The sequence below is a fragment of the Zootoca vivipara genome, chromosome 15, assembly GCF_963506605.1.
Source record: "Zootoca vivipara chromosome 15, rZooViv1.1, whole genome shotgun sequence".
In the NCBI taxonomy this organism is placed as follows: domain Eukaryota; kingdom Metazoa; phylum Chordata; class Lepidosauria; order Squamata; family Lacertidae; genus Zootoca; species Zootoca vivipara.
Window position 1 is genome coordinate 18,907,757 of NC_083290.1, and position 71,426 is coordinate 18,979,182.

Consider the following 71,426-nt stretch of genomic DNA (forward strand, 5'->3'; position numbering starts at 1 on the left):
TTTGTATTTCGGCAGTAGCTGAACTAGCTATTGGATTGAAACATCTTCCATGGCTCTTACAAATGCAAACTCTCATCAAATCTGGATCCTAGAATTTTGGGATTCAGACCCTAGGCACTAATGGTAGGATTTAACCTATTTCTCTCTCCCCCCCCGCTTTGTCTTGTTCATTTTCACCGGGTCCTGCTTGTGGGTTTCCGACAGGTATCTGGTTGGCCATTGGCCAGATTCCATGGGCTCTTCTTATGTTCTTAAGATTCTTCCCATGGGTGATCCTACACAGGAGCGGATCTACTATGAAACTAATGAAACTTTAGTCCACATTGCTTTAAAATGTTGGGTTTGGTACACCCAATTTGAGTCACATGTCTTAAATTGATTAATTTCTTGTTGTATTTCAACAATTCCCTAGTTTTAGTAGCACAGGTGCTATAAAGGTGTGGTGATCTGTCATGGAACAACCCCAGTGAAGAAGGTAACAGTGGTTACTCAGACCTCGGTTGCTGGTTGCTAAGTGCCACCCGTGACAGTACAAGCTTCATGCCCCCCCCCCAATGTAGGTCCACCACTGATTCTACATGGTCAAGTTCCACACCCACCCACCCTTGAATTTAGCATTCAGCAAATAAAAGCAGGAACAGAGACCTTGGAAACTACTTGAAAGTTTCTGGCTGTGAACTTCCCTTTAGAAAATGTCCGTTTTGGGGTGGAGGGTAGCTATAGTAGACAGTCTGCAATACAAGGGGATTAAAACAACTTTCTCACAGGTGCACATAATAATAATTATTATTATTATTAGGAGAAGGGGGCATGTGTGTAATCTAGAGGTGGAAAGAATAGGGACTGTGTGTGGGTGTGGAAAGTTAAAAGCCCCCAAATAGAGTGCTGAGGTTTTGAGAGCTGCAGCCTGCCTTGTATGAAATCTGAAGTGCTTTGCATTGAAAAGTAGCCTTGGAGAGCAAACAGCTTTGACTTTTATCCTTTCTGCTAAACACCCATCCACTTCCTTCTGCCATCTTTGGTCAAGGTAGTCTCCTTTGCTAAGTTCTGTTGATTTTGAAAGCTGAAGGACGGCCAAGGAGGTTCTATAAGAGCCACGGCACTTGAGAGAAAATATGCACGCTTTGCTAAGCCGGTTTCTTAAAAGGGGGTTTTAAATAAAGAAGTTTATGGTCTTTGATCCTCACCACTTTCGCCCTCTTCAAGAACAGGTGTTCTTTCGCCCTCTTCAAGAACAGGCCCCTCTTTTCCGTTCGACCCAAGAGAACCTTGGGAACAGGAAGGAAGATGGATTTAGCCAAGTGATACTTGACGGCTCTAGAAGTTTATAAAATGATATTGGGCATGAAGAAAGTGGAGAAAGCTTTTTCTGCGTCTTCTCATAACACTAAAATTCGTGGACACCCAATGAAGCGGAATGTTGGAAGATCCAGGACAGATAAAAGGAATTAGTCCTACCTACTCCCACAGGGACCCAGGTGGCGCTGTGGTTAAACCACTGAGCCTAGGGCTTGCTGATCAGTAGGTCGGCGGTTCGAATCCCTGTGACGGGGTGAGCTCCCGTTGCTCGGTCCCAGCTCCTGCCAACCTAGCAGTTCGAAAGCACGTCAAAATGCAAGTAGGTAAATAGGAACCGCTATAGCGGGAAGGTAAACGGCGTTTCCATGTGCTGCTCTGCCACATGACCTGGAAGCTATACGCCGGCTCCCTTGGCCAATAATGCGAGATGAGCGCGCAACCCCAGAGTCGGTCACGACTGGACCTAATGGTCAGGGGTCCCTTTACCTTTACCTGTACTCCCACAGGAGGCAGTGATGGGCACAACCTTGCATGACTTTAAGAGAGGATTGGGCAATTTCATGGCTACTAGCCATGATGGCTATATTCTGCCTCCATGGTTGGGGGCAGGGATACTTCTGAATACCAGCTGCTGAAAACCACAGGAGACCTTCTCCAGGCCTACCCAAAGGCCACGTGATAGACACGATTTTTGCTTAAGTCTTGCACATGGAAAATGCATCTGATGTGGGACTGCACTCTCATCAAAAAGAATGGTGCACTTGGAGCCAATACCATCATTGTGCGCTGTGATGTAACTGGGCTTGGAGTGGGATCTCTGCTTAGCCCCCAAACTCACTGGGTGTCCTTGCATGTTGGCCATGGAAAGCGTAATGCTGGTGGTCAACAAAAGAGGTTTAAAGACTGTCTCAAGGCAAATCTAAAAAAAATGTAGTATAAACACTGACAACTGGGAAACACTGGCCTGCGAGCACTCCAGTTGGAGAACAGCCTTTACCAAAGGTGTCATGGGCTTTGAAAACACTCGATCTCAGGACGCAAGGGAGAAACATGCTAAGAGGAAGGCACGCTTGGCAAATCCACACCGTGATCAACTCCCGTCTGGAAACCAATGTCCCTACTGTGGAAGGACGTGTGGATCCAGAATTGGCCTCCACAGTCACGGACTCATTGTTAAAACCGTGTGTATGGAAGACAATCTTACCCAGCTACGAGTGATCGCCAAAGAAGAAGCACGCTCTCCCTAACCCATCTCAGAGATTGTTTTGGGATGTGCAGGGGCAGAGGTTCTGTACCATGGGTAGGCAAACTAAGGCCCGGGGGGTGGATCTGACCCAATCGCCTTCTAAATCTGGCCTGCAGATGGTCCGGGAATCAGTGGGTTTTTACATGAGTAGAATGTGTGCTTTTATTTAAAATGCATCTCTGGGTTATTTGTGGGGCATAGGAATTCATTCATCCCCCCCCCCAAAAAAATAGTCAGCCCCCCACAAGGTCTGAGCGATAGTGGACCGGCCTCCTGCTGAAAAAGTTTGCTGGCCCCTGTTCTGTAGACTCACATATACCCTTCAACATTTCTCCGATGAAAATAAGGATGTTCTATTCAATAACATTTATACCCCGCCCATCTGACTGGGTTGCCTCAGCCACTCTGGGCAGCTTCCAACATACTGTATATAAAAACATTAAACATATAAAAACTTCCCTATACAAAGCTGCCTTCAGATGTCTTTTAAAGGTTGTGTCTCCTTGGCTCAGGGGTCGCATAACTCCATTCTCTCCAGCATTTGTCCCATGGAAATAGGGACATCCTATGGAAATGCAGGACATTTCATGATCCAATCAGAAACCTGGACAGCTTCTATAAAACCAGGACTGTCCCTGGAAAATAGTGACACTTGGAGGGTAAGATAAAAATACAGTAAAATATAGACTTCCCATGTATAGGCCGTAGGTAACTATTACTGCATGATGGTCATGTAGGTCTGGTTGCTGTCATTCCCAGTGGACAGGAGAATGCATTCTTGCTCATCTGTTGCATGCAAGCTGTACACTGTGAACCAAGCCACAGTCTTTGGACTGCAAACTAGCAACCTCAAGAACAAGATGGGCAGCACAGAGGTACAATTAAAATGTAGGGGCTCTTTTACTGTATCATTGATTGCAGTGTTCATTTATCTTAGCAAAGCTAAGCCTCCCAGTATGGAGATGTTGGGAAATCTTATTAGGCCTACACAAGATCTATTATCTATATATATATTTGTTTGTGTGTGTTTGTGTGTGTATGGTACAGTATATCTCAGAGACACAGCAGTGGTGCCAATTCCCCTCTTTGGTGCAAAATTCCCAGTTTGCTCTGGTACTAATTACACAGCATTCTGTGCATGGATAAGTGCTTAATCTTAGAGCTGTTGACACTGGAAACGGCCCAGTCTAGCCTGGGGTGGATATTAGTGAAGGGAACTTGGCCTTCACAGCTAATACCACATCATGTGTTGCGCAAATGTTCACTTTAGTTGCAGGTAATGGATTTCCGACGGCATCTGGGATCTTTCTGTGGCATGTCTAATCTGGAAAAATATATGACCCAAGCACTTTGCCGTATCGGGTTCCCCCTCAATTTAAAATAAAATTAATATTGTTTTAATTCTTGGCTCAAACTTTTTGAAATAAAATGCAGCCCCTCTTGCCTTGTGCTACCTAGCTAGCCCGTCCTCCCCCAGTGATCAAACCCTGGCCACAGGCTGGGTTATTGCAATGTGCTTTATGTGGTTCTGCCTTGAAGATTAGTCAGAAGCTCTAGCTGGCCTAGATCACAAGCCTGGACTCCTGTCAATCACTAGGCAACATATTAGTCATCACCTACGTGGTTTTAAAAATGTAAATTGCAGGTGCAGGAGCCATGGCCCCATCAGGGGTCGGGAGCTTTAACTGCTTGGCCTGGTCCTGATCGGCTCCCTGCAGCTGCAATTTGCACCTAAAACAGCACCTTCCCCAGTATCAAACATCTTGAGCTCTACGATTGGCAGGTGGCTCTGTTGGTGGTGCTGCCAGTGGGGGGGGGGTGTCCAGTAGGTGGTGACTTGTGACAGGGCCTCCTTGGTGTTGACCAGCTGTTTAACAATCCAGCTACTGTATTGTCCTTTAATGATCCTTTCGCACAATCCTTCGGTATACACCAGCTCTCATTTCCTCCAGGATACTGCTTACATTCAGTTCATACTGTCATTCCATCACAAGTGTGCTTGAATTTACTTGATCAGTACAGGCAGGAACGAGATGGCCAGCATCACGCTTAAGAATCTATGTATAGGGAGGTATTGGGACTCAATCCCAGGCTCGCTTGGGTACACCTGTGTATGTTGGATCCAGACCCACTAGCACCCAAGAGTGGCTGGGGAAACCCAGACAGATGGGCGGAGTATAAATAAAACAACAACAGCTTTGATCCCAGGCTTGCAGCAGACCTTCATAGAAAAGTAGGAAGAACCATCCCAATTAGCTACAAAATTAATGGCATCATCTTCTTTCAAGCAAGCCAGTGACTGAGTCAAGGATTTAGCCAAGGTTCTAGCTCAGGGGTCAGCAAACTTTTTCAGCAGGAGGCCAGTCCACTGTCCCTCAGACCTTGGGGTGTGGGGGTGTGGGGCTGGGCTATATTTTGGGAGAAAATGAACGAATTCCTATGCCCCACAAATAACCCAGAGATACATTTTAAATTAAAGCACACATTCTACTCATGTAAAAACACCAGGCAGGCCCCACAAATAACCCAGAGATGCATTTTAAATAAAAGGACACATTCTACTCATGTAAAAACACGCTGATTCCCGGACTGTCCACGGGCCGGATTTAGAAGGCGATTGGGCTGGATCCAGCCCCCAGGCCTTAGTTTGCCTACCCACGTTCCAGCTTCTCCCTGAGTTTTGCAAACCACCCGGCAGAAACCATTGATTCAAGTTGATTCCAACCATTCCGGACAGAAAAAAACAACTTTTCCTTGGGTAGTTCTGTGCTTTAAGAGACAACATGAATTTCAAGGACAACAGACACCAAATAAAGGAAGGATAGTTTTATTTTAATTACTAAACATTTGATTTCCAACTCTTGAGGATAATGTTGTGTAAGGGAAAATGGGGAGAGATCATGAAATGGAATGCCCATATATCTGCATGTAGTCTTGGGAGTGTCCAAGCTTACTAGCTTGAATGTAGCTTAAAAAACAACAACATGCAATAAGTGAAATCACATCTATCCAGGAATGCCAGTGAGGTCTTGTCCTATTCTCAAGCTTATTCACCTCTATAAGAAGAGGATACCTTCTAATCAAGAGCTGCTCCTGAGCTCAGGGATGGACACTATTTTTACAGTACAAGTAAACACCTTTGGACCATTCATCTCAGTTTCAGCAGCCAGTCTTGTGCACCTTCATCAGCAGAGGCCCATGGCTCAGTCCAACAGAAATGAAATGCCAAGAATTGATGCCTAGGGATTCACCTTTACACACACACACACACACACACTTCTCCTCTACTGCTAGCAAAGCCATTCCGAGTTAGTGTGTTGAAGGACCCGCTCTCTCACTCACTCCACAGGCAGGCGTGCCTACGGATGTTGCTTTGGATTCATCCACTTGGGAATCGGGGATCAAAAATTCCAGGAGGATGTCTGCGAGGCAGTAAACCATGTGCCTGAAAGAAAGAACACAGGACTTTCAGGGGGCTTGGAAAGCCTAAGGGATATTCCACGCATTAAGGCCCTCTGCTGGGGAAAAGGCGACAGCCTGAGCTCAATATGGACTACAATGAAGAGGGGGAAATACTGGATGACTTGTGCCTTAGTGATGGATACTGCTGAATCGGCTCGCTTGGGGGATGGCCACCACTGAGCACGAGAGCACATGTGTCGCCTGCAAAATGCCCTCGGTGGCATCTCCAGGTAGGCCTGCTAAGAAAAGCACCTGCTTGGAACCCCAGAGGGCTGGTGTCAATCAGTGCAGACCGTACTGAGCTAGGTGGGCCAATGGCCAAGTCCTTCTTTGCCCTAAAGTAAGACGTAGGAGGGCTATTTCCTCCTCCTTCCTATCTGTACGTCCCATCAACGAGCTGCCAAGCACAGCAGTGCATACAGAGGAGTCATGGAGAAGTGCTGCCCATAAGGTGAGGTCTTGTGGAGAAAGGAACCCCCCCTCCCCATCTCCCCCAGGGTTTGTAAAGAAGAAACCAGTTCCCACCTCAAACAGCACTAGCTCCTTCCTAGGAGAGAGATGATATCCCAGCTCCCTTGGTCTGATCTACAAATCAACTTGGCAGAACCCTGTAAATTGCAGCTTTTGTTTTCATTTTGGGGGAAAAAATATCAGCTATTACAACAATACAGAAAAGTTTGCCTATGGCAGCTACGGACGATCCAGAGCGTGGAGGATAGCTAAGTTTAGTGCCCACAATACATAGCAAAAAGGCACTCACTCTCTCAAATATTCTGTTACACTTATGTCCTGTTTGAGGGTTTCCCACAGAGGTTGGCCCCTGTGATAAGAGGATGCTGGATTAGATGGGCCACAGGCTTGATCCTGCAGGCTCTTCCTCTGTTCTTTTGTTAGATTAATCTGATTGTCCCCCCACCAGCACCTAAGATGCACCAGAGATTAGCTTGGTGCACCTCAGAGTATTGCTAAAGCAAAGTATTCCATATGATCCCTGGGCAATTTGATCCAATTGTTTTGGGTTTTTCTTAAGCTATGCACTGTACACACGTCTTTCTTCGTCTGTAACGATGCCATGTTGCCAAGGTTACCTGTTTATGATAGGATGTTGCATGGACTCCAGGACTAGGCTCCAACTCTGTCGACATTTACTGGTCCCAAGGATTTCCAGGATTAATTCTGTTGACATCAGAGGTTGGCATGAATTCCCAAGTACAATGTGGATCTTGCAGTACAATACAAGGTGCTATACGCGGAGGAGTATGCAGCAAGATTTAATTCTTTGGGCACCAAAAATATGTTTAGAACTGAATAAATATCACCAGGAGACATATGCCTCTTGAATGACTATACCAGCTTTCTCCAACCAGATACCTTCCAGATGTTCTACTGTTGAGTTATTTATTGCATTTATATCCCACCTTTTCCTCCAAGGAGCCCAAGGTGGCATACATGGTTCTCTTCCTCCTCATTTAATCCCCACATCAACAACCCTGTGATGTTAGGCTGGGAGGCAGGGACGGGTGGAAGGTCACCCACTGAGCTTCATGGTTGAGTAGAGAGATTTGAACCCTGGTCTTTTCCAGGTCCTACACTGACCTCCAGGTCCTAACTGTCACACCACCATTGGCTTTCTGCTTTGAACTACATTACCCACCAGCCCCAGACAATATGGGCCAATGGTCAGGGATGATGCAAGTTTAATTCAAAATACCTATAGGGACCCAGTTGGGGATGGATGAAGCACTGCCTAATGTCCCTAGATCAAAGGTCAGATCAGGGTTTTAGAGGTCATGGTTGCACTAAAGGTGACTTGCCATCAAAAATATATGATATTGAGGTGGAAGAAAAGAACAGGGTTGGGGGAAAGCAAATTCAGATAAATCCAACTCTTTCACACTGTTGCATAGTGAAGTTAAGTGATGACCATGTGAAATGGCCATTGAAAGAGGAAGTTCTGAGAAGTCAGAAGCCAAATGGCAATTGGTCTCGCCTGACATGAAGGGCTTTGTTGTCTTGCACTAGGGAGCGGGTGGCGCTGTGGTCTAAACCACTGAGCCCCTTGGGCTTGCCGATCGGAAGGTTGGCAGTTTGAATCCGCGTGATGGGGTGAGCTCCCGTTGTTCGGTCCCAGCTCCTGCCAACCTAGAAGTTCGAAAGCACACCAGTGTGAGTAGATAAATAGGTACCGCTGTGGCGGGAAGGTAAACGGCGTTTCCATGAACTCTGGCACTCGTTACAGTCCTCTGTGCACCAGTAGCGGTTTAGTCATGCAGGTCATAGGACCCGGAAACTGTCTGTGGACAAACGCCGGCTCCCTCGGCCTGAAAAGCGAGATGAGCGCTGCACCCCATAGCACCTTTGACTGAACCGTCCAGGGGTCCTTTACTTTTTTTACCTTTTCGTTGTCTTGCCCTTCCCTTAGATGCAGCCAGATGGAATGGCTGCTGAAAGGGGAAATTCTGACAAAGAAGAAACCACTAGGCCATGAGACGTAGCCAGGTTGGTGAAGAGAGCCTTGCTGTGACAACTCTCCCTGTGATGCAGCCAGATGAAAACTGGACCCACCCATTATGGCCAGGTGAAAACTGGTATCCACCCAGTACCTCTGATCTATAAGACCTATTCCATCATGCTCAATACATAAAGCAAAGGAAAACCTAGCCTAAGATGGACTTGGGAGTTCTACACCAAAATGCTTGCAACACCAGTTCATTATAGAATCACAGAACTGGAAGAGACTCCAAAGTTCATTTGGTTCCACCCCCTGCAAGGCAGGAATCACAGCTTAAGAATCCCCAACAGGTGGCCAGGAAAGGTCTGTTGAAAATCCTCCAATGAAGGAGAGTCCAGCACCATCTGAAGGAGTCTGTCCATTATCGAACGGCTCTTATCATCTCCTTTCTTGTAACTCGAATCCATTGGCTCATAGGAGCAGCAGGAAACAAGCTTGCTCCACTTCAATGTGGAAGCCCTTCAGATATCTGAAGATGGCTATCACATCTCCTTTTCTCCAGACCAAACATACCCAGCTCCCTCAACCGTTCCTATAAGGCTTGGTTTCCAGACCCTTGATCATCCTGACCCAGACTCTTAAGAGTCGACTCTTGTTTCACTCGCAAGGCGGGGGGGGGGGAGGGAAATCGGTTCACTCACCAGGCAGAATCCCCATGAGAATCTGTAAGGCCTGCCTTTCTGCTGCAGCCTTCTGTTCCTCTGTTCTGAGTGGTTTGGGGGCTGCAGGCAAGACTCCACCAGGCCATATTGATTCCTGGAGCAACCTAAGGTACTGCACCCAGCGCTGAGTGCAGGTCAGATTGTCCACCTGAACTTCCAACCACCTGTAATCAGGAAAAAAAGGAAGGAAAGAAGAGATTGGGGACTAAGTTTACTATGCTGGCGCTTTTGATGCTATTTTAAAAAACCTGATGCTTCACAATAGGAACACCACACAGACAGCAAACGGGCTAAAAATAAAGACGCCGACCGACCCAAACACCAGAGTTTGTTCATCCGGGGTGCTCGAGAAAGGATTTCTGTGCCGGGATTTTGTGCAAAGGTATCTCGATTGTGAATATAAAAAGATAGCCAACCCATGACTGAGGCATGACCTTGCTTCAAAAGAAAAACGGACCGTGCCGGACCAGAGCAGCTTTGAGCCAGACGGTATAAAAAAAGAGATGGAGATTGCAAAGGCAAGGGGTGTCGGCTTCCCATTTGGAGACACATAACTTGTGCATGCCGTCATGGGTTCTGCATTTGAAACAGACACGAACAGAGGATGAGCCCGTTGCTAAAGGGAGAGCTGCTTTAAGACCAGAGCTCACAGTGGTGGGAGACAGGGCCAGGGCCAGGGCCAATGCCAGTGATTTGGTGTTGTTAGGCAACTGCTGAGGGCCACGCCGTGGCAAGGTGCCAACCACAAACCCCTTGCGTCTGTGGCCCCTATTTGCTGTTGCTGCCTTCATGGCTACTAGCTATGTTGGCTATCCTCTGCTTCCACAGCTGGAGATAGCAGTGCTTCTGAATCAGCAGCTGCCAGAAGCTACAGGAGGGGAGAGGGCTCTTGCGCTTGGGTCCTGCTTGCGGGTCTCCCACAGGCAATCTGGTTGGCCACTGTGAGAACAGGATGCTGGACAAGATGGGCCGGTGGCCTGACCCAACAGAACTCTGATGATGATGATGATGATGATGATGATGATGATAATAATAATAACAATAATAATAATAATAATAATAATTTATTATTTATACCCCGCCCATCTGGCTGGGTTTCCCCAGCCACTCTGGGAGGCTTCCAACAGAAAAATAAAACACAGCAATCTATTAAACATTAAAAGCCTCCCTGAATGTCTTCTAAAAGTCTGGTAGTTGTTTTCCTCTTTGACATCTTTTGGGAGGGCGTTCCACAGGGCAGGCACCACCACCGAGAAGGCCCTCTGCCTAGTTCCCTGCAACTTGGCTTCTTGCAGCGAGGGAACCGCCAGAAGGCCCTCGGTGCTGGACCTCAGTGTCCGGGCAGAATGATGGAGGTGGAGACGCTCCTTCAGGTATACTGGACCGAGGCCATTTAGGGCTTTAAAGGTCAGCACCAACACTTTGAATTGTGCTCGGAAATGTACTGGGAGCTAATGTAGATCTTTCAAGACCGGTGTTATGTGGTCTTGGCGGCCGCTCCCAGTCACCAGTCTAGGTGCCGCATTCTGGATTAGTTGTAGTTTCCGAGTCACCTTCAAAGGCAGCCCCACGTAGAGCGCATTGCAGTAGTCCAAGCGGGAGATAACTAGAGCATGCACCACTCTTGGTAGACAGTCTGCAGGCAGGTAGGGTCTCAGCCTGCGTACCAGATGGAGCTGATAGACAGCTGCCCTGGACACAGAATTGACCTGCACCTCCATGGACAGCTGTAAGTCCAAAATGACTCCCAGGCTGCGCACCTGGTCCTTCAGGGGCACAGTTACCCCATTCAGAACCAGGGAATCCTCCACACCTGCCCGCCTCCTGTCCCCCACAAACAGTACTTCTGTCTTGTCAGGATTCAACCTCAATCTGTTAGCCACCATCGATCCTCCAACCGCCTCCAGGCACTCACAAAAGGACCTTCACTGCCTTCACTGATTCTGATTTGAAAGAGAGGTAGAGCTGGGTATCATCCACATACTGATGAACACCCAGCCCAAACCCCCTGATGATCTCTCCCAGCGGCTGCATGTAGATGTTAAAAAGCATGGGGGAGAGGACAGAACCCTGAGGCACCCCACAAGTGAGAGCCCAGGGGTCTGAACACTCATCCCCCACCACCACTTTCTGGACACGGCCCAGGAGGAAGGAGCGGAACCACTGTATAACAGTGCCCCCAGCTTCCAACCCCTCTAGACGGTCCAGAAGGATGTTATGGTCGATGGTGTCAAAAGCCGCTGAGAGATCCAGCAAGACTAGGAAACAGCTCTCACCTTTGTCCCTAGCCTGCTGGAGAATATCAACCAGTGCGACCAGGGCAGTTTCAGTCCCATGATGAGGCCTGAACCCCGACTGGAAGGGATCCAAATGGTCCGCTTCTTCCAGGCATGCCTGGAGTTGTTCAGCAACCACTTGCTCAATCACCTTGCCCAATAATGGAAGATTATGATGACATGTCCAAGAGCTGAGCATGGAGATGCAGAAGCTTCCACCTGCTTCCACCTCTTCTTTTGGACAGTGGTGTGGACTGGGCGTACAGCAAAAGTCCACAAGGCAAGGAGGTAGTCCCTATTGGAGCCGACACCGAGAGGACAGCAACAGGAAACACAAGACTAATAGGAAAAGGAGGCTCCTAGATCTCCCCACCTTCCACCTCCCATTATCATCACCAGCAGATGGACTGACAAAACTTTTGGCCAAACGGGGATGTACATGGCTTCCCTCCCACCCTCATTTAATCGCTGCAACGAATGAATGAATGGATTTATTACAGTCACAGAACAGAAATTAATCCCCACAACCACCCCGTTGAGATAGGAGAGGCTGAGAAGCAGTGTGACCAGCGCCCAACATCACACCCAGTGAGTTTCATGGCCCAAGTGGGGATTTGAACCCTGGTCTCTCCCAGGTCCTAGTCCAACACTCTAACCACTACACCACACTGAGGGTTCTGGAAAAGGAAGTTTATTAAGCATCACCAGCGCTCGGCAGCCATTCTCAAGGAATCCACAAAAAGAGAGAGAAATAAATGAAGCTCAGAAGGGCCACCCTAATCCTTTATGGAAATTATCCCGGTTTCTGCAAAGATGTTTCACCTCTGCAACATCTCCTCTCAGTCATCTGCCAGTGCTGCAATAGTCCCTGCTTGCTACAATTCCTGCCTTTCCTCTTATGCTGGAAAACGTGGGGTCCAGTCACCGCCGTGGACCAGACTGATCTACGTCGAGCAAGTTGCTAAATAGTGTGCGAGGAAGAGAACAAAAAAACGAAATCGCCAGTAAATCAGCGGCTACAAAGCACTCAAGAGCCCTTCTTAAGGGCCGGCCAAGAATAGAAGAGAGTGGCTCGGAATTTTACTGGAAATGTTCTCCGCGCCTACCCTGTAAAAGTTTACAACGGTATAAACCGTGAACAATGTGTTCTGTACCCCTGGCCGGAGGACAGTTTGATGAAGTGTTTGTTTAGCAGAGCTGCGATCCTTCCTGACCCCGGAGGGATGGGAGAGGAGTGCAGCAGGCTCCCAGATGTGTCTGGTAGAAAGAGCAAACGTCTGAAGCCCAGGCCCAGCTGTCCCCTTAAGGCGGTGAACATCTGGAGACAGAGGGAGCCTCAGTGGTCCAAGGCAGTATATCTCAGAATGTGGGAGGAACAGCCCTAGTTCAGCGGCGGAGCATCTGCTTTGAACGCAGAAGGTCTCAGCTTCAATCCACAGCAGCATCTCCAGGTGGGGGAGGCTCCCTGCCTGAAACCCTGGAGAGAGCTGCTGCCAGTCAGTGTAGGCAACACTGAGCTAGACTGGCTCAGTGTATGTTCCTAATTCAAAACAGTAGAAAACAGACAAACGAATAAGGAACATGCTCTGCTTAACATTCCTTCTCTCCACATTGAGCAAACAAGCTAAGGACACGTGTAGTGCGAAGATATCAAAGGTTTCTGGGATATGATTTATAAAGAATTAAAGAAGATTCTAAAATATTCCTTTTAAAAAAAATCCGGAAATATTCCTATTAGGAATGATGGAAAGCGACATCCAAGCCAAAGATAGATGTATAGTAAGCTACGCAACAGTAGTAGCCAGACTCCTCATAGCAAAAAATTGGAAAACCCAAAAAATACCTAATAAAGAAGATTGGCAGCTAAAAATGGTTACATATTATAATTTGGCGATTAAGCATGATGAAATTAAAGGAATAGGGGAGGAAGGGGAGGATAAAAAATTGGAAATTATTTGTGGATTACATTAAACAACATGTAGAAAAAGCCGATCTTCTGGCAGATATTTAAAGGCTCAAATAATTAAACAAATGAGAAAAAAGAGAAACAAACCTTGAAAGGAGGTATGCAGTTAAATATGGTAACCCACAATTGTTACATAGTAGTGGCTGAGAAGTAGAAGGGGAGGGGAGGGGAAGGGATAAGTGGGAGGGATAAGGGGAAAAGTATACAGTATACAGTCATACCTCGGTTTAAGTACGCTTCGGTTTGAGTATTTTCAGTTTAAGTACTCCGCGGACCTGTCTGGAACGGATTAATCCACTTTCAATGGACTTTCAATGGGAAAGTTCGCTTCAGGTTAAGTACGCTTCAGGTTAAGTACGGACTTCCGGAACCAATTACACTCATACTTCGGGTTAAGTACGCTTCAGGTTGTGTACTCCACAGACCCATCTGGAACGGATTAATCCACTTTCCATTACTTTCAATGGGAAAGTTCGCTTCAGGGTAAGTAGCCTACGCTTCAGGTTAAGTACAGACTTCCGGAACCAATTGTGTTTGTAAACCGAGGTGCCACTGTATGGAGATTTAAGTGTATTGGAACAATCACAAATGCCGTTTTATTTACTTCTGTGTTTTATTTCTGTAATCTGTAAAAAAAACAATGAAAAAAAGAAGAAGATAAGGACGCGCGTGAGGCCTGGGGAATGCAGCAAAGCCTTCTTGTTTGTGACACACACACCCCGCCTAACCAAAAATGCTGCCAGAAGAGGCCTGCCAAAAGTGCTTGAAAACCACTAAAATGGCTTTGAGTGACTTCCTGATAAGAAACATGTATTTTTAGCAGGGCCTCTCCTTATCCTCTTATTTCAGCCAAAGTTGAAACAAGATGTTGCATTTTAATTGAGGGGCTGGTTTTTTGTTTTTGTTTTGCTGCTTTATGGTTACTGAGGCTCCTTCAAATAGATAAACAATTACAAACTCATTGCTGCTGCCCCCCACCCCACCCCCTGCTGGAAAAGATTCTCAGGATGAGCTTTGAACAAACCAAAGGCCAATGCACTGAATTCGGTTCAAACGTCTTGCAGAACACTTTGTGCAACTAAGGACTTATTGGGCCTGCCTGGGAAGGCCGTTGTTCAAAACCTAGCCCGCCACTGAGTTGCTGGTAGGCTCTGGTGTTTCATTTGTAGAAGGCAAGGTGGAATAAAGGCCAACCACAGAGGGTTGTTGTGATATCGCTGCTGCAGGGCACCCTGCACACTATGAATGCAAATACTCAAATCACTTTATATTGGGGAAGGTGGCGGCACTGTGATCCTCCAGATGTTGTCAGACTCCAGCTCCCATCAGTCCTAGCAAAGATGGCCTATAATTGGAAGTGATGGGAGCTGTATTCCAGCAGCATCTACATCTGCTTTATTCCAAGGTCACCTTGAAAAGGCAATGGAGGGTGGTGGTCCAGGGCAGGCATCCCCAAACTGCAGCCCTCCAGATGTTTTGGCCTACAACTCCCATGATCCCTAGCTAACAGGACCAATGGTCGGGGAAGATGGGAATTGTAGTCGAAAACATCTGGAGGGCCGAAGTTTGGGGGTGCCTGCTCCAGGGCTTCCTTTTCTGCTTGCATTTTTTTATAATAAAATCCCCTTTCCTGTATATTAGCCATGCATTAGTTTAATCGCACTTTCTTTAAACTTAACTGCCTGTTTTATCTGTGGTGAAAGGGCACAATGAAAAATGTGCTCATCCTGGATTTTTAATCCAGTGGGCTCTTTTTTTTTGTCCTGCATCCACGGACTAATTAACCCCCACCCTCCCCATTTATTATCTCTCTTTTTTCTCTTGCTTCTGAGCTGGCCCATGGAAGCGGGTCAATTGATGCTCCCTCAAGGAAAGGGGAGGACCTGGCTTTGGGGTCATGAGCTGTAAATCAGCTGTAGAAATTACTTACAGCACATGCTTAAACCCAAGGAGCCAATCCGCACCAGGGCTGTTCATGTGTCCTGCTACTAGTCTGTCTTAAGTAAAGCTCTCCCTCGTGTTTCATAAATGGGCACCATGCTCCCCACTCCCTGGCAAGCAGACACACCTCTGGCCACCGCAGGCCACCAAGCAGCCAATGTGAATAACCCAGCATGACTGGAACAGCACTGAATTGGAAGGAGGGCAGCCAGGCAGCTGCTCTCATACTTAGTGGCGAGAAGCCCTCCTTGCCCAGAACATTATAGCTTCTGTAATAAAAAAGAACCTGGCCGTGATAGCTGATGGGTTACATCTGCCATTGCACAGGAGCCAGGCTCGTTTAAAGGAGCACTGACGTCCTTGGCTTGTGGCTGCTGGAAGATCCTGCCAGGCATTTCGGAGGCACCATAGCAACCGAAACGTGGGGTGTCCGAAAGTCAGATTTCAATATTCTTCACCTCCTTCTGCCTTCCCCTGATCCCGAGGAGAGTTGATGTCTGGAGGTGGAAAGTAAGTCCCCTGCATGTTTCACAGAATCTCAGAATCAAAGACTTGGAGGATAGGAAGTGACCCCAAGCTGCTTGGAAGTGTGCCCTATTCTATTCAAGAGCAGGTTTGAGGAATCCATCCAAACAAGGATTGGAAACCAGGACCAAACTGCTTTTTAAAGGATTGCTCAAACCATGGTTTGCCAGTTTGGACTAAACAGGAAACTGTGGTTTGGTCACAAAATGTAAAAAAGATGAGCACATCGTGTGTGTGTGTGTGTGTGTGTGTGTGTGTGTGTGTGTGTGTGTGTGTGTGTGAAGGGTGCATTGGGGGGAGGGGCTAATGAAATCCTTAAGCCCCACCCTTACCCCCTCCCAATTTTTGTCAAACTGTGTGTTTTTCTCAACAGTAGTTGGGTAGGCATCACAAAAGCTTAGGCCAGCCCCTCCTCCCAGAGCTCAAGCATTGAAAGAGGGAATAGGGCAGGGGAGGGCAGAACCATACAGATTGTTTCTTGATCCGCCAAACCGTAGTTTGGTGGGTTGGAAACATGACCTTAGACTGCATTACCAGGGGTTGGACTAGATGCTATATGCTTGTGAAACATGGACCACTTATAAACGCCATCTCCAACTCCTCGAAAGATTCCATCAATGGTGTCTCTGAAAATTTTTACACATTACTTGGGAAGACAGGCGAACTAATATCAGTGTACTGGAAGAACCAAAGATCACCAGTGTTGAAGCAATGATTCTTCAACATCAACTTCATTGGACTGGTCATGTTGTGCGGATGCCTGATGATCATCTTCCAAAGCAAATGCTCTATTCCAAACTTAAAAATGGAAAGCGTAATGCTGGTGGCCAACAAAAGAAGTTTAAAGACTGTCTCAAGGCAAATCTAAAAAAAATGTAGTATAAACACCGACAACTGGGGAACACTGGCCTGTGAGCGCTCCAGTTGGAGAACAGCCTTTACCAAAGGTGTCATGGGCTTTGAACTCAGGACGCAAGGGAGAAACGTGCTAAGAGGAAGGCACACTTGGCAAATCCACACCGTGATCAACTCCCGCCCGGAAACCAATGTCCCCACTGTGGAAGGACGTGTGGATCCAGAATTGGCCTCTACAGTCACTTATGGGCTCATTGTTAAATCCGTGTTTATGGAAGACAATCTTACTCAGCTACGAGTGATCGCCAAAGCAGAAGAAGACATGGGGTTGGACTACATGGTCCTTTGGGTCCCTTCTTTCTACAGTTCTATGATTCTGTGACTGCAGCTAATGACCGGAAGGAGTTACCTGAAAAGAGGATGGGCAGACAGGTAAGTGGAGCCCAAGTCCAATCTCCCCAGCAGGATGCTGAGCTCTCCAGATGGCCCTGGCAGAAGGCTGGCTGACTCACCTGCCCCAGGCATCTGTTCTCGGCAGTCACAGGGGTGGTGGGAGCAGGTGCCTTGGGGAAGAGCCCAGCTCCGGCCCAGCTGCATGGACAGGCTCCCAGGCGGGTGGCTCAGAGGCACCCCAGGCAGCGTTTCAGACTTGTGGCACTTTGTAATAATAATTAAAAAAAGCATGCGAGGAACTCGGGCCTTGCCAAAGCCTTTTATTTTCGCCAGCTTCTCTGGCGCGCAAACTCTGCTAGCGGTGCTTGGAATTGCAGAGGGGCCTAGTGGCTTGGCTGTGTCCATGGCAGCCTTTTCAATTTGTGCTTTCCTCCACCCCACCCAAGGAAAGAGAGGGAAAGAGAGACAATCCAGCCACAGGGCTAGGGCTGCTTTCCAAGGCACAGCCGCTCCTTCAGGAGGGATATAAATGAAGTAAATAACACAAGCCCCTATCAGATCCTCTCTCCTGAAGGACAGGTTGAATTCACTGACTTTACTGACTCATTATGACTTTTAAAACACTCCTGTTTACACATTTGATAGCTGAGTCTTCCAAGCAACCCCAAGATCACTGATTAAGAATGTTTTGACTATATTTTAAACTATTTTTAGTTGCTGTTGATTTTTTTAATGCTTTTTTAAATTTCTATGTCTATTACTTTGGGCTTCTAAGAACGTAAGAAAAACTGCACTGGACCAGGAGAATGGCCCACCTGGTCCAGCATCCTGTCCTCAGTAGTAAACCAGATGCCTCGAAGGGAAGCCTGCAAGCAGGATCCGAGCACAAAAACACTTCCCTCTCCTGCGGCTTCTACCACAACTGTGGAGGGCAGAGCATAGCCATTGCGGTTAGTAGCCACCCTCTTCCCTTCCAAGTACTTAATCCTCTTTTAAAGCCATCGAAGTTGGTGGCCATCGCTGCCTTCCTGTGGGAGGGAGTTCTGTAGAAGTCCTCATGAAGATAGGGGGGGGGCAGGAATCTCCCTTACTCATTACACTAATATATCCAGTGAAGCTGAATGTTGGAAGATGAATGACAGATAGAATAACATCCATCTGTCATTCATCTTCCAACATTCAGCTTCACTGGATATATTAGTGTAATGAGTAAGGGAGATTCCTGCCCCCCCCCTCTATCTACTTTCTGCATATAATAATAATTATAATTATAATAATAATAATAATAATAATAATAATAATAATAATTTATTTATACCCCGTCCATCTGCCCGGGTCTCCCCAGCCACTCTGGGCGGCTTCCAACAGAAGAATAAAACACAATAATCTACTAAACATTAAAAGCCTCCCTGAACAGGGCTGCATGACATTCATAGTTCTATAAACTTCTTCCATGCTGCCTTTTATTTGCCTTTTCTCTAAACCAAAAAAGCCCCAAATGCGGCATCCTTTCTTCGTAGGGAGTTGCTCCATCCCACTGAGCGTTTTGGCTTTTTCTGAACCTTTTCCAACTCTACAATATCCTTTTTGAGGCAAGGTGGCCAGAGCTGTACACACAGTATTCCAAATACATCCACAGCATGGATAGGGGAGGAGGAGTATCTCTGGTGGGGGACAGGCCATGCTCCTTCTGGGGCAGTTCGTCCAACTTTGGATCCCATCCCGCATTCAGCTCTCACCTGTGGCTCCTAGAAGCTGTCAGCCAGCATGCTACAATGGCCACACCCTTGGAACGGCTTTGACCGGCCAGCTAAACCAGTTCAGGGTAACCGATGGGTCTCAAACCCTCGGTAGTTAGGGACTTTCCCTGCATGCGAAGACAGGGAGCGGATGAGATCACTAGTGGGCCCAGTGGTCAAGAAGGCGGTTCCTGCGTGTGCTGTAGAAGGAAGTGAGGGGCAGATGCTCCACCTGGAAAGGTAGCCTATCTAGGAGAAGGAAAACTCCGGTCCTAAGCCTCCGCTGCCTTGCAGGATATCTTCAGGAGAAGAAAAGGCTAAAGAGCAAACCCTACGCAAATCTGGAGTGGAGTCGGTAAGACGGCACACCTCCTCCCGGCAACTCCTGCAGCCAAGCTGGTGCCAAATGCATTGCTCTGCTTTCCTTTGGACCACATCAGTGAGGTCGAGGAGAGGGGTGGCCTTGTCATCTGGGCAGCCCAGGACCCCCGTACACATTGCCCTGGCTTGCACCCCAGGGAGGTCTCTTGGGTGCTGCTCATGCAGCGGTTTGGCTTCACCCCCAGAGGCGCACTCCATTGAGACGACGTCACCATTGCGCTATCTACTATGACTCCAAGATCTCGTCCAACACCTCCAGCTCCGATCTTATGAGCTTGGGTGGAAAATGAATATTCTTTTGCTCCCCCCCCCTAATAAGCACCACTCTCTTATACTTGGGGAGGCAGGGGGGCTATAAACCAAATCAATGATAAGAATATGTGATAATAATGATATGGCTGAAGGCGGTGATGTCATTGCACTAGTTAGTGTGGAGGAACTGCCCCCCCCTTCTCTCCCCAATGTCTCATTCTGGTGCGAATAGCTTCCTGCTCCCGTTCTCATCCGACATCTACCAGCGGGTCAGCAAAACAGTCTGCCCCACTGCAGAGTCCCTGTGTTGGGAGCTAATTAAACCGGCCACACAGGGTGGCTTAAAAAAAGAATAGTGACTCCCCCTCACACCTGTCCCCTCCCCCTGGAGCAATCGGCCGCACGGCAAGGAGCGCTGGGTGTGAAATCCGACGGAGTGAAGAAGCAGCTTCGGCAATTTGATGGTTGTCGTGGCGACTGAGAGCCTCATTGTCTGCCGTGACTTCACCTCCGTGGGGAGCGACCTCCATCGCGGCCTGGCCAAAGGGCGGATTACAGAGGGGCTGGGAATGAACGGAGGCAGCTGCGGAAAGGCCTTGAATAGGCTTGGTTGAGGGGGAGAAATTGGGGTGGAGGAGTGCAGCAGGGCAACTTACTCCCCTCTCCCACTGAGAACCCAGAAGCCTTTGACTGCAGAATGATACGTGTCAATCCTAGCTCTAGAAAGGCACCTCGGCTGGAGAAACGAGCGGGCTGGAATCACCAGAAGGCCACATTCACAAGTGTCTTCTGTTTGAAGTCAGGGCTTTCCCAAAAGAATCCCAGGAGAATGAGTTTGTTAAGGGTGCTGGGAGTTGTTAGGAAGCTCCTGTTCCCCTCTCAAGAGTTACCGTTCTCAGAGTTCCCTGGGAGGAAGGATTGATGGTTAAACCACAGTGGGAATTGTAGCTCTGGGGTGAGAAGAAAGAGTTCTCCTAACAACTCTGAGCACCCTTAAACTAAGGTTCCCGGAATTCTCTGGGGAAAGACATGACTGTTTAAAGTGTTATCACAAGGGTTTAAATATAAGGCAAAATCCTTGTAGGAACATAGTAAATGGATCAATCCATTGGTCCATTTAGCTCAGTATTGTCCACACTGACTGGCAGCAGCTCTCCAGGGTTTCAGGTAGGGAGTCTCTTCTAGCCCTACCTGGAGCTGCTACTGGGGATTGAACCTGGGACCTTCTGCATGCAAAGCAGATGTTCTACCACAGCAGTTCAAGACCAGGTACAGCAGCCTTCTCCAACCTGATGGCCTTCAGACATTTTGGACTACAGATCCCATTGTCCCTGACTGGGGACTGATGGGAGTTGGGAGTCCAGTAATACCTGGAGGGCACCCAGTTGGGAAAGGTTGTACTACAGGCTCGAGTCCTGACAGCTACAATGTCCCTGTGCTTCAGGGTGCGAGTCTTCAAATCACCAAGTTGGAAGAGACCTAAGGGGGCATCTAGTCCAACCCCCTGCAATTCAAGTGCATCTCTCCCCTCCCAGCCACACTTGGGCCCAACTATGGACAGACCGGCAGATGGCATGCATAAAGCGTACATGTGGGAAGGGTTCAAAAATGGGGTGGGGGTGGGGGTGGCTACAACTCCTATTCCCCTTAATCCAGGGGTCAGCAAACTTTTTCAGCAGGGGGCCGGTCCACTGTCCCTCAGACCTTGTGGGGGGCTGGACTATATTTTGAAAAAAAATATGAACAAATTCATAGGCCCCACAAATAACCCAGAGATGCATTTTAAATAAAAGGACACATTCTACTCATGTAAAAACACCAGGCAGGCCCCACAAATAACCCAGAGATGCATTTTAAATAAAAGGACACATTCTACTCATGTAAAAACATGGTGATTCCTGGACCATCCGCAGACCGGATTTAGAAGGCGATTGGGCCGCATTCGGCCCCCGGGCCTTAGTTTGGGGACTCCTGCCTTAATCTCATTCTTTTCATTCCCCCTTCTGACAGTTCCAACGCTGTGCTATTCTGCATTTTGGACGCAGCATCTGTCCCAGCATTGGTGGCGGACTTGAACAAACGGTTCTCGCTCCACTGCCAAGTTCCTGCAGAGCCTGTGTCCACAGTCTAATAAAATTGCCCCATAAAATGACAAAGTAACAATGCACGCTGCCCCTAACAATGCACTTAATGATTAAAAGCCAGTAAACTGGGATCCATAAATCAAAAGCGTCCACATAACCTTTTCCACCTGCAAGGAATGTCCTGCCTCTCCAAGTCTTGGGATTTTTAGGTTGCAACTTGAAGATAGCAGGTGTATTTGGGTGGAGGAAACACCCTATTTCTGTTAGTGAGCCATGTTTGGTATCATTTTCCCTTTCGCGTTTGCCTTCGGAAAAGTCTCGGAATTGGAACAAACTTTCCCGAACCTTTGAGTGGCACGGCAGATAGGGCTGGACCCAGAATTCAACGAGCTGGACTCAGTTCCTGCCAGACTCAAGGGTGTGACTGAGTCACAATTAACCTTTCGCAAGGATCTGAAAAGGAGCCGAGTAGAAGCAGCCTGGTTTGGATGCATCTTCCAGTGTCGGAAGATTTCAAGGCACAAGAAAGGAGATTCCAACTAAACATCAGGAAGAACTTTCTGACAATTCTGTTAAGACAGTGGAGCGGTCTCCCTCAGGAGGTGGTGGAGGTTGGATGGCCACCTGTCTTGGATGCTTCAGCTGAGATTCCTGCATTGCAAAGGGGTTGGACTACCGTGTTTCTCACAAAATAAGACGGGCCTAAAAAATAAGACATGGCAGGCTTTTCACGAGTTGATTAAATATAAGACATACCCCAAAAATAAGCCATAGTGGGGGGGCAGGTCTGGCAAGGAAAGGAAGGCGTTTAAGCACCTTCGGAAGAGCCGGCAAGAGGCAACAGCTTTGGTGCTTGGCGCGTGCCCACAGCCACCTCCGCAGCCGCTGGGATTACTGTCGCTGCAGCCATGCTCCTGGGCGCTCTTGGCGCTTCCCCTGCGGCCGCCTCACTGTGTTTTGCGGAGGCGGGACCGAGGGACTCGGCGCGAGCAGGCAGAGCAGAAGGAGGGCGGCGGAGATGGAACGGCCGTGAAGAGCGGGAAAGCACGCACACACACACACCCATCCTCGCCATCCCGGTCAGGCGGTGGCGGCTTTAGTCAGGCGGCCATGGAGACTGTGCAGCTGCGCCACCCGCGCCGGTGAGAAGCCAGAGGGGAAGAGATGCGCGGTGATGGTAAGGGTGGGAGGAGGCGACCTGGGTGCATGTAGGTTACGGAGGCGGGTCGGTGCACTTCTCTTCCTCTTAGGCCTTTTCCCACCCCCGCCCCTTCTCCTCCGCTTCCTCCTAGGAAACGCGCTCCTTCGTCTTAACTGCTATCCTCCTTGCATCTTCCATCGGAGTTCGCGCGCACTGCCCAGAGTTGGCTAAATGCAACTGGAGTTGTGCAAAAGGCAAAGGAAACAAATAGCCGCCCATAGGCAAAACCAAATAGCAAAACCTTTTTGGGAACTGCCTGTGTCGTAAAGTTCTCTGTTTAAACTGGGGCAGGGGCTTCCCAACGATCAGCTGAGAGGCGGGCTGATCGGGCGCCTCTTCGCCGCAGCCACAGCGCTCAGAGCGCTCGCCCCTAGTCGCCCATGAAGATCATGGGCTTCACCTGCAGCCGCAGCTGCCTCTCACCAGGCTCTTTGCGCTGCGCTGCGCTGCCCGAAGCGGTTCTTGCCAGGCCCTCCGCCGCCGCTTCTCTCACAGCCGCCTCCGCGGCTGCTTCCTGCTCTGCCAACGTGGCTGTGCTCCTTGCTCCCCAGCAGCACGCAAATGGGAGGGCAGCCTTGCTGTTTTTATTTTCTGCTTCCTGGCTCTCCCCGGGTCTCGCGCGGCGCATGCTGCCGGCTCTCACCGGGTCCCCATGGGCCAGGGCTCTGCGCAGCGCACTGTTGCCAGCTCCCACTTAAAAAAATAAGACATCCCCCCAAAATAAGCCACCGTGGGGGTTTTTGAGGAAAAAATAAATATAAGACGTGTCTTATAATATGAGAAACACGGTAGATGACTCTCAGGGTTCCCTTCCAACTGTAAAATTCTATGACTCTACTTCTTCTCCATGCAGAGTTAAACTATGGAACTCACTTCCTCAGGAGGCAGTGATGGCCACCAACTTGGAAGGCTTCAAAGGAGGATTAGGCAATTTCATGTTGCAGGCTTTCCGCAGGCATCTCACTGGCCCCTGTGAGGACAAGATGCTGGACTAGAAGGGCCATTGGCCTGATCCAGCACGCTGTTCTTATGCAGAGCAGCTGCTTGGGGTGGAAACGGCCCTGATCCTTATTTCTCAAGCCAGTAGTGATGCAAAAGGAGAAGAAAAGCGTGGGGGGGGGGAGTAGGATCCAACGCAACATCTCTTAAGCAGTAATAGCAGGGCTGACTTGACCCACTTCCAATACAAAGTGAGCAAGACTAAGCCAAGCCCAACCACTGGGTGAACTGGAAGGGGAGCAGCATCCGCTCGCTCCTTCCCAGAGTCGGCTGGCGAAACATGCCGGCAGCCTCTTTTTAAAGTCTCTGGTTGCACCTTGGTTCTGATGCTCTGAGCTGCATCACTGGTACATCTCCTTGTTTTGAACTAGAACCAGCGGCTGGAGGAAGAGGAGGAAGGAAGGATAAAAGGTAGCCAGCAGTGCCCTCTTGTGCCCAGAGGTGGGAATTTCTATTTCAGTGAAAGCTAAAAAAGGGGCACATACAGGCGAAACTCGGAAAATTAGAATATCGTCGAAAAGTGCATTTATTTCAGTAATGCAACTTATTATTTTTTAATTTTTACAAATGCTTTCTTTTGGAAAGTCAACAGTAATAAAACAAATAGTTACAATAATACAAAATAAACAAAAATAAATATCGCTACAGTATTACATTTCATTAGTTACATTCAATTTATAATTGACCCGCCTAACGACAAATAATTACAATTACAACAAATAAAGGCTTGACATATCTTGCTTTGCATATTGTACATCTAACTCATATATTGGTTTCACCTTTTAAGTTGCATTACTGAAATAAATGCACTTTTCGACGATATTCTAATTTTCCAAGTTTCACCTGTATCTCCCCTTTAAGACAGCAAGTGGCAGTGTAGTGGTTAGAGCAGCGCTTCTGAAACTTGGGTCAGATCCCTGTTCAGCTGTGAAGGTCATTTGGACGACCTTGGATCAAGTCCCCATCACTCAGCCTAGCCTACTTTGCAGGGTCGAGGATAAAATAGGGAGGCAGAGAACCATGAATCCCACCTTGAGCTCCTTGGAGGAAAGGGCAGGATATGAAGGTAATAAATAATAATAACATCAATGACAATATGAGAAGTTGTCTGGATACTGCATCCACTGATTTGGAAATCACACCCTCTTGACTCCCACGGTGCAAAGGCCAGTAAGTTTCAGCCTGTACGTCGGTAACACTTCCTTGACACATCCCAAAGCAGTAGAGTGGGGAAATGAAACTTTACTATTTCATCAGTGTGGAAAGAGAATGCATGGGTTTGGGGTCTGTAAGTACGACAAGGCTGTATATTGTCTCCCTGCTTATTTAACTGATATGCAGAATTCATCATGTGAAAGGCTGGACTGGATGAATCCCAAGACGAAATTAAGATTGCCAGAAGAAATATCAACAACCTCAGGTATGCAGATGACACAACCTTGATGGCAGAAAGTGAGGAGGAATTAAAGAACCTTTTAATGAGGCTGAAAGAGGAGAGCACAAAATATGGTCTGAAGCTCAAGATAAAAAAAACTAAGATCATGGCCACTGGTCCCATCACCTCCTGGCAAATAGAAGGGGAAGAAATGGAGGCAGTGAGAGATTTTACTTTCTTGGGTTCCGTGATCACTGCAGATGGTGACAGCAGTTATGAAATTAAAAGACGCCTGCTTCTTGGGAGAAAAGCAATGACAAACCTAGACAGCATCTTATAAAGCAGAGACACCACCTTGCCGACAAAGGTTCGTATAGTTAAAGCTATGGTTTTTCCAGTAGTGATGTATGGAAGTGAGAGCTGGACCATAAAGAAGGCTGATCACCAAGGAATTGATGCTTTTGAATTATGGAGCTGGAGGAGACTCTTGAGAGTTCCATGGACTGCAAGGCGATCAAACCTATCTATTCTTAAGGAAATCAGCCCTGAGTGCTCATTGGAAGGACAGATCCTGAAGCTGAGGCTCCAATACTTTGGCCACCTCATGAGAAGAGAAGACTCCCTGGAAAAGACCCTGATGTTGGGAAAGATAGAGGGCACTAGGAGAAGGGGACGACAGAGGACGAGATGGTTGGACAGAGTTCTCGAAGCTACGAACATGAGTTTGACCAAACTGCGGGAGGCAGTGGAAGACTGGAGTGCCTGGCGTGCTATGGTCCATGGGGTCACGAAGAGTTGGACACGACTAAACAACAAGAACAACAAAGGGCCTGAGCCTGTTTCTATCTTAAGGCCCCATCTCCCATAGAGTGGGAAAAAGAGAGTCAGCATGAAGGTAGGAGAAAAGGTGAAGGAAATATGCATCATTTGAGGTTTTTGACCAGTAATGCTGTTTCCCTGTTTCTCCTGCAAAGCTAGTTTCTTGTGGTCTCTTATTAACCAGTTTGTGATAAACTCTGCCACCTCCATAAAAGCTGTTAAGTTTGCTGTGTGTGAGAGCAGAAAACACTATCAATTGGATCAGAAAAAAAGAGTCTGCCTGATGGGGGACTTCTGTATTTTCTTCCCCATCTGCTACTTTGTGAAAACGAGCCCTTGCCAAAGTAGGATCATAGAATCGTAGAATTGTAGAGATGGACACTGAGCCCTGTTTTGGGGGTGTGAAGTGCTAATTTCTACCATGGCCACTGAGGAAGACAAAACCTTGCCGGAACCGGGGAAAGGATGGCTCTGCAGCATCCAGGCCTGTTTTAGGTCTGTGTGCCACAGCTGCAGAGGCGGGCAGGCACAGAGGCAAGTCCTTTGCAGCATTCTGTGCCAAGGCTGCTTACTGCCCCATGTCACCCCAAAGGATTACAGGGTGGGAATTTGGGAAGGGAGTTAGGGCAGGGCCAGGTGATGCTCAGCTTGCCAGTGACCAAGTTGAGGATGCTTCTCATTTATTTTAACTCCCGCGCTGGAACCCAACACCAACCTCGCTCGGTGCATGTGCCTAAACGTCCCTTTAGAAAGCACGGTGCTCCTCCGAGCCCTCCCCCACCCAGTCCCAGAAGCCTCCCCACTCGAGCGCTGCTCGGGTTTCCAAAGCGCAGACAGCCAGGATGTGATGAGAGATGCTCTCTTTATCTTTGGATTAACAGTTTGCACAGAGCGTGGGTCTCAAATGATACCGGGCAGATGGACTTGCAAAAAGGGCACAGACTCTCTCGAAGGAACTCTTGCAAACAGCAGAAGCAGAGCCCAGGTGGGATCTCATAAGAGCAGCCTACGGAGGAGAAAAAGTGGTATTTCTTTCCCCACCCCCACCTATATTTATTTGGGCTAAATTACAGACACCCCACTCCACCTATGCAGCTGCCACCCTGGTCAGGAACATCTTTAAAGGCTCTTGGTCTCAAAAAAGTATTTCCAGCAAAAATGGGGGGGAAAGCATGTTCATTTGTGAGAAACAGTAAACAACAACAACACACACACACACAAAAAAATCCTTCCAGTAGCACCTTAGAGACCAACGAAGTTTGTCATTGGTATGAGCTTTTGTGTGCATGCACACTTCTTCAGATACTATCTGAAGTGTGCAAGAAGCGTATCTGAAAAAGTGTGGATGCACACGAAAGCTCATACCAATGACAAACGTAGTTAGTCTCTAAGGTGCAAGTGGAAGGAATTTTTTTATTTTGTTTCGACTACAGCAGACCAACACGGCTACCTACCTGTAGTAACAACAACAACAACACAGAAATTCCCAGAGGACTCAATGAAAGCATAACTTTCTACTGTAACAGAGGGCAATGCCAGGACTCTAGAAGTTTTTGTGGCTGTTCCCCACTATGGGAACAGAGTTTAGAGGGGCTCCTGGTTCTTTCACGGAACAAGTAGAACTGTGGAATTTGCTGCTAGGCTATGTGGTAATGGCCACAAACTTTGATGGCCTTAAAAGTGGATTAGACAAATGCGTATCTGCATATACTAGCCATGATAGTGATATGCCTCTGAGTACTAGCTGCTGATGAAGAGTGGTCTGGCACTCAGCTCCTTCTTGGGAGCTTCCCATTGGCTGCCTACTGATGGAGTCCTTCTTTCCTCCTAGGTTTGGGATAGCCAATATGGTGCCTTCCTGATGTGGCTGAAGTGGAACTGTCATCACCCCTGACCATGTTGGCTGGGGCTGGTGGCAGCTGGAGTGCAGTTACATGGTTACAGCGTGGTGCTGGTCATGCCAAGGTTGCAGGTTCGATCCTTGTATGGGACAGCTGCATATCCCTGCATTAGAATCAAAGGATCTCCAAGGCTCATCTGGTCCAACATCCTCCAATGTGGCAATCTCAACTAAAGCATCCATTGCAGATGGCATTGCAGGGGGTTGCACTAGATCATCCTCAGGATCACTTCCAGCTCTACAACCCTACATCTGCCTTGTTATCTTTGGTCCAGGGTTTTATTGGCATCCAGAAAAGCTTGGAAACTGGCAAACAATCAATACACTCGGGGGTTTCCCCCCTTCTACCCAAGATGACCCTTTGGGTCCCTTCCAAGCCTACAATTCTATGGAATCTAAGGAGGTGATTTCTACCAGGTGATGCTTTTTGTTCACCTGGTCTAGTATTGCCTCCTCTGATCGGCAAGGCCTCCCAAGCGTCTTTGGAAGATGCTCTTCCTCATCTCCTGCAATGTGTGTGTTTTTTAAAAAAAACTCGAAAAGGCAGCGGCTGGACCTGGCTCCCTTTTGCAGGCCAGGTGCAAGCTCTCTCACTGAGCTACGCTCCCTCTCCTCCAGACTGCACAAATGTAACTGATAGTCACAAGCAAGATTCTCCAAAAATGGGATTAGTGTCTTTCCCCCCACAGCCTGTCAGGAATGTTTATTCTTCCGGGAAGCCTATTTAAAGTGGCTAGTTCTCAAGAGCAGTCGCCTCGCAGGACTGCGGAGGCATTGTGCCAAGGGATGCGGCCGAGCCGTGCCCTCAACTCCAAAGCCCTATCTCTGGCCTTCAAAGAGACCTGCCAATTGGTGTCGTGTTCCTCGCAGACTTACACATATCCCCACCCACGATTCCCCCCTCCCTCCCTCCCTTTCCAAATCACGTCGGTCTGTTTTATCAGTTGGGCTTCTGTGGTCTGCCCCTCGAGGGCTGCATTCTATGGGTCCGGATTCATCCACGTGAGAATCCGCATCCTACCTCTACAAAAGGCGGGCAGCTCAGTAGGTAGAGCCTGAGATTCTGAATCTCAGGGTCAAGGGTTCGAGCCCCATGTTGGGAAAAGGATTCCTGCATTGCAGGGGGTTGGCCTAGATGTTCCTCTGCAACTCTGTGATTCTGTGCATCCCAACAGATCTGTTTTGGCAGAAGCCAGGTGGGCCAAAAGCATCATTTTGTCTCAGTGCTCAACACCAACCGACCAGCAGTAGATGAGCTAGCATTACCTGTCCCTCTGACACACTAGCATCCAGTGCCAAAGAGGACAGCCTGAGGGCAGGGTACAGATGCCTCGCGCCGTATTTTTATCCCGCCACTGACTCACAGGATCAAAGAAAGGGATCAAGATAGCTGGGATGCTCGCTGTCCTCTCACCTAATGGCACCAAAAGCCATTAATAGCTAGGACACGCTGTTGCTCATTCCTCCTTTGCAAGCAGCTCTCTCTCAAAGTCATTGAATTTCAGCACACACACACACCCTCCAAAACCTTTCCAAAATCAGTCCTTTTGCCAGTGCAAAAAGAAGAATATCCTACAAAATGATAGCGGAGAAGGATAATGCTCTCACTTTCAATACTACCGGTAGGGAGAGGGAACCTTTTGCCAACCAGAAGGCCGCACTTCTCTCAGGGCAATCTTCCGAGGGCCACTTACCGGTGGTGGATTGGGCCCAGAGGCAAAGGTGGCTGCAGCAACGGTGCCAATTCTACCTCTGCACAATAGTCACGTTTTTACAGACACAGCTACACCCCTCTTTACCCTCAATAATCCAGTTTTTCCCAAACTTGGGTCTCCAGCTCTTTTGGGACTACAGTTCCCATCATCCCTGACCACTGGTCCTGCTAACTAGGGGCGATGGGAGTTGTAGTCCAACAACAGCTGGAGACCCAAGTTTGGGAAACATTGCTCTAATCCATAGAAGCAAGAAACCTTACTGGAGTCCAAGGAGAAATTCCAAGCAGGCAGAAACACTCAAGGAGGACATGAAGCAGAGCCAATGCGGGGGGCGGGCAAGGGAGAATCCCTAGGGCCAGATAGGGAGGTTTGGGGGCACATTCAAACCCTGGGCCTGGAGGTTAAGGCTATTGATGGCTACTAGCCACAGTGGCTATGCTCTGCCTCCCCAGCTGGAGATAGTGATGCTTGCTGGAAACCGCAGGCGGAGAGATGGCTCTTGCATTTGAATTCTGGTTGGGGGTTCCCCACGGGCATCTGGTCGGCCGCTGTGAGAGCAGGATGCTGGACCAAATCCAGCAGCCAGGCTCCTTAAGTTCCCATGGCCATGCTGGCTGGGACTGACGCATATTGGGAGTCCAAGCACATTTGGGGGGAATGCAACGCTGGCTGCCACTGGGAGCGTGTGCATCACGTGTACCGGTATTCCCAACACTGCATCCCAGACGCGGAACCCAGGGTAAAAGATATGCTGATTGAGGGGTGGGGCTATGCAGATGAAGGGACTGTGCCATGAAAAGAGGGCTTGCATCTTAACAGTCAGGATCATAGGATTGTAGAGTTGGAAGGAACCCTGAGGATCATCTACTCTGGTGTTTTCAAAACTGCCTGCACCAGTGTTTCCCCAACTTGGGTCTCCAGCTGTTGTTGGACTACAACTCCCATCATCCCTAGCTAGCAGGACCAGCGGTAAGGGATGATGGGAATTGTAGTTCAAAAACAGCTGGAGACCCAAGTTTGGGAAACACTGGCCAAGATCTTGCCTACCAGCTCCCTTCTTTTAAATCTTAAATCTTATTCGTGAAGTAGAGGACATCGGATAGCTGCTAGCTTGGCCTCCGCAGTTAGAGGCAGTAATATTTCTGAATACAGTGGTACCTCTACTTACGAATGACTCAACTTACGAATGTAAACACTGATCAAGTCCAACCTGCTGCAATGCAGGAATATGCAGCTGCCCCATACAGGGATCGAACCTGCAGCCCTGGAGATATCAGCACCACGCTCTAACGGACTGAGCTATTCAGGAGGCTTAGCCTACTCACGCACCCCAATGGTGTCTTTCTAGCACATCTACAGCTGCTGTGTCTCCTCCAGCAAGAAAGCAAAAGGGGCAAACTGTTGTGTGGGGAGGGGACCCCACAGGAGTTCTGAAGGTGCAATTCCTGCATTGCAGGGGGCTGCCCTAGATGACCCTTTGGGATCCCTTCCCGCTCTACAATTCTCCAATTCCAAGCCTGCTTTGCTTCCCCCCCCCCCTTCGGCTGCTCTCTTTACAGCAGATTTTTACACAAACATGCTTTGCTAGCTGTAGTACTGAAATGCCTGCATTGGTCCCGAGGGGATTTGTTTACAGGCAGAGTTTAAGAGACCACCCAAGCGGGTAATCTTTTCTCGGCTCCGGATGATCTCATCTCTTGGCTGCCCCCCCCCCCCCGGCGATCTCCCCGTCCAGCCACCAAAAAAAGGCTCGTTCCACCGTTGCATAATTGGATCGGCCTAACACACGCTTTGGGCAGGGGGGTGGGGGCTGCTTGCCTTCCTGAGCAATACCTTTTTCGGGCATCTGGTTTTCTTCTCCCTCGGCCACCGACACAAAACTAATCACTGGGAGAAATTTAGAAGGCAAGATTCCCTTCCCAACCATGGGAAGAAAGGCTAAAGTGAGAGGCGAGAGAGACAGTGGTGGTGCAGGGGGTTAGGGGTGCCAAACGAGGACTTGGGCTCGAATCCCTCACTCGGCTTCGAAGCTCACTGTTGTGAGCTGGGGGGCTAGTCGCTGCCTCCCAGCCTAGCCTACCTCACAGCGTTGTTGTGGGAGCTAAATGAGGACTAGGACCTGGGAGACCAGAGTTCAAATCCATCACTCGGCCACAAAGCTCACTGGGCATGACCTTGGGGGGGAGGGGTCCAGTCGCTGCTTCCCGGCTTAGCCTACCTCACAGGGTTGTCGTGGGGATTAAATGATGAGACAGGGAACCACATATGCCACTTTGGGTTCCTTGGAGGGGGGAAATTGTAGGATAGAAAATGTTTCCTGCAGGGCAAGAGGGTGTCGTCATTCAATGCCAGGGCCTATCGTGGGTTTTTGTTCTGTTATTTCTTCATTTATACAGTGGTACCTCGCAAGACGAATACCTTGCACAACGAAAGACTCGCAAGACGAAAGGGGTTCGCGATTTTTTGGGTGACTCGCAAGACGAATTTTTCTATGGCCGTCCTTCACAAGACGAAATGTTTTTTTTAGTTTGTCCTGGTTTGTTCTGGTTTTCCTATAGGAAACCGCGCTTCGCAAGGCGAAAATTTTCGCAAAACGAAACGACTCGCGGAACGAATTAATTTCGTTCGTCACTGTATACTGTTGTATGAGGCAGGTGCTGCAGCTTTCTGGTAGAGAGGTTATCGCCAAAGGCTTACAAAAAATTACAGCTCAGTTCGAAAGGTCTCGATGTTGCTGCGAGTTCCTGAGAGCAGCCGCAGCAATCCTCCTGTCTTTACTCACGCGCAACGCCCGCCAAGCTACCCTTCTCACCTGAGCCTGTTCTCTGCATAAAAGCCCCCTCCCAGCATTCTGCCACCTTCTTCTCTTCAGACTGTGAACAGAGCAATCTCTCCTGTTCAAAACTTTCTTGTGGGCAAAGCCTGGAAGATTCTGAGGTGCTCTATGAGCAACAAGTGGGAACTGCGGCAAAATGCTGCAGTGTAGAGATCGGAAGGTGGTGCAGGCCCCTCTGGAGGTTTTTTTAAACTGGGGTTGGATGGCAGGCAATCCATCAGGGATTCTTGAAGTTGGACTGCAGGGGGTCGGACTAGATGACTCTTGGGGTCACCTCTGAATGATACGATTCCACGATTCCATCCCCGCAACCTTCTCTCATTCAAGTTCCATGTTGCAGGTGAAAAGTAGGGGTGCTGGTGGGAAGCTGAGCACCCAAACCATGCTGCAAAAAGCGCCACCCTGCTCCAGCCCCGTTTCGCAGCTGCAGAAACCAAAGGCTGCTGGCTTTGCAGTCCCTCGCCTAATACGGCCTCGCAAGGGACATTTTCTCTGCTGAGCCCCCCTTGGGATTCCAAGCCGAGGCAGGAACTTAGCGTGTGACTCCTTCTCTCTTAAAAAAATAAATAAATACCAAGTCCACATGACCTGAGCCCCAGGCTACCAGGGCCCTGCGTATTAGCAGGCAATGACATTCCTCTCAAAGCCCTTGTGCCTAGTCTCTCTCTCTCTCTCTGGGTATCAATTTCCAGCCTGGTCCATCTACTTTTAAGAAGCCCATTTAGGAGATGCGACTCACTCATCCTGACCCGATTTTCTTTAAAAAGAAAACGGGCATTCCAGCACCTGTCAGCATCCCCTTGACCTCTGCAGTTCTTGGCAACCTATGCCTCAAAGGAGCTCAAATAAGCCAGGGCGCTAACACGCTGTCCTTCGTCTACCCCAGACGGTTGTCCTCTGGGGCTGTCTGCTGCAGGAGGAGGGCTGGTGGGTCGCTGAGCATCAGAGAAGGTCCAACGCCCAAGGCCCAAACACTAGGCGAATCAACTAAAGCTTTTGTTGATTGATCCAGTTAATGCACACAGAAAAATGCAGCTTATGTTCCTGCGCCAGACCATCGGTCCGTCTAGCTCAGTACTGCTGGCACCAGTGTTCTCCAAACATGGGTCTCCAGCTGCTTTTGGACTTCAACTCCCATCATCCCTAGTTAGGTCTTAGGGCAGGTATGCTTCATCTGGGGAAAAGGCCTTCTTTGTAGGGTCTCTCACTTGGATGAAATTCTCTCCCAAGGGCCTCTAAACTCAGATCTTTTCAGCATCGCGAGACGGCGTTGTTGGTTATAATCCAAGAACTTTAACAACCGAGAAAGGTTTTTCTTAAACATCAGTCTCTTTTATTGTTCCTTACATTTTCATTTCTCCTTTTCTCTACAGAGCTCAAGGTGGCATACGTGCTTCTCTTCCCTGTCTATATTCTCCTCACAACAACCCTGTGAAGTAGGCCAGGCTGAAATCTCTTTCATAAAGCTATGATTACTCCTGGGTGGACATTCATGGCCGGCTGACAGTGCACATCCGACTCTCATTAGCAGGGATGGGCAACCTGTGGCCTTTCGGCTGATGCTGGGCTCTTGCCAGATCCAGCCAGCATGGCCAACAGTCAGAGCTGTACTCCAGTAGCATCTGGAAGGACCTGGGTTCCATATGCCTGGTCCAAATAGCCGACTACGTGGAGAGGACTCTACTATATAATGCAGAAGCACGTAGACAAGGGGTGGAGAACCTTCTGCCCCCCCCCCCCCGATGTCGTTGGGCTCCAAGTCCCCATGAATTCCAGCCATCAGGTATGATGGGAGCCCCACTCCGGTTCTATGTGGGGCTACCTTTGAAGGTGACCCGGAAACTACAACTAATCCAGAATGTGGCAGCTAGACTGGTGACTGGGAGCGGCCGCCGAGACCATGTAACACCAGTCTTGAAAGACCTACATTGGCTCCCAGTACGTTTCCGAGCACAATTCAAAGTGTTGGTGCTGACCTTTAAAGCCCTAAACGGCCTCGGTCCTGTATACCTGAAGGAGCATCTCCACCCCCATCGTTCTGCCCGGACACTGAGGTCCAGCGCCGAGGGCCTTCTGGCGGTTCCCTCGCTACGAGAAGCCAAGTTACAGGGAACCAGGCAGAGGGTCTTCTCGGTAGTGGCACCCGCCCTGTGGAATGCCCTCCCACCAGATGTCAAAGAGAAAAACAACTACCAGACTTTTAGAAGACATCTGAAGGTAGCTCTGTTTAGGGAAGCTTTTAATGTTTAATAGATTATTGTATTCTAATATTCTGTTGGAAGCTGCCCATAGTGGCTAGGGAAACCCAGCCAGATGGGCGGGGTATAAATAAATTATTTATTATTATTATTATTATTATTATTACTACTACTACTACTACAGGCAAAGACTACACACAGCTGAATGGCCTGACCACTCTCAGCACCAAATCCTCTTCCTCCAGTTGTATGACTTACCTCTGGACCAGGCTCCCAAAGAGCAGTTGCAGGACCTTCTGCATGTTCTCCGTGCACAGCCAGCTCCAGTGATCCACCATAACCAGGCGGAGGAGGTCCAAGGCAACATCCGCCAGTAATGTCTCTGACTCTGCCAAAGTCAAGGTAGCACAAAGGGAAGATAAGGAACTGCCTTGCACCAGGTGAGGCCGTTGGCCCATCCATCCAGACTAGGGATGGGGAAACCTGTGGCTCTCCAGGGCTACAACTCCCATCATCCCCAACCAATGGCCAAGCTGGTGGGACTTGATGGGAGTCCAACAACATCTAAAGGGCCATTAAGTTCCCCATCCCTGTGCTAAACCACAGTTTAGCACATCAGCAGCAGAAAGTGTCTAGCTTTAACACTCCCTTCCCCCCACTTCTGCTCAGCTGGGGGGACTTCATAAGGCCAGCTTTTGTATTGTCCAAACCTGACTTAAATATACCCGAAACAGGGGCTTCCGGGTTCAGCGCCAGCGCCGATCGGCGGGGTTTCGTCTCGTCTCCGAGACGGCCCGTCCCTGCTAGGAGTGGGGAGGGCAGCGAGAGCGACGCTGCGCCCCTTAGAACCTCGGGAAGGGCGTCCCGGGGGCAAATTTGCTCGGCACAGCCCCAATCCGGACTCCCCAACCCTTCGGCTAGCTCTAATAAGAGCTCCGGAGCGAGGAGGGTAGAAGTCGCGGGGGCCATTTTGAGCGGCAACGTTATTCTAGCAGGGAGAAGCTTCAAGCCGAAGGCGGAGAGCGCTGGATTCTTCCGAAAATAAAACGATTGGAAAAGACTGTAAGTAACCTCACGATTTGGATTATAAAACAATTTGGATCTGGGAGAGAGGGGAGAAAAGAGGAAGCCACCCCCCCCCCACAGCAACAAAAGAGACAGTAAATAGAAACCCAAAGCCGTAAACAGAAGATTTGCAATTCAAAAGGATCCCTCAAAGGCATCAAAGAGAATCTCCCCTTTGATGCAGGGTGAAAGGGGAGAGAGACTGTGGTTTATGACTGCCCTGCAGCAAGAGGTAAAGGCTAAGAAAAACCTTTCTTTTCCTCGGGAGCCGGCAGCCCAGACAACCCAGTGAGTTGATCAGGATTTATAAGTCAATTTTTATTTCACTTTGTATTTCTGGACTTTGTGGAATTTCTTTTTTGGTTTAAATGTCTGTGAAATGTGAGTTCGAACTTTATTGTTAATAAGACTTGAAGAATGCAGCCAGCTTGTTAAAATGGAGTCGAGAAAATAAACTGTGATCATATTCCACCCCACGTGACAAGTTTTGACCTTGGCAGGATTGAATTATGTCAACAAAAAAGTGTTCCTCTGAGTTCCAGCGGTCTGTTTTGACCTTAATGTGGGAAACAAGAATAGAGCTATGTCAAGAGGAGACACGACGGCAAGAGTTACAGCAAAAATTTCAGATGGTGATGGCAGAATATGATTTTTTAGAAGATGAAGCTTTTGACACTGAAAAAGATGAATGTGAGAATGACAATGATGGTGACTGTGATTTGGAAGGAAAAGATGAAGATGAGGACTGTGATGATTCAACACAAAATGAAGCACACCACGAAAAAAATGATGACTTTACTCTACAAAAAGTTGGATGGAGTGCCCTGCCTTTGAGGGGGGCACGATTGGTATTATTGGAACTCCAGAACGCCCACAGGGAAGAAGGAAAAAATATGCAGCGAAGAGAAGAAATTCAGGGGTCCTGTATGGTGGCCTGGATGGCAAAAGACTGTAAACAGGGGGGGGGGGGTGAAGGGAAAGTGATGTTGTGATTATAAGGATGGATCAACAGGTTTATAACTGGTCTGCTGATTATGGAATTTGCTGGATTGGGGGGGTGGAGCCGGTAATCGGGGATGTAAGGTTAAATTGAGAATAGTTATAGTTTTAAAAGTGAATGGATTTTGGAAAATGTGAAAATATGGAGGCTTATAGAGGGAGAAAAAATTAGGCACGGGAAGATAAAATGGGAGTTTGATTTTTCAGTGATTTGAATATTAGATGAAAATGTTAACAATTGATTTATAAGTTGTATAAGTTATAAAGGTGTATTTTTATAAAGTAAGAAACTGTTGCAGATGATAAAAAAGTGATGAAAACCGGGGAAGGGGGGGGAGGGGAAGCCCACAAAATATGGTTTTACAATTATGAATGTAAGAAAATTTTTTCTGTTTTGTATTGTTTTTTTCTCTTTTTTTGCCCTTTCTTTTTTCTCTTTTTTCCTATTTCTATTTTTCTCTTTTTTTGGTATGACAATAGATGGTTGGATGGATGGCCTCCTGCGTACTGCCCTGGTTTGCTGGAGCTCCCTGGTGGCAGGGGGGGGCTTTGGGGTCAGGGGAGGGGGAGGAGGACAGAAATCCAAGCATAAAATGGACCATCTCTGACTGTTCACATACATGGGATACTTCTGTGGCAGGGGAGGACCCATGTGGGTGGGGAGGAAGGAGGTGGAAAAGGTGTTTATGTATGTACCGTTTTTTTTCTTTTTTTTGTATTTTGTAAAATTAATAAAAAGTATGTTTAAAAATATATATATATATACCCGAAACAAGTTGACCTAGTTGATATGAACCTAGCTTGTTTCAACAAACCATAGTTAATGTTCAGTACCTTTCAGGATTCGGACAATGCAATAAACCATGACTAGCTCAAACTGCAAGCAAAATCTTCTGAACCTCTTGCAGCTATGGCCACGAGGAGAATGCAGTTCACACCAAGTTGCTCTCATAAAGCTAAATTATGCTTCAGTGCAGGAGTGGAGAAGCATTTTTTTATTGAGCCCAACCAAGGATATGCATCTTTGTGTTTGCCTTCTCACAGGCAAGGGGTGTGTGTGTGTGTGTGTGTACACCTCTTGGGGGCATCCTTCTGGGGGCTGCCAGCCAGTGTAGACAATATTGAGCTAGATGGACCAATGATCTGACTCCAAGTAAGCCACCATCAGGACAGCTCTGTACCAGCTCTCAGGCTATTGAGTCACCTGTCAGCATTGGGTGGTCCCAGAAGCAAACATGAGCAGAGCAACAGATCCAACGTTTATCTATCCATTGCAACCAGGCAAATGAAAGAAATTTCGCCTGGCCATCCATCCACTCCAGCAAGCAGCCCCGTCACAGCTCAAGGGCACATTCCAGCCAGTCAGGAGGAGGATATGGAGCAGGGCCAATGAGGGGCATGACTACTGCATTTCTTGGAGGGACAGAGGGACCGGCTATTGAGCAGCCTTAAGTCAGCGTTCCAGCTATGCCATTAATTTGCTATGGCTGCCTATTCCCCATTTCCTCCGTTCCTTTAATTCATGGTGGTCCGCTGCCACCTTGTGGTAGCATCCTGAGTCAGCAGCGGAGACCATCATGCACAGAGCAAACAGCCCTGTTTCAATGACTCTGTTGCTCATCACAGCATAAGTCAATTTCAGAATGGGAAGGGATTCGGGGAAAGGGTTGAATGTTTGAGGAACAGAAGGAGAGGCCTCCCGAGAAGGAGCGTCCAACTGGGATCCATCTCTACGTTTTGGCTTCAATTACCCCGCTTTGACTCTCCTCTTCCCCGCCCGCTAGGTCAGCGGAAGAGAAGAGATTCACGTTCCGGACATCTCTGGAAAACCCAGGCATTTCTCCAGAAGAGTCTTCCTCTCCAGAATATTCTAACCCTGATTTTAAGCAGAGCTTGGATGACCATCTGTCACAGGTGCTTCAGTTGAGATACTTGAATTGTAGGCGGCTGGACAATGACTCTCCGCGTCCCTTCCAACTCTACAATTTTATGATTCTTACATGCTCCACAGTTAGCTCAGGAGAGCAGGGCCTTTAATGTGGCTGCCCCTGTTCAGGAGAGCAGGGCCTTTAATGTGGCTGCCCCTGTTCTGCGGAACAGCATCCCTGTTGAGATATACAACAGGTGCCTGCTCTCTGTTGCTTCTGCGAACAACTGAGGACATTTTTGCTCCAACAGGCTTTCCCAGCCAGATGAATGGGTCTCTGCCATGAGTGTCTGCTTCGCATGGTTTTTAAATGTATCTGTTGTCATTTTCTGTGTTGTTGCTGGGTTTTTTTTTGTAATTTTTGTAATTGATTAATTGAAGGGAAGATTACAGGCCAGTGGAAAAATACAGGCTAAGTTCCCTATCCAAGCCAGGGCCTCACCTGGGGTAGAGGTGTTAAAATGACAAAAGGTGTTGATGACCCACCTGAGAGGAATTCTTGGGCCTGGGCAGAGAGAGGCTACCAGGGTAACTGGATGTAAAGTGACAGGAAAAGAGATTCTTTAGCAAGTTGTGCCGGGAAGAAGAGGGGAGAGGAAAAAAGACTGAGATCCATCTTGGGCGGGCTGGCTGGAGGGAGCCTGGCTGAGATGCCTTGGACTCCAGTCCAGCCGCACTGCCGTGGGGAACAAGCCCTGCTTGAGACGACCATGCTGCAAGATTTGAACACCCTCCCTGCAGACTGAAGGTGTAAATAGGTGAGTAAATCATATTTCTTAAAGCTACACCAGTCTTCACCGCGTCTTCAGTTCTGCAAAGGAGCACAGACCTTGGCTGAGGGTCCAGACCCCTGGAATCCCATGCATGGCTTGGCGGGGATTGGGGTGGCCGGTAACAAGAGTAAGAGGCGAAACAGGAACAGACCACAGGTTAGAATTCTTACCTGGATTGCTGCTGCCCTCTGCTGGCTGCTGTGGCACCTTCACGATGTCCAAACTGGATGGACGTCTAAAGGCATTAGCCTCTCTGTCTCCCTCGCCCTCTGGGCTCTCGTCAAACATGGCCTCCATCAGCTTCTCCTGCTTCTGGATGAAGGACTCCATCCTTGCTAGAGACAGGAACTCTGAGACCTGAGAGAAGAAGGAGCCGGTCACTGCCACAGTCGCTGCCTCTCAGCCTACCTCTCAGGGTTGTGGTGAGGATAAACACAGGAAGGAGTGAACCACATGGCCCACTTGGAGCGCCTCAGTGGGAAGGCAGGATAGAAATGTAGTAAATCATAACAACAGGGCAAGATAGAAATCAAACATGAAATTTCTGGAATGTGGATAACAGGGGAAAATATTTCACACAGAACTATGAAGACGAAAGTTTGAACAGACCAGTGGTTGTAAACATAAATGAAAATTAAGTGAAGGATTAACATCGGAATGGTTTATTGACTAATTAAGAAATGCAATGTGATGTTAGAGGATTAGCACTCCACAAAATTCAGATCATGGGAAGTCACCCAAAGATATATAATTTGGCTTTTTTATTGTAATTTGGAATGTTTCAATGTGGTTCTTATTGGATTACTAAAATGGAAAACTCAATAAATATTATTACCCAAAATTGAAATTGAATAAATAAAAATAAACTAAATGAAGAACAATGGAAACAACTCAGTCCTGGACTGCTTGCTGAAGCGACTCAGTGGGCTGGCTCCTGCGGGGAGCAAGGATTCATGGATAGCTCAGTTGGTTACAGCATGGTGCTGATAACGCCAAGGTCGCAGGTTCGATCTCCGTAAGGGACAACTGTGTATTCCTGCATTGCAAGGGGTTGGACTGGATGATCCCCAGGGTCCCTTCTAAACTCTACACTTCTATGATTCAGATTTTCTCAGGCATGTGTGCACACTTACAGCGGTGCCTTCCTTGAAAGAATATGCAATCTTCTCCTGCGCTCCAGGCACATTCAGGACAGGAGCAATTTTGCTGGATGCAAATCTCAGCCTAGGCCTGCGAAAGGGAAAACCCCAGAATTGTTATTTAACTGTTATAACCAGTCTTTCCTCCAAAGAGCTCAAGGCTGGCTCACACAGGCAGGTTCCTTGACTTAGCTATTGGTAGCTGAATGTGTGAACTCTGCTGTACCCAAAGTTATTTTACATAACGTCATAAAGGCAAGAGGAGTAAAAATACAAGATAATAATAATAAAGCTTAAAAAAAGAATGACTAGCATAAAATATATTCCAATGCACCTAGTCCCCTTTTCAAGTCATTTAACCCAGTGACCAACATTTACTCTCACACAAATATTTCCACATGCCCTGAGTGAAGGAATGCTTTACCTGTCCCTAATCTCCTAGCAATTACTTTCACTGGGCAATCCCAAGTTCTAGCATGGCCTGGATAGTTTAGTTGGTTAGAGTGTGGTGCTGATAATACCAAGGTTGTGGGTTCAATACCCCTATGGGACAGCTGCGTATTCCTGCAATGCGGGGGGTTGGACTAGATGATCCTCAGTGTCCCTTCAAACTCCACAATTCTGTGATTTTATTATGTCTCCTAGATTGTAGGTCCAAAACAAAGGCTGATTTGGTTTAAAAAATTAAAATCTGTGTACAGTGCCTTTTATAAGGACACAACCACAAGATAAGCAAATTTAGCATTCATATGTGTGCACTTACATTGATGTGCTTTAGAGAAAAGGTACTCATTACTATTGAGTTGAACCTCCAAGAATCGTAGAAAATTCCTGCTAACAAAATGTTAACGAGGCATTTGGAAAAGGCAGCAATAGGAACAAGCCAGGGGGAGCGACCAAAGGCCAGAAAAATAGAGTCTGTTCCCAATTGTGGCATCATGTAGGGTGGTCGCTTTTGCATTGCCAAAAACAAACAAGCAATAGGACACTGATTGATATGTACAGAGGAAAACATAGCTGAAATCTTTACTATAATTTAAATCAGTGTTTTTTTCCGGGGCCTTTTGGTTCCATAAGCTCATTCCCAGTGCTCCCACCCTACCTTATTAAAAGCATTCTTCAAACTAGTGTTTTGCATGACCCGCATGCTCAATCTAATGTTCAGGTACTAGCACCTGATGAGCAAATTCCCAACTATGATTGATTTAATTTAGCAGACCCCAAAATAGCCCCAAGGTGACTTACAAAAGTATAAAAGATAGAAAACAGAACTCGGCAAACAATCATAACTGTTCAAGGCCTTCTTGAAAACTCCCTGTTTCCAGGATTATCTTTAAACTAAACTGGAAAGATTTTGTAACAGGTGCTGCCTTCAAACATTTTTGTCTGGACAGGAGGGCACCCAGAATCAGCCTAGCTAACACCACAATCTGCAAGGAAGCAGTTTCAGCCCCCTGATTTATTAATTTTGCCTTTTCTGCATCTGTTCCCATCTGCGAAATATGCTTTCTGATATGGGGGTATCCAGAGCTTGATTCAAAATGCAGCAGATATACAGGTGGGGGCTCCTCCCCAAGGACACTGAATTGTACACACCGCACAGCTTTTGGAAGGGCAATTTAAAAGCAGGATTCCCAAACACCCAGACACACATCGGATAACTGCAAAATCCGCTGTCAAATCTACGGCTGTGGGGAGACTCTATTTATTTGGAAGGGGTCTACTGGCTTCCTAGACAAAGCAAGAAGTCTGTTGATTGCTAAGGAATGTCCTTTCCTGCCAAGATTTCTCTCGTTTTGGAAGAATGCAATTCTCCCCGTTGGATTGCTTTCCTGAAGTGAAATCTCCTTCCAGGAAGAAAAAATAATAATGCTACAGATACCAGCACAGGGATGACAACACTCCTAATTCCAGCAAAGACTCAGTGATTGCCTCAATCGGCCTGCATGTGTTCAGTAATGGCAAACACTGACTGCCAACTAGCCAGCTACTCTTCCAGATAAAGGAGCCGAGTGTCCGTGGCTTCCACGAATGGTTGCCTCCGAACAACATGTGGCGCTCGGTGGAAAACTCGGGATAGGATCCTTTTGTGTGGCCAAAAATAGAACCTTGCATGGCTTGGTTTCGGCACTCAACGAGTGCCAGTCTAATAATCATCCTGCCAAGTCAAGTGCTAAAGACATTCCTGGATGCAACGTGGTCCAATGCGTGGCCCAAGGGCTATATGCGACCCTCGGTGTCTTTCTGGTGGCCTTGGGCGACATTTGATGCCCCCCCCCCGCCCTCCCACTGTCTTCCTAAAGCTGGGTAAGGAGGTGCTTGGCCTTGGGAAGGAAGCATGAGGCCTCTAACAAGGTCCCAGAGTCCTTCAGCCTTCTTCCCAAAGCCTAGGGAGCACTTTCCCAGCTTTGGGAGGGAGGGTGGGAGGGCTGTGGGGGCGGGCGTACTTTTTTCGGCACCTTGTGCAACTAAGCCGCAAGACCAGGTTCAGGCGGCATGCTAAGCCAAGCTACGGTTTCCCTCGGGGTGGCAAAGCAGCACAACGGCCGCAGAGGGGCAAACTGGCTGCAATCCGCTCCCAAGGGAGCCCACCCGAAACCATGGTTTGGCTCAGTATGATGTGTGAACCAGGCCAGAAATTCTGGGTGCATCATCTCATCTCTGGGGCCTGCTTTCTCCCTGAGTTCCCCTGCAGGCAATTCCACCCCATACCTCTGCAGTCCGAAGTGTTAAAACTAGTGCTGAACTTGAAATGCTTAGCAGTTTTCTCACCCGACATTACTTCATACAGCCAAGTATCCACTCAGAAAGAAGGTAAATGTTCAACGCTAATGGGAGGATTGTCCCCCACTGGCACCCTTACTTGCTAGCCTTCTTCCCTTCGTTCTGGGGCTTCCCATCCACCTCGGCTTCACTGAGCTCTTCCGTCGGGCTCTGCGGCTCAGACCGGGGGAAGGCCGTTTTCAAAGTGTCCACAATGGCGTTCATCACAATCTGCAAAAAGGACGGGGAAAAGAGGAGAGGGGCGTTCAGCTGAAAAAGGGATTGCAGGAGACCTTTTCACATTGCCAGGGCCAAAGTTCTGCCCTCCCCATTTTCACACTGAATGGTTTAAAATGTATGGAACCGATCTTGGGTTATTTGAACGGGATTTATTGCTCTTTTTAAAGTTTTGCATTGGTGCTCTGAGCACACTTACCTTGTCAATCCTGGAGACCACAAAGGGCTTCTTGACGAAGGCGATCCTGGCGTCTGTGTTCAGGGCCAGGAATTCTTGCATTTCCTCGCTATTGGCAATCTCAGGAATAGCACAGAGTTGCTGGAAGAAGAAGAAGAATGCTCTCTCGGTCAGTTTAGGAGCACGCTTGGGCAGACTTTAACCAGGGTTAGCCACAGCCACAACCAGCAGTGGAAACAAGTAGAAGGCCCCTAAACACTGGTCTATTGTTTTATATAACAATGTAAAACAGCCAGTGGTGCCTTACCCCTGCACGACCTGGTTTACATGTGGGAATATTGCACTAGCTTTCCTGACTGTAATGCTAGTGGCTTCTGTCCCATTTCCTAATGCTCTTTCCATAGAATTGTAGAGATGGAAGGGACCCCCAAGGGCCATCTAGTCCAACCCCCCGCAAATGCAGAAATCACGGCTGAAGAATCCCTGGCCGATGGCCATCCAACCTCTGTTTGAAAACATGCCACTGTGGTACCTGTTGCATCTTGGAATTGTGGCTTTTTCGCCGATATACTGGCATACTGTGCTAAATTCCAGTGAGTGTGGTGCAACACGACAACGGACGCCATTGGACCATGTCACTGTCCCCCCCCCCTTTCCACAAATGCCTGCTTGTTTTTCCACCATGATGACCCCGTGAAAACAACAGGAAATAACTGCATGCTGGTATACCACCCCAAACTCTGAAACGTTGCCGTGATTTTCCAGGCTAAGGGGGCCGCAAACAGATTTTTCCTGGAATCCGACAACATGGAAATGAGCCATTAACATTCGCTATGTTCCACTAGGTTTTTGTAAGTGGGCTTTACACCATGTGGCTATAATATAATGCGGAAAGTTTGGGAAATGTTGGGCAAATTGAGTAAGCTGCCGTGTGAAAGGTCTCTCCTAGCCTTACTACAGTGACAAGGCTCACTCCACCCTTGCTTTAATGATCTGGTTTGCACAACACAGTAAGCCAAAGCATAGTTTAGAACGAGCTCCCAGGGAGATAATGGCCACTTTGCTCCTCCTTAGTAGTTTTGCTGCTGTGCCACCCTGAGCTAAGCCAAGGTTTAGAGCAGACACAGGCCTGTGGCTAAGTACTCTCCTCACTAACCATGAGTTGTGGGAAAGAGCAAACCTTGGTTCCCCTCTGCATGGCCCCCAGTAAACCATGGTTTGCCTTACCATGTTCTGGGAACCAAGCAACTGTCTGGAAGCCCCACTCTTTAAAATGACTGAACCGTGACCCTACCGAGTCCCCTCAGCATGATTTTTTTAAAAAAACTAAAATAAACCTGCTAAGAGATATTACATGGCAAGAGAGGAGAGAAGATCCTTCACCTTCAAGAATGACTCCAAGAGGCTTTTCCTGGCTTCTACTTTATCTGTGTCCATGTTCCCAAAAGGAAGGTCGGGAAAGATCTTCTTTGGACCTTTAATATCTGGAAGTTAGAAAAAATGAAGAAGAAGAAGAAGAAGAAGAAGAAGAAGAAGAAGAAGAAGAAGAAGAAGAAGAAGAAGAAGAAGAAGAAGAAGAAGACACTTTATTGCAATGCTTCATTAATCCTATTAGCTTACTTGTTGCATTTATTTATTTAAATACCGATGTGCCATTTTTCCAAGGAAAAGCCATTTACAACAACAAAAATACAACTGAAGATTTTAAAGAACGTAACTCAAACACAACAGAGGAACAGCCACACACACACACACACACACACACAAAAACTGATACCAAAAACAGTTTTATCAAGCAAAGGCCTTATGGCTCTGATTAATAATACTAAAGATAAATCAAAAAGCTTGTTATTTTCTTTGGGGGGAAGACAAGTGAGGAGAGGAACAGAGGTGTGGCAGGCCACTGGTATGTGTGTTTTGTGAGCAAGAGTTCAAATTCCATCCTTAACATTATCTATCACTCTCAGTCCATGACATGAGATTTTGCAGAAGTGCAGAATTTATTTTCTCCATTTGAACTTACGTCCTGCCACATTTCAACCCCTTGGGTGGATAACATGATGCTAATTGCTCTACTTTATCCCTTGCTACCACAAGACAGCTTGATTATTATTTTTATTTTTCTGAAAGATACACAGAATCAGGCTCTGGAGAGTCTCCAGGAGAAGAGAATTGCAAAAGATTATTGAGCTAGATGGACTCAGCATAGGACCATTTGCCTTTGAGTACCGGATTGGTACAGGAATGGTGTACCAATCTCTGCTGGTCCTAAAGCACAAAGGAGAAATAAGAATGTTTCAGTTACCAGAAGAAAAGGTTGATGGGTCTATATTGGGAACTTGGGGGTCATTTTGGACTCACAGCTATCCATGGAGCGCATGTTAATTCTGTGTCCAGGGCAGCCAGTGTGGTGTAGTTGTTAAGAGCGGTAGACTCGTAATCTGGGGAACCGGGTTCACGTCTCCGCTCCTCCACATGCAGCTGCTGGGTGACCTTGGGCTAGTCACACTTCTTTGAAATCTCTCAGCCCCACTCACCTCACAGAGTGTTTGTTGTGGGGGAGGAAGGGAAAGGAGAATGTTAGCCGCTTTGAGACTCCTTCGGGTAGTGAGAAAGTGGGATATCAAATCCAAACTCTTCTTCTTTAACTGTCTACCAGCTCCATCTGGTACGCAGGCTGAGACCCTACCTGCCCGCAGACTGTCTTGCCAGAGTGGTGCATGCTCTGGTTATCTCCCGCTTGGACTGCTGCAATGCGCTCTACGTGGGGCTACCTTTGAAGGTGACCCGGAAACTACAACTAATCCAGAGACCATATAACACCAGTTGTGAAAGACCTACATTGGCTCCCAGTAAGTTTCCAAGCACAATTCAAAGTGTTGGTGCTGACCTTTAAAGCCCTAAACAGCTTCGGCCCAGTATACTCGAAGGAGTGTCTCCACTCCATCATTCAGCCTGGACACTGAGGTCCTGCTCCGAGGGCCTTCTGGCGGTTCCCTCACTGCAAGAAGTGAAGCTACAGGGAACCAGGCAGGGGGCCTTCTCGGTAGTACCTGCCTTGTGGAACACGCCCCCCCCCCCCAATCAAATGTCAAAGAAATAAACAACAATCTGACCTTTAGAAGACATCTGGTTGATGTATTTATTTATTTAGTTAGTTTATTATTTTTATGTTTGGAGCTGCCCAGAGTGGCTGAGGAAACCCAGCCAGATGGGCAGGGTATAAATAATAAATTATTATTATTATTATTATTATTATTATTATTATTATTATTATTATTGATTTCACTATTTTCACCCAACTCCTGATTTTAGCCAAACCATGGCTCCTATAATCTTCTAAAGACAGCAAAAATGAGTATGTTACAAAATGAGATGAGGAGAGAACTATGGGTCCCCTAAAATTTGCTCACTGGGTGAGAGATCTACAATTCCCAGGGTGGTTTAACAATCAATCCCTCTTCCCAGGGAATTCTGGGAACAGTAGGTCTGTAAGGGGGATATGGGATCTCCTAACAACTTTCAGCACCCTTAACAAACTACAGTTCCCAGGATACTTTGGAAGACTCCGTGGCTGCTTCAAGTGGTATTTATGCCGTTTTAAATGTGCAGTGCAGATGGGACCTAAGGCCCCAATGCCATATGCACTTAACTGAAATTAAACAGGAGACTTTCCTAGGGCCACCCTAGGAAAGAGCTCCTGCAGAAAGCAAGACTCAGCACTAACTTTTAATGAACTTCCGCAGGTCTGGCTTCTCCTCCAGCCTCGTTTGCAGGTTCAAGAACTCTCGATATCTCCGATTCACAGTGTGATAAGCCACCTGCTGCAGGCCGCTGGTATTTTCACTGTCCAAAGTCGTCTCATACTGTGGGGGAAAGAGAAGATCACACGTCATTCAAGGAAACCACAGGGAGACTAGACGAAAAGAATTTTCATGCCACTGGATACTTTCTACATGAAAACACAGCAGACATGAGGGTCCAGAAGGAAAACATGGGTGGCAAGCTGGATCCAGACAACCGGATCTGTATTCTCCGCCCCCCCCCATCAGTGTTTGAAACTCAGATATGTAATCTAGACCCCAAATGGCTCCTTAGAGGAGCAGCAAAGAACGCTATAATTTATTGTTGCAGCTTGTCTTCACTTACCTCACCCCACTGCGCTGCTCAGAGGTGTGAAGAATATTCTTACATGAATGGTCCATGTCACCGTTGAGAAAAAGAGGTAGGAATAGGCCTACCAATGTCCCCGAATAAAGCAACTTTTCCTCTTTCAGCTCTCTCCAATCTTGGTCCCCCATATGTTAGTGGACTACGGCCTCCATCGTTCCCAGGCAGCATGGACAAGGGGAGCTATGAACCCAACAACATCAGGGAACCCAAGGCCTGCTCTAGAGAACGGACCTTTCAAGTCTTACAAAAACATTAGAAAAGTGAGCAAGCACCACCCTGCTTGTGACTGACATGTAGGCGCAGCAGATTCTGCTTTTCTGACTCCCACTGACTGCACTACTCAATCGGTAGAGCATGAGACTCTTAATCTCAAGGTCGTGGTTTCTGAGCCCCATGTTGGGCCAAATATCCCTGCATTGCAGGGGGTTGGACTAGAGGACCCTCGTGGTTCCCTTCCAACTCCTAGGATTTTATGATACCACGAAAAGAGGAGCGACTGGGTTACCTTCACAGTATACAAGGTGTAGGGGTGGAATCCTGTCCCGCTGTGCTCTCGGGTGGTGATGGTGCCAGTTATGCGCAGGTTTTGGATGACGACAGGCCCATCGGGGCTGCTGAGCGGCTCAAAGCTGAAGGTGCCCAAGGGGGCGGTGGGGGACGAAGACAGCAACCCTGGCAGCTGGGCAAGGTCTTGAGGGCTGTGGGCCAGGCTTTCGGTAGCCGCCAGCTCCTTGTCCAGGTAGGACGGCCGCCTGAGGAATGTCTTCTCCGGGTCTTCCAATAGAGCCGTCAGTGAAGCCAAGCTCTCCTCCTTCTCCTCGGCAGCCTCGATCTGGATGTCGGGGCAGGGGCTCAAGGAGGGGATTCGGGGCCTCATTTCGGAGCTGGACCCGGCAGCGTACTCTGAGTACCTGCCCTTGACACCCAGGCCATCCTCTTGAAACAAGCTGTCAGGTCCCTCCAGGGCGGCGAGGGACTCTACAAGGAATTCCTCCCGGGGCATGAGCCCTGCAGAGTCCTTTCCTACTTCGGACACGGGAGATTCAACTTCCAGGTCTTCACCGGGGAAGAAGGACTCCAGGGTATCAGGCTGGAGGCAGGGCACGGATGAGGTGCTAACTCTCCTACTATCCACGTCAGCACTCAGCTCTCTGCTGAAAGGCTCCCTCCCCTCCGACAAATGGCACTCCAAGCCGTCAAGTGCATCTCCGATCGATGGCTCGGAATTCCTTGGGGAAACTGCCCTGTTCTCCAGGGCAGCTTCCGACAGAAACGCCAGCGGCAATGAACTGGGTACCGCAGGCTGGCATGGAGAAAGAGCTGGCGCCGTCTCCGGCTTCTCATTCCCTCCAGCTGCTTTGATCTTAGAGAAAATCCCAATCAGCAGCAGGTTGAGCCAGTCGGGGTCCGCCATCTTGTTGATCATGGGCAGCAGAACGTTGCAGGTCACCAGCTCCACCACCACAAAGCGCCCAGTCCTGGTCTCCAGGTGCGGTTCAGGCACCAGAACGCGCAGAAGCAAGTCCACGATGCGCCGAGCATAATCCACCTCGCTGGCAGGGCTCTGGACAGCCACGTGGGGCTCTGACAGTTCTGAGTACGCTCGCCATAGGTGATCGGCCCTCTGGGCAGGGTCTCCAGAGCTCTGCCCCATCTCTGCTTTCTCCCGGGCTTTCTTGTAAGTCTGAAGGTGGCAACCTCCCAGCAGGAGCACCTTCTGGGTCAGAGCCTGTTTGTCTACCAAGGCCATCCGCCTCTTGAGCTCCACAGCCAGGCCCATCATGGCCTTTTTCACCTCGTCCTCGAAGCCCCGCTCGTTGCTCACCGACCGATACCAGGAGGACACAAAATCCCGAACGATCTTCCCGATCATGCCCTCGATCTCCTTGTCCAGCTGCTGCTCCGCGTCGGGGTTCGGAGGGCTGCTCTCGAGGAGGAGGAACCTCTCCAGGTGGACTCTGCTGCTGGTCCCAATCACTGCCTGGGAACCCAGCCAGCCACCCAGCACCGCCAGCAGCCCCGAGAGGATGCAAAGCAACCAGACATTGACCAGCAAGTGGACGACCAGCAGCCATCCCAGCACGGCCCCCACGGCTAGCAGCTTCCGGCTGCCTGTCACGTCGCCCAAGCCAGCACCCGGATCCCGGATCCTTAGCATTTTCTGTCTCGCCCCCCAACTTCTTCCTAGTTAATAAAGTAGCATGGCTCTCTCTTGGCTAGCGAAGGCTTGGATTTAAATAGGCATGTTTATTATTTTTAATATTAGTGCTCACATATTTACAGCAGCATGGATGCTGCGATTGCCAGAGCAAAGGCTTATTAGTTCAGCCACTTTTTTCCAGTTAATAAAGCAGCATTCAATCTCATTGCTATCCAAGAAAGCTCACCCAAGTTGGATTTAAAGAAGCATTTCTTTCGATTATGATGATGATGATGATGTTCGCTAATAGATTTAAAGCAACAGGGAGCCTGCAAGTACCATCTGGCTTCAGGGCAAAGCCTTATTTAAGCTGCCTGGAAAGGCTGACAAGCCAAGCTGAGCACCGGGGAAAGTTGCAAGGCAAAGATAAAGGACAACAAGAAGAAGCACGCAAGCTGCAAAGGGAAAGCGCCCTCTCCCGCGCTCGGTATTTGCGAGGTAGCAAACGGCTCTCGTCGTAGAAAGAACTCCCCGAACTTCTTCCCCCCTTGAAACAATCCCGGGGAATGTGGCGATGGCAGCGCTGCTGGTTTTCGCGAAGACCGACGAGGCTTGCTTTTCTGCGCAGCTAGACGTTCAACGCCGCCTCTCCCTCCCCGCTTCGCTTTGCAGCGCGCGGAAGGTCAGTCCCGGGGGCTTCCCAAAGCGCGCTCCCAGTTTTTCGCCGCGCCGGTCTGCCCGGATCAAGGCGGCGCAGGAAGGCTCCGAGTCCCGGCCGGGCTTCCGGGAGCTTCCTGGGTCTCGCTGCTAAAGAGGCGTCCGGGCGGCGAGGCGGAGCGGCAGAGCCACGGCGGAGGCGGCAGCAGTGCCATCTGGCGACCGACGCCCGACGCTGGAAAGGTGCTTTCCAAACCATCCACATTATTTCATTCAAATACACGTGTGTGTGTGTGTGTGTGTGTCCATATATATATGGATGGTTTGGAGGGAAGCCGTCCTTCGGTTGAATAGAATAGAATAGAATAGAATAGAATAGAATAGAATAGAATAGAATAGAATAATTTGTGTGTGTGTGTGTGTGTGTGTGTGTGAGAGAGAGAGAGAGAGAGAGAGAGAAAACTGTTGATACGCTTGGGCCAAGTCCAGTTTGCCAAAGATTTTTGACCCAGCCAGGGTGGCGAGGACATGGCTGACCACTGGCACTGGGTATGCATGAGCCGTGAGAGCCTTGTTTATGGTGCATTTGTAGTCTGCACAGATGCGGACCGAACCGTTAGGCTTGACGGGTGTGACAATTGGAGTTTCCCAGGGGGCGTTGGGCACCGGCTCCAGCACTCCTTGCTCCACGAGCCGGTCCAATTCCTCGTCTATGCGGGGTTTCAGGGCGAACGGGACCCGGCGGGCCTTGTGCCTGATGGGTCGTACAGCGGGGTCTAGCTGTAGGGCAATGGGGGGTCCTGTATATCGTCCCAATGCCCCATCGAAAACCCCTGGAAACTCTTTGCATATGGCGTCCACGTCCACTTGTAAGCTAGTGCGGTTCACCCCGGTAACGGCTAGCCCCAGAGGTCCAAACCATGCCAGTCCCAGTAAGCTAACATAGGGGCCCTTAACTACCAGCAAGTCCAATTGTTGCTTTCGCCCTCGATATTGCACCCTGAAGGTCCCCACCCCCATTGTAGGGACCTTACGTTTCTGGAAGTCCCGGAGGGTGAATGGGGCCGGCCTTAGTTTGGGACCCCCATTAGGGCACAGTTCCCTTAATGTTCGGGCCGAGATTATGGATAGAGTTGAACCCGTGTCCAGCTCCATGCGGCATGGGGCTCCCTCTATCTGTACCTCTATATAAATTTTCTCTGTGCTGGGATGGGGCAACTGGAATACCTGGTAGTCCGTGATCTCCGTCGAGTTGCCTTGGTGCATGGTGCCGTGTGACCTGGGGCTCCTGGGTCGGTCATCTGATGCTTGTCGACGGGTGAGTCGAGCCCGACACACCCGGGCGATGTGTCCCAATTTTCTGCACTGCCTGCACTCTGCGTTGCGGAAACGACAGGTCCTCCTCTCGTGGTTCTCCCCGCAGCTTGCACAGTTCCCTCCTTCTCGTCGAGGCTGCTGTGGTGTGTGTGCTGCTTGAGTGCGCCGCTGTACTCGGTGTACTTCCTCCCTGTCAGATTCGGATTCGTCGGTGAGGTCTTCGTGGTAGACCCTCGGTTGGGATGGCGGGGCCGGTCGTGCCTCTTGCGTTGACCTCTCGGCGGCTTCGGTTGCCAGGGCTTCCTCCAGAGCAATCTGGAACGTGAGGTCTTTTTTGGCGTAGAGGCGTCGTTGCAACATCTCGTCCCTCAGGCCACCGACGAGGCGGTCACGAAGCATGTTCTCCAACTCTGAGAAGTTGCATAACCGGGCGGCTTGGCGGAGGGAGGTCACAAACCCAGTTATGGTTTCCCCCGGGGCTTGCCGCTTTGCGTAGAAGGCATTTCGGCAAGCTACCACCGAGGGCTGTGGTGAGAAGTGCTCCTTCAGCCGTTCCATTATTGTTTTGTAAGAGACGGTAGCGACATCTCTAGGTGCAAGGAGAGCCCGGGCGATTTCAAACGTCTCCTCTCCACAGACGCTGAAGAATGTCGCCCTCTTCATGGCATCGTTGGTGACTTCTTTCGCTTGCAGGAGGAAGTTGAAACGGGCGGCGTACCCTTCCCAGTCTCCTGATGCTGGTTTGAATGGCAAGAAGCTGCTGTCGGTTGCCATTCTGGGTTCCTTGGGTCCTGGAGCTGAAGCCTGGATGCACGGTGCAATGCAGCGGTGCAGCAGGTGGCGGTGCTGCGGTGCAGTGCGTGGTGGCGGTCAGCTCAGCAGGATCCCACCTTCGTCGCCAGTGAAATATACTCGGAGTCGAGAGTGAATTTCATGCTCTTTATTCAGCTCATATTCATCAAGGAGAAGAAGAGAAGACGAATGGCTCTTTTCCCAAAACCATCTGCTTATATACATTATTTACACAATGGGCCTTGCGTGATTGGCTACTTCAGGGCTACACCTGTGGGCCAATTATATTGTGGATTGACTTCTGCCTGCAGCCTGATTGGCTGCTCCTACAGGCCAATCAGGTAGCAGATTCACTTCTGCCAGCCGCCTGATTGGCTGCTCCAGCAGGCCAATCAGGTTGCGGATTCACTTCCACCTGGAGTTGGATTGGGTAGCTCCCGCTGATTCTGAATCCTATTGTTCTAGGATTCCGCTCAGTACATAACAATAATATACATTTTATTTCATATCGGAAAGATGAGATTCTGTCGAGAAAGAGCCTGCAAAAGTAGTCAGACTCATCTCCTTGTTAAGTTAGTGTCTCCAGCCAGAGGTGTGTTAAGCATCACTTTGCATGACTAAAAAGTGCAGGTGACTGATTGCCCCAGAAAGCACCGAGGAGTGTGGTGGAGTCTCCTTCTTTGGAGGTCTTTAAGCGGAGGCTTGACAGCCATCTGTCAGGAATGCTTTGACGGTGTTTCCTGCTTGGCAGGGGGTTGGACTGGATGGCCCTTGTGGTCTCTTCCAACTCTAGGATTCTATGATTCTACTAAGTGGAGCCAGCTAACTTAGGCGAAAGGGGGCAGGTTTCCCCCCCTGCCTTATCTGGAGGTGCATGTAAATATGAGTGTAAAAAAGAGCAAAAGACCAGGTCAGCCTCCTCTTCATAGCTGTCAAGTTTTCCCTTTTGTCAAGAGGAAGCCTATTCAGCATAAGGGAATTTCCCTTACAAAAAGGGAGAACTTGACAGCTATGTGAGTCCTCTTAGATGGGGGCTGGGAAGCATAGCTGCCAAGTTCTCCCTTTTTTAAAGGGAAATTCCCTTATGCTGAATAGGCTACCTCGCGAGAAAAGGGAAAACTTGGCAGCTATGCTGGGAAGAGGCAAAGAAGCTTGGCTTGTAAGGTAAGGTAAAAGGTAAAGGACCCCTGGATAGTTAAGTCCAGTCAAAGGCAACTATGAGGTTGCGGCACTCATCTTGCTTTTCAGGCCAAGGGAACTTTCCGGGTCATGTGGCCAGCATGACTAAACCTCTGGAATTGTAGAGGGTCATTAATTCACCCCCTGCAGTGCAGGAATCTTTCACCCAAGGTGGGACTCTAACCCACGACCCTGAGATTAAGAATCTCATGTTCTACAGAGTGAGCTATCCCAGCTGGGATATGAGTGTAGGTAGGTGCTTCCCCCCCCATCAAGTAAATAAATAAAAATACTTAACTAACTGACCAATTGTGTTGCAGATAACTTGGCTGCACACACACACACACACACACACACACCCCAATAAATCCTGGCCTCACCCATGCATATATAACACTTTTTCCCCTGACAGGCTCAATGCGGCTCACAGATAAGATAGAAACTGCTAAAAACATTGAGGTGTGTGTGTGTGTGTGTGTAATCTTTAAAAAAATCATTAATGGAATTAAAGCAATGGGAGTGGGTGGGTGGGGTTTATTAAAACACAGAGATCATTACAATAAAAAACACCACCTTTTACTGATTTGTTAACAAAGGAACAAAACATACAAACATAACAAAAACAAAGAATTAAAAAATTAAACCATCCAGCATCACAGCCTGGAAGTATTTTATTGATTTGCTAACAACAGCAGTAAAGTGCAAACGTAACAAAAGAAGGGAAACAACTAATAAAAAATGTAAAAAAGCGTAACAGTCTGGAAGGACAAAAGTACAAAGATACAGCACAGCTCCAGAGCAGTGTTTCTCAACCTTTTTTGGGCCACGGCACACTTGTTCCATGAAAAAAATCACGAGTCACACCACCATTAAAAAAGTTAAAAAAATTAACTCTGTGCCGCCCTATACTGTATTGACTATAATTATGACTGTAAGAAACACTTGCCAATTGCTGTGTTGGTTGCAATCTCCTGTAATAAGGCTTCACAAGCCGTCCAGCGGGTTAGTGTTGTGTATTGGCGGCCGGCAGGCTTGTTTGCACTGAGCTTTGGGAAAGAGGAGGAGAAATATTGCTTTCTGGCGGGTCAGTGCTGGTTATTGGCGGCCGCCAGGCACGTGACAATGCAAATTGCCCTTCTCGTCGCCGCACGTCGCGGCACACCTGCCAGCGTCTCGCGGCACACTAGTGTGCCGCGGAACAGCGGTTGAGAAACGCTGCTCCAGAGGGATCATTTGGTATTAATTCATACAAAGGTTCCCTTTACAAATAATAAAGAATTAAAAATAAAATAAAAGTATTCTCCAATCAATGAGTCCCATCATCAGTATTGGGAATAAAAATTCTATGGAGTCTTAAATGAGCCAGACATGAAAAGCACCTGGAGCAGGCATCCCCAAACTTCGGCCCTCCAGATTTTTCGGGCTACAATTCCCATCATCCCTGACCACTGGTCCTGTTAGCTAGGGATCATGGGAGTTGTAGGCCAAAACATCTGGAGGGCTGCAATTTGGGGATGCTTGATCTGGAAGGAGGCCTGGCAGTGAATGGTGGTATGGCCAGGTCAGGGCAGTGAGGGGCCCTTCCAAGCACCTGGTGTCTTGGGCCAATGCTGGATTTGCTGGTCCTTTGGCTGTCTCACTGCCCTTTGTCCTTGAACACAGCAGCGCTGATCTAAAGCGGAGGACAGCCCTTGCCTTTAACCCCTTAGAAAACCCAGGCCTTCCCACCATCTTATCTGGTCGTGTCCCAGCCCATTTTGAGTTGCAGAGCTCAGCCCTTATAAATGAGGAAGCATGGATTTAAAAAGCACCCTCGAGCATGTACAGAGCGCTTTCTCCCATGAGCAGCCACAGCCTTTGACTTATTGTGCCTTGGGACATGAGGACACAGTTTCCTGCCCAAATGTCGGCTTCTGTGCCAGTTTCAGGTCCAGCAAGAGCGAATCTCGCTTGGCTGCGCATCATAAGTTGCACCTGCCGCAAACTTCCTTAAGGCCCTTTAGTGATGCAGCTGGGGTGAGATTTAAGACTGGGGACTTCCAGACTTATCACTTCTGCTCCCAGCTGTTGCACAGACCGCCACTGCCTCTCCGAGGAACTTGTTAAGATGATTATTTTATTTTATTTTTGGGTGGCCGGGGGGGCGGGGCGGGCTAGCAACAGCAATTCAGCTGAACGTGTTATACAATCTTGTGCGGAAACTCCCTGGAAAGTCAGTGCCAGAGCACATCAAGTGTGAAAATCCCCCAGCCTCATCCTTCCCAAGGGAGGCTATTCCTAGCGAGGAAGGTTTTTTTGGGGGGGGACAGCTCTTTCCTTTTGCTGGAAAACTACCTGTGAGTTTTAGGAAAGAAGGCTGGAATTGGGGTGGGGTAGGGGGATGTAGTTAAAGAGGGCACTTTTGTTACTCAGGGGCAAGAAAGGGATTTCCAGGGGATTTTTTTTTTAACGGTTTGCACCTATTAAAGCTGTCTCAGGGTTTCCAACTCACTGTATGCAGCGCACCGACAGGCAGTCCCAAAAGAACATCAGGAAAACTCACCCCAGCACTATTAGACTGGGGACAGAAGAACAAGAATCTCTGCTGTTAAAAGGTAGTGTACGTTTTCTTGGGGAAGGGACACAGCTCGGTGGGAACGCATCGGCTTTGCATGCAGAAGGTTGCAGGTTCAGTCCCTGGCATTGAGGAAGCTGATGTGGTTCCAGAAGCAAAGGTCAGATTCCCACCCAGAACCAACATATAAGCACTCTACCATTATGGCTTTCCAATTCTGCACAGTCAGGAGGTTCCTGGGGTAGCGCCGACCCTGCGAGGTAGGACAGCCATTCCATCTAAAACTAGATTTAAGTATGTATTTGTAACTGAATTACCATTTTAAAACCCAGCCAGATGGGTGGGGTAGAAATAAATTATTATTATTATTATTTTATTTTAAGCCTGCCTGAACAAAGCTGCTGTATCTGTTACTCTTCAACAAGTATTCTGAGTAAGTGCTATTTTTTACCTTTTACAAAACTTGTTTGTGTGATTGTGGTTTAAAGGGGGAAATACCAGGTGAATTCAGTCTGCCTTAAAGCATCCTGGATTACAGAAAATAAAAGGCTAAAACTAGCCTATCTAAGCTTCCCTTTTAAGATGCAAAGGAATAGCACTCTGCTGAACTCACAAACGTGGGGAAGGAAGACTAGTATCTAATAAAGATAGATATCCTCTCCTCTATTCACATCCCAACAGGCATCTCCAGGTAGAGTTCATAATATCCATTGCCTGAAACTCTGGATTGCCATTGCTGCCAGTCCGTGTAGGCAGTCCTGAGCTGGATGGAACAACAACCTGACTCAGCCTAGGCAGCTTCCCCTGCAGTTAAAGAGAAGGAATTTGCCTCTCCAGCATATGAATGAAGGCCGTCCAAACAGCTCAGTATTGTTTGCACTAAGGGATATGATTCGGTTCATGTCGAAAGGCAAACTGAACCTGATTTGCACTTTCCAACGCAACTCGCAAACAAAACCAAAGCACAGTCATCCTTTAGCATTTTGTACTTCTCCAGATGTTGCAATGCAGTCCTGCAGCCAAGCTTATGTATGCACGAAGGTAAAGTGTGTCTATAAATGTATACCTATAAATTGATTAAAATAGCATTTAAAATACAGTGGTACCTCGGGTTACAAACACCTTGGGTTACTAACACTTCGGGTTACAGACTCCGCTAACCTGGAAGTAGTACCTCGGGTTAAGAACTTTGCTCCAGGAAGAGAACAGAAAACACGTAGCGGCACTGCGGCAGCAGCAAGAGGCTCCATTTGCTAAAGTGGTACCTCAGGTTAAGAACGGTTTCAGGTTAAGGACAGACCTCTGGAAAGAATTAAGTTTGTAACCAGAGGTACCACTGCACATCGTATATGGTGAAGTGGCTTTGCAGAAATGGGTATATTAGGCAAAATTGCCCCCCCCAAATCCGTGTAGTAGGAGAAATCTGTGCTAAAATGCTAAACAGTTCTCATGAGGTCTTTTAAAAATAAATCACAAGCTGATGTGGAGAACTTAAGAAAATGTGGAGAACTGCACTTAAGATTGGGGGGAAACCAATACAAGGAGGGAAACCCAGTGCTTTTTTCCTGGGGGGATGCATACCCCTAAACATTTTGTGAATCTTTGTATTTTTGTCCATTTACTGTATTTATTTTTCCCGATTTGAACTATAAAATGGTGATTTTCTTGAGTCAAAATGAGAGTACCCCTAAACTTTCTTTTCTTTTCTTTTCTTTTAGGGAAAAAAGCACTGGGGAAACCTAAAATGACAGATTTGCCCATTTCCGTCAACACTGACTGACTCCGGCGATGGTTGCTGTGCCATCGAAATGAAGATGCAAAGCCCAGAAAGTTGTTTCCCACTCTAAACCTCTGTGAGGCCCAAGGGAACAAAGGAGGAAAAGGTCCTCTCTTCTTTCCAGGAGGTGTTAATGCTACTCATGTTGGGAGTTTGAGATGTGATATAGCTCCTCTCCTGGTAGCATTTACACTTCCCGAAAGACAGCAACTGCCCTTTGCTCTGAGCAAAGATGCTTTGGGAGAATCTCTACAAGGCAAGTACAAAATGCGTGGCACTTTCAAGCTTGTGTTCAGCACAGAATTTTTCACCCAGTTTATTTATTACATTTCTATTGCTCCTTTCCTCCGAAGAGAGGTTCTCCCCCTCTCTGTTTTATCTGTGCAACAACAAACCTGGTGGCCCAGTTTGCATAATATCTGTCCCACGAGTCCCACCGCAAACCCACAAGTGTTAAGCCAAGAACGAACCCTGGCTATAGCACATGGTTTCTCTCTGGAGTGAGACAAACCATAGCTTTAGCTGCAGGCAGTGCAGCATAAACAGGACAGAGGCAGGAGTGAAGCAGGCACAACTTTTGGTTTGACTTAGCATTAAGCCATGGCTTGGCTTGGCTTTACTGAAGGAGCTTCTCCACCCCCATCGTTCAGCCCGGACACTGAGGTCCAGCTCTAAGGGCCTCCTGGAGGTTCCCTCACTGCGAAAAGTGAAGCTACAGGAACCAGACAAAGGGCCTTCTCTGTGGTGGCACCTGCCCTGTGGAACACCCTCCCATCAAATGTCAAGCAAATAAACAACTTTCTGACTTTTAGAAGACATCTGAAGGCAGCCCTGTTTAGGGAAGTTTTTAATATCTGGTGTTTTATTGTGTTTTTAATATTCTGTTCTTGTTGTTGTTGTTGTTGGATCAGGCCAGACTCAAAAGACAAAGATGAACAACAGTGGGAATGGTTTGAAAATGTCACATTTCCCTGTGTACTTTAAAAATATGGTTTATGAATATAGAGATGCTGTCTTAATGGCAAAGGTAACACAGAACAGCATCAAGTCTCCTCTTGAGACTTGTGGGCAGGTTTTAGTGCCACTATAAATCTCTAAATGCCTCTTAATGCTGTTCATATTGCGACGCTCAACCGTCCATTGGAAGTGCCCGTTTCTAAAAACTGCAGGAGGGGAGAGTTGCTCTGGTCCTGTTTGTGGGTTGCCATAAAGGCTATCTGGTTGGCCTGATCCATCCAGCAGGCTCTTCTCATGTTCTTATGTGTAGGTCAGGAGTTAAAGCACACATCCCGGCCAAGCAAAAGCACTCAATGAGGCTGCAAACATCATTGGGGGTGGATGTGGCTAGGGAGGATGAGTGGCCTGGGGGAACAGTCCTGAGGGCCAGATAAAGAGGCTTTGGGGGCCGCCTTTCGCCCACAGAGCCTGAGGTTTTCTACCTTTGTGTTACGAATCACCAGTGCCGCTCCCCCTCATCTCCATCGCATCGTTCTGCAGACTCTCTCCTTCAATTGGCCTGGCAGCTCATCCTTTTCAAGGAAGCTGAAATGCAAAGTGGTTCCAGCGCCTGTTGGACCTCAGAATTAGATCTGGAGGGAAGGAGTACACAGAGAGCAGCATTCAGTTCTGCTTGCACCTAGGGAGGAAGCTGGGGATATCTTGGCAGTAATGAATGGAACTGCCTGGGTTTTTAACTGCCTTGTCAATGGGATCCAGAGGAGGGGTGCAAATTGTTTTCGGAGACTCTGCAGCGATTACCCCAAAGATTACAAAGAAGTAGGGGGGTGGGGTGGGGAGGTTGTGGTGCCCGAGCTATATATCTCAGAGAGAGGGAATCTGATGCCACCAGAAGCTCTTCAGAGTGGATTTGAGCGCCACAGGGGATCTTCGATGGATGGCATGTCAACCATCATTCTCCCCGGAGCTATTTTATTTTAAAAGAAATGTCTCTTGCAAGGAGAGGTGAGCTTCTGCATGTCCCGTTTTTTTTTTTAAAATACATTGACTGAGCAGCCGTTTCTCATGTTAAAAGTTATTTCAGCCAGAGAGAACAGAAGGACGTGGAATCAAATGCCAAGAGATTTGAAAAGTCATTTTGCTCTTGACACCTGAACTGACAAATGACTTCATTTTTGTACTCAGGAGGAAGCTCAAATGTTTTTAACTGCTGGATGAGAGAGAAGAGAAGAGAGTGGAAGATGGCGGATTAGTTAATCGCAAGGCGACTTTGTTTCTCTCTCTCTCCCCCCCCCCCGGCAAATACCAGAATGAAGTTTCAAAAACCTGCTGGGAGCCATCAGTTGTACAAGTGTCTGGAAATCAGGCCAATTAAAGAGAGATTAATATGTAACCATGGCAAACCACAAAGTTTGACATCTGGTTATGAATTAATAAGCGGGGAGCTGTTCTGTGTTGAGTGTGCCATGTCAGCTGAGGAACACCTGGTTTATTGGCACAGGCGAGATAGAGCATGTATGGCCACTATCAGGCCAATTTAAGAGGCAGCATGGTTTAGTGGTTAGAGTGTTCAACTAGGACCTAGGAGATAAGAGTTCAGATAAGAAGGTCAGTGGGTGAGCTTGGGCCAGCAACTACCTTTCAGCCTACTCTACCTCACTGGGTTGTTGTTGTTGTTGTTGTTGTTGTTGTTGTTAGCAAAGTCACTTAAATAACACAGAGGAAGTCCAGAGAGAAAAGAAACCTGCTACTAAGCATATTTCTCCTCATAAGCTGAGGAGAAAGGAACAGAGAGGTGTTCGTCTTTCTTAGGCCAAGCTCTGTACACAGCAGGAAGACCTTCAACCAAACATATATATAGAGAAAATTTCTGTCAGAACGATATAGCCAATCAAACCATGTGCTACCTCAGCAAAGATCATGCCATTCTGACTGGTTGCTAAGCAACACCTCTACCAACCATCTTTTGGGGGGGGCTGAATAGCCTGGGAACAGAACTGGCTCCGTTGGCTACAAACGGAATGATCTGTGCTGCTGCACATCTAACATCTGTGAGGAAAAATGAGGAGGGAACTTACCATACACATCACCTTGAGCTCCTTAAGCTTGGCAACAGTGCTTGGACTGCTTGTTTGCGTGCCCTTAAGATCAGTTAGGTTGTCAGGCCTTGTCAACGGCCACCACTTGCTTATGCAACTCTCTCTCCAGGGATGTGTGATTGGCCTCATCAGGACCGCGAAGGCACAGTCATCATGGCCCTGTGTTCAGTGGTGATGGGAGTTAAGAGTTCCAGCATTTAGAGGGTTACAGGTCCCCCACTTCTGCTGCTGCACTACACCAGGGTGGGTCTCAAAGGGGGCTTATCCTCTGCCTGAATTCAGTCCGAAAAGTTCACTGAACAACTTCTAGAGGGAACCACTTGGGCTGCTTCTGCCTTAGGTACCAATTGGCTTGTTGCTACCCTTTTGGATTCCATGGAAAATGTCCCCCCCCCCCCAGTTTCCAAATGAGCACTGATTGATTTCCAGAAGCTGGCTTATCAAACGAAGATGACAGGCTGCTTGCCAAAGCCGCAGGCTCCATGCTGACAAATGGCACTCCCCAGAGATGGGGCTCAGATTAAAAATAATAATGATGATGCGGTGAGTTTGGGTATTAATGAAAAGAGACTTCTTTATGGAGCACTGGGGAGACAGTTAAGCAAAGCGAGTGCGAACTGGGGCTCAAATCACAGCAACTCGCCGCAAGATGAAAAAGCAAACTTGTGAATCCCAGACATGCTAAATAGTGAATGGGAACTGGCAATCAGCGTTGGATGTAGGAATTAATGGGCTATTTAAATATTGACATCCTTCTTAGTTAAGCACAACTATGTCTGCCGGGCTGCAGAACGGAGTCTGGCAAAAATGAAAGGAAACAAATAGAAAGGAGAACTCTACGGAAAGTTTGATGGAAACTTTGCTTTCGGTAGATGAAGGTGGGGGGAAACCCCACACTTAATTAAACCCCACATCACACGCAGTGCTGTTTCCATTCTACTGCAGTTCATTTTTTGCACACAAAAAAATCCTTCACTGTGCTGTAGCAAATTGTCATTCCCCTCTGTTCATTGCAAAGCAAAGGCCATTCATTTTGATGCAAAGGAAACACAATGAAGTTGGGTATCATTTGCAGACTGAAAGCAACAGGAATAGTGAATCAGGACAGATCCACAGCTGGGAGGTAAATCCAGCCCTTCAGGCCTGTCTCTTTGGCCCTTGAGATTCTCCCTAGGCCACACCCTTCACCAAGCCTGCTTTGCACCTTCCTCCAGAGTTTCTGCTTATCTGAGATACGTTCCTGAACATGTTTTCTGCTTTCCTGGGTGGAGGCTAGAGAGGAGTAAACTACTCTACAATGGTAACACTTGCATTTTTTTTGCTCCTCCCACTTTTGCCTCAGGCCCTATCCACCACTGGCGTGTGGACCCCCAAAGTTTTCCCTTTTCTCGCGAGGAAGCCTATTCAGCATAAGGGAAAATCCCTTTAAAAAAGGGATAACTTGGCAGCTATGCCAAAAGGAAAGGTGAACCCCCCCAGCTGCAAAAGGTTCCTCCTCCCTGGTCTATATTTAAGGGCAGCATCTCCAGGATTTTAGATGGGAGCCCGCCTCTTATCCATAACTGGAGATGCCTGGAATTGAACTTGGGGCCTTTTGGATGCAAAGCAGAAGCTCTGCTACTGAGCTACAACCCTCCCCCTAGAACTTGGACCCAGCTTGTTCCATCATTGATTCCTGCACTGCAGGGGGTTGCACTAGATGACCTTTGAGGTCCCTTCCAACTCTACAATTCTACAGTGTGATTGATGCCCGGAGCAGAACTGAGCCCTCATATCCCAGATTCTCTCTGCCTGCTCGCCCCCCCCCCCCCGGTGATGGATGGAGATCTTTAAAGGTACAGCTTTCATGCCTGCAGGCTTGCACTCAATTGGAGGTGGGGGGGGGAGTCAGTTGGAAGTTCTTCCTAAAGTTTAGTCGGAATCTCCTTTCTTGTAATTTTAATCTGTTGGCTTGGATCTTCCTCTCTGGAGCAGAGGAAAACAAGTTTGCTCTGTCTCCCTTGTGGCAGCTCTTTGAGTATTTGAAGATGGATATATCTTTTTGAATTGATGCTTTTGAATTATGGTGCTGGGGGAGACTCTTGAGAGTCCCATGGACTGCAAGAAGATCAAACCTATCCATTCTGAAGGAAATCGGCCCTGAGTGCTCACTAGAAGGACAGATCGTGAAGCTGAGGCTCCAATACTTTGGCCACCTCATGAGAAGAGAAGACTCCCTGGAAAAGACCCTGATGTTGGGAAAGATTGAGGGCACTACGGTAGGAGAAGGGGACGACAGAGGATGAGATGGTTGGACAGTGTTCTCGAAGCTACGAACATGAGTTTGACCAAACTGCGGGAGGCAGTGGAAGACAGGAGTGCCTGGCGTGCTCTGGTCCATGGGGTCACAAAGAGTCGGACACGACTAAACAACTAAACAACAACAACAATATCCTATCACCTCTTAGTCTTCCCTTCTCCAGGCTAAACATTCCACCTCACAAGACTCTTGGTCACTTCTTGCAGCAAAAAAACCCCTAGCATCCCTACTGCTCTGAAAATGGTTCATTTACAAAGCAATCTTAACTGGGATGGGAAGTGAAATGGTGGACAATCCACCTCTGTGGATTCTTGGGGTGCAGAGGACGTTCCCCAGCTGACTAGCTGAGAGGCACTTCTGCCCCATAGATAACCCTGAGCTGGGGATTAGGAGTGTTTTCTTAGATGTTATTTGCAAACAGAAACCCCCATGTGCACATCAGTTACAACCTGCACAACAGGCCAGGGTTTTTATTCTGAGTAATTCCCCTAATCTCATAATGGTGTTATGCCATATTCTGTTGTTATGCTGGTGTGTGTGTGTGTGTGTGTGTGTGTGTGTGTGTGTGTGTGTGTGTGTGTGTTTATATGCATCTCTCTTCCCACACAATCAATAATGAAAGCAATGAATAGTAATGGCAGCCTCTGTGTCAGATTTTGGCTTCTGGAGAGCTTCTCAGTGTTCACGTTTGCCAGCAATGTACCCGCTTGCAATTCATTAGCCCAGTGAATGGAGAATTATGCAGATCATAATAGCAGCAGGGGCATAACCACATTGCGTTGATCAGATCCTGCACTGCTAATCCCCTCTCGTGAAGGGTTTATGGTTTAATAAACTGTGGCGTGAGCCTCCAAGAGTGGAGGCCTGCTAGGTTAAAAAGCAATTGAGACACAACAGAGAGGAAATAGAACTGCAAACATCGTTTTGTTTAGGTGCTGTTCTTTTTTTAAAAAACAAAACAAAACACACAACAACAACAGGGACCCACCAACTGCATTTCAATTCATAGTAGCCCATGTGCAGAAGACAGACAAGTCCCTTCCTGGGACCTTTCCATTGCCACAAAGTGGAAATGTGGGGAAGTGGTTAGAGTGTTGGAGTAGGACCTGGGAGACCAGGGTTCAAATCCCCACTCAGCCATGGAACTCACTGGGCAAGTCAGTCAGTCAGCCTAGCCTACTTCACGGAGTTGTTGTATGGATAAAATGAGGAGGTGGGGAACTAAGTACAACACCTTGAGCTCCTTGGGGTAAAGGTGGAATATAAACTAACTAACTAACTAACTAACTAACTAACTAACTAACAACTACCTACCTAAATAAATAAAAAATAAGCACATGTATTTTTTCACCTGCCTGCATGAAACAGCCTAAGCTCCATTATTATTATTATTATTATTATTATTATTATTATTATTATTATTACTAGGCAGTGCTGGAAACAGGGCCCTTCTGCATCACGTGGTCTCCCATGCCACTAAGCTATGATTATTATCACTGCTAGTCTTCCAGATTTTTTTTTTGATAAAGGGGAAATCAGATCACAGTGCCTCACTCACTCCCCTGTTTTTGCATTGTAATTCTATGGCCCATCTTTGCAGATCTCGGTTCCTTGAACAATGCTAATGCCTCATTAGCAAATAAATTTGCTGCATTCAGAGTAATGATGCGTGCGAATGGGATGTGTGCACACCGCAGAGCCCCCAAAACATACTGCGCGCTGGTCTGGAATTGCCGCAGTGATGAATGTGTCGCGCAAAAATTCCGAGGCACTAATTGAAGGTGGTTTCAACAGAATATTCAATTAATGTTCCCTTTTCATTCGCAGGCACTCCGTAAAGTGGCGGCATTGTCTCTCGAGAATCTGCATTACCATGCATCAAATAGATGGAGATGAGCTGCATTATGGCCTCCTAATTGAAAATGGATGCACTAATTGTATTAAGATCTTCGTGATGTGGGGGGAAATGGGTGCTGTCGTGGAAGAGGGATGGAGGGCTTCCATCACCCGCCTGCATTCATGCCCCTATAAACTGAAATGGCTCCGAGAAGAATTTGTTTGACAGCTTGCGTTAACTTCAGAGCCCAAGTGAAACTGGGTTAGCATCTCGTTAAGGATACAGCCATCCCAGCCTCAAAGGGTGAAGTCGAAAGAATGACAGGTCTTCAAATCAATGGAAGGGGTGGTTTTGTGGGTCGGTGGGCACCCTAACCCACCAACCATCACCCTGGGTCCACCTGCAGCTTTCTCTCTCTGTCCCCTCCTTCTGGAGCCGGGAGCCCAGGATCACCAATTACAACCCTAGTGTGTATTTGGTATGGAAATGGTATGACATAAAGTGGAATTTGCTGCCAAGGAGTGTGGTGGAGTCTCCTTCTTTGGAGGTCTTTAAGCAGAGGTTTGACAGCCATCTGTCAGGAATGCTTTGATGGTGTTTCCTGCTTGGCAGGGGGTTGGACTGGATGGCCCTTGTGGTCTCTTCCAACTCTAGGATTCTATGAAATAAGCAAACAGCTTAAGGAAGCTTCCCCGGTCCCACTTAGCTCAGTCGGTAGAGCATGAGACTCTTAATCTCAGGGTTGGGGGTTCGAGCCCCACTTTGGGCAAATGATTCCTTCATTGCATAGAATGTGGGGGGGGGGATTTGGCTCATACAATAATATTCTTATATGGTTAGAGGGTAGCATTCATGACTTCTTTGGGGTCCCTTCCATGCATGTGATTTCATTTCAGTAAGATGAGATTCTGTTGAGAAAGAGCCTGCAAAAGTAGTCAGACTCATCTCCTTGTTAAGTTAGTCTCTCCAGCCAAAGGTGTGTTAAGCATCTCTTTGCATGACTAAAGAGTGCAGGTGAAAGATTGCCCCAGAAAGTACTAGCTGGAGCCAGCTAACTTAGGCGAAAGGGGGCATGTTTCCCCCCCTCCCTTGACTGGAGGTGCATGTAAATATGAGTGTAAAAGAGCAATAGAGGCAAAGAAGCTTGGCTTGTAAGGTAAGGTAAAAGGTAAAGGACCCCTGGACGGTTAAGTCCAGTCAAAGGTGACTATGGGGTTGTGGCACTCATCTCGCTTTTCAGGCCGAGGGAGCCGGCATTTGTCTACAGTAGGAGTCAGCAACCTTTTTCAGCCGTGGGCCGGTCTACTGTCCCTCAGACCATCTGGTGGGCCGGACTATATTTTTTTTGGGGGGGAGGGGAATAAACGAATTCCTATGCCCCACAAATAACCCAGAGATGCATTTTAAATAAAAGCACACATTCTACATGCTGATTCCCAGACCGTCAGCGGGCCGGATTGAGAAGGCAACTGGGCCGCATCCAGCCCACGGGCCTTAGGTTGCCTACCCCTGGTCTACAGACAGCTTTCCAGGTCATGTGGCTACAGACAGCTTTCTGGGTCATGACTAAACCACTACTGGCATGTGGCACATAGAGGACTGTGACAGAGGCCAGAGCACACAGAAACAGCGTTTACCTTCCCATTGCAGCAGTTTATCTACTTTCACTGGTGTGCTTTCGAACTGCTAGGTTGGCCGGAGCTGGGATAGAGCAACAGGAGCTCACCCCATTCTGTGGATTTGAATTGCCGACCTCCTGATCAGCAAGCCCAAGAGGCTCAGTGGTTTAGACCACAACACCGCCCACATCCCTAGCCTGACTTGTACTGAATGCAAGGCTATGTTTTTGACGCTTCAAAGCTAATGGAAGAACAAGGTCTGTTGAAGCATTAATGCTGAGTCCTCTCATTTTAGGCTCAGCCTGTATATGTCTAAATAAAACCATATCTCATAGAATTTTAGAGTTGGAAGGGACCCTAGAGAGTCATGTATTCCAATGCCCTGCAAGGCAGGAATAACTACTAAAGCATCCATGACAGATGGCCACCCAACCTCCAAGGAAGGCGAGTCCCATCAACTTTCAAGGGAGTCCTTTGTCTCAGTCAAACAGCTGTTACCATCAGAAAGTTCTTCCTAATGTTGGGTTGGAATCTCCTTTCTTGTCATTTGAGTCCATTAGTTTGAGTCCTCCCTTCTGGTACAGCCCAAAACAAGCTTGCTCCATCTTCTATGTGGCAGCCTCCTGGAACCCTCCTGATATGGTATAGTATAGTTTATTCATTTGGTAAGATGATTTCACAAAGGAAGGGAAAGTCTAAATAAGCTAAGAACAGATTATGAAAATTGGAACTGATTCACAACCTTCTCAGATTTAATCACAAAGGTACCTTTGGAAATATTAACACTTTGAAGAGAACAATGGAGCATTCCGGTAGATTGAGAGCAACATTTTGAAGTTGTAATTAATTGTTGTTTTTATTATCTTGATAATGAAATGCAGGGATTGAATGGGTATAGTTGGATTGACACATCAATATAATGCAGATTGATGCATCAATATAATGGAGATCATTCTTTGCATCAATGTGATAATATCTGTTTTTGCTATAATTTGTCATTTAATGAAGTGTGTGTGTGTGTGTGTGTGTGTGTGTGTGTGTGTGTGTGTAAAGGGGTGTCATTCCTAGAGTATTTTTCTCCATAGTTCTTCTTTGCAGGACTATTCTAGCCTAGATTCTCAAAGTTTCATGCTGACCGAAGTAACTGGCTTTCTCCAGTCTACTCTCACACTCTAACCATTGCACCACACCCGCTCTGAGAAAATGTAAGCATTATTTGCTCTAATAACAAGCTCAGTCTGACAGAATCAGAACCACTGAGAGACACTAGGAAGGTATTGTTGGAAGTACAATAGCAGGGATCATTCAGTTGGCAATCTAAGGGTTAATCCTGTTGACTGCCAGACAGCCAAGTAGTAGAGGATTTGTTGCCTAGCAACTAGTCAGGCTGGCATGATCCTTGGCAAGGAAACGCCCTCCATGACTGGCTGTTTTTCAGGTCGTTTCTCCCTGTATGTGTTGCTGAATATCTTCCTGCTACTGTACAAACAAGGCCAGCCCTAAAAGACAAAGTCCTCGAATTATATACTGTTTTTGTACAGTTTACCCAGTAAAGTATCAATTTCTTTTCTCCCTGGACTCCATCTGCATTACTGAAGCGACTCCACTGAGCTTGATGGACCAATGGTACAACTCATTATAAGGCACCTTCTTACTGCATCTGTCTGAAGCCCCAAATTTGTGCTCTGTGTAATAAAAAGCATGGAATAAAGGAGCACTGGAATAAAGGAAGGCAACCTCCTCTCTCTTTCCCCAGTCCTGCCAGCCCGGTTTCTTTACGACTACATTTCCAAGGTGCCTCCTCTGATGTGGCAGGTGGCCTTTCCGCTGAGAGCCTCATGTCATTCCATTTGCATGGCAACATCCCAGCCCTTGCTTCCTGTGGCAGCTTGGAGAACAGATGCTGGGTTTTCGTGCCCAAGCTGCAGGAATGCATGCCGGTGTGTGCTGAGTCAGTCAGACTTTCAATCAGTTTCCAGGGGGCCAGCTGCCAGCTGCAGGCCACAGGGAGGCTTTCCACACACATCCCGGACCCGGCAGTTTTGTTGTAGCACACATCAGCAAGCAACAGCTAAAAGTGGGGTAGCTGGCCTTAGCCTTTTAAGGTACAGGGCTGGTTGTTTGGGAGAAGCGAGGTCTCTTTCTGCCGCCCTACAGCAATCCTATTTTTCAGAGGCAAAGGCAAAGGGGCCATCGTAGAGGGTCAGAGAGACCAGCAGTTTCCCTAACTGGAGCTTCATTAATGTGTGAGCCTGAAATTCTGGAGAAAAAAAAATCTGATTCCAAAGTTAAGTGCTAGTTTAGTGCTGTTTTGTGCTGCGACCCCAATGTTTCATGCCACCACTACCCCACAAACCGAGCAATGGATACAACAAATTGGGGTCACAGGTTAAACCCTACCTTGTCCAATTGACTCCAAACGGGTGCCAAAGTTTTGTGGCGTTTTGTGCCACAAACCCCACATTTTGTGGCTGCTCCCCGAAATGAGTGATTGACAATCAAACAGAGACTATGCAGCTGTCCCATATGGAGATTGAACCTGAAACTTTGGCATTGCCAGTACCATACTCTAACTGAGCTATCCAGGAGCCCTCAGGCTTTCCATCCTCTCAAGAGATAAGCCGGCATGCTGTTCCCATGGAGCATGCCCAGTCCTTATTGCACTGTTTTGGATCCCCCCCTTAGGGTTTTATGCCCCCACCCCACCCCAAGATTCTTGTGTACTTCTGCAAAATGTTGGGTTTGCCTCCAGACTGCTGGTGCCCCCATCAGTGAACGGGCGCCACCGTTTGGGCTACATTAAGATCCACACTGGGAGAAAGTGTTTACGGTTATGAGTATATAAAACAGAGCTTGATTATGCTTCCTTTAAAAAGCTCCCATGGAGTGCTCAGTATTTTCCCAACCAGGCACCGATCAGCTTCACACTTGCTGAGCTTTAGTGACAGTACAGCCTGTGATGATCCCCAGACCCCACGCGGAATACTGATTTGCCATGCTGCGCCCGTTTTGCTTGTCTATCAACAGAGACAAATATATAGCCCAGCATTAAGAGTGTGCAATGTGAATCCTTGAGGTATACATACATACGTGTGTGTAATCTATATGCAAATCGGAAGAAGTCCTGGCGATCAAAACTTGTGACCTGTAGCATACTAAGACAGGAGCAAGCTCCCTTTAAAAGTCAGCGGGAAGTTTACAGCTGAGGAGACGGGCTTGGGCCCTGGGTCCCAGAGATCACGTGTGCCAGCTTGGGAAGTCCGAAAACTGGTACAAAATGGGGTTACCCGACACCTCAATTTCCATGGGCTGAGAGACTCCAGCGGTTCCAACTTCCAAGCTCTTACCCAGGGTTCACTTTCCTTGGAATAAAGTGTCTTTAGGATTTATGGTTTTATTTACACATATATGCAACCTGAGCATAAGATGGAGGGACACCCCAGCAGACCCTGCTTCTCTAGCTTTGGATCCTGCACAGAGTAAGCATGTCTCCAGCTTCCAGTCTGCTTCCAAGACCACATTGCTCATTCTTTCAGGATGCAGATGAGAGCACTAAAGTGGCCAGCCAAAATCTTTGTCTTACAAAGAAACTTGCCTGACTTGTTCAGAAATTTCCTCCGTTAGATTTTAACCCTCCCTGGGTAACAGGTCCCCAAGGCTGGGAAGGGACTCGGGGCATCATCCTGGCAAACCCCCAACCCCCCACAACAATATGGATGGTGCAGGCCCCGTTGACTTAGTTTGAGCACCAAATTCAGATGCCTTCCTAGCTTGTTCATATTTCATGAGAATGCAGGGCAGTCTTTAGGGGCTGGGCATGGTGCCCAGGGAGCCCTGAGTATTTCAAAACAATCCCTGGGCTGTGTTCCATGCCAAACCTAGTATAGCGTGGAGTTGCTTGCTCCCCACCCTCCAAATCGGTGCTCTATCCCTTGTGCTCCAACGCCCTTCAAAAAGTCATCAAGAGTTTGGATTTGGTATCAAGTTAAATATGATCCCATTTTTCTTATGCAGCAATGACATTGGCAGGGGTGGGGGGAGGAGGAGAATCTGACAGCTACAGAGGAGGGACAGGCTGGAGGGGGTTGTGGTGGTGGGGGGGGGGAGAGAGGCAAACTGGAGCAGATTAAATGGGAAATGACAAATGAAGGGAGACCAGGGAGCACGCGGGCAGCAGGCACAGCGGGTGGAAAATGGAAAGAATAAAAGGTTTTTACTGCAAACAATAAAAGCAAATATGAAACTGGCGTGCTGAAAATAAAGCCGGCCATTTACCAGCCGCCTCTTTGCTGTAAATCACATTTGAGCA

At 48.0% G+C, this 71,426-nt stretch overlaps 1 protein-coding gene across 2 annotated transcripts; it reads right to left on the minus strand.

Annotated features, from left to right (window-relative positions):
• Positions 1-4,986: 4,986 nt before the first annotated feature.
• On the minus strand, positions 4,987-50,819 carry SNX19 (sorting nexin 19). Of its 2 annotated transcripts, XM_060268619.1 has the most exons (11): positions 48,396-50,819; positions 47,445-47,583; positions 45,101-45,201; positions 43,739-43,858; positions 43,403-43,533; positions 40,534-40,630; positions 39,571-39,757; positions 34,895-35,024; positions 9,161-9,345; positions 7,096-7,183; positions 4,991-5,990 (listed from the first exon to the last, which is right to left on the minus strand). In XM_060268619.1, exons 1-11 carry the CDS (start codon positions 50,046-50,048, stop codon positions 5,855-5,857), a joined length of 2,967 nt encoding a protein of 988 aa, XP_060124602.1. In that variant the 5' UTR covers positions 50,049-50,819; the 3' UTR covers positions 4,991-5,854. The 2 variants fall into 2 exon arrangements, with proteins under 2 accessions (XP_060124603.1, XP_060124602.1); XM_060268620.1 differs by lacking the exons at positions 47,445-47,583; positions 48,396-50,819 and adding an exon at positions 46,079-47,434 and having other exon boundaries at positions 4,987-5,990.
• Positions 50,820-71,426: the final 20,607 nt, after the last annotated feature.

Bases quoted from the DNA above. Each gene is read 5' to 3' on its own strand.
- SNX19 (XM_060268619.1), bottom strand. From the start codon at position 50,048: ATGCTAAGGATCCGGGATCCGGGTGCTGGCTTGGGCGACGTGACAGGC. The intron at 45,202-47,444 runs GTTAGTGCTGAG...TCTAACTTCCAG, and splicing joins CCTGCGGAAGTTCATTAAAA to ATATTAAAGGTCCAAAGAAG. The intron at 9,346-34,894 runs GTAAGTCATACA...TCCTGATTACAG, and splicing joins TTTGGGAGCCTGGTCCAGAG to GTGGTTGGAAGTTCAGGTGG.